This window comes from Salvelinus namaycush, chromosome 2 (genome assembly GCF_016432855.1).
Source record: "Salvelinus namaycush isolate Seneca chromosome 2, SaNama_1.0, whole genome shotgun sequence".
Lineage (NCBI taxonomy): Eukaryota > Metazoa > Chordata > Actinopteri > Salmoniformes > Salmonidae > Salvelinus > Salvelinus namaycush.
Window position 1 is genome coordinate 63,286,635 of NC_052308.1, and position 72,089 is coordinate 63,358,723.

Sequence of the window (72,089 nt, forward strand, 5' to 3'; positions counted from 1 at the left end):
GCGGGCAAACAGGGTGCCGTCCAGGTGCAGCTCGCAGTAGTATCGCCTCTTGGGGAGCAAGTCCTTGGCCTCGTTCACCCACAGACTGAGGGAGTTCTCTGTCCGCTCACAGTTGTCCTAACGGAGACAGAACATGTTAGAACGTCAATCAGTGAGTATACAATATGGATTCCTATGATATCATGGCAATATGGCATACATTGAAGGATACGTTTACTTTTGTACAACATTTAAAAAAATATAATATTCCATTTTGTTGTGACTCCAGTCGTTCCTCTCCATTCTGTAAGTAACTGCCAAAATAAAATAAAAACACTTATAAGGAATACAAAGTACTGTATATTGAGGGCATGGGGGTGCTTCCACATAGGAAGTTCCAGACACTTGTAGAATCTATGCCAAGGCGCATTGAAGCTGTTCTGGCGGCTTGTGGTGGCAGTTACCTGTAGAAGCAGGCTACATGAAGAACGGAACAGCTGGATAGGGGAGACTGCTTGAGTCACACAAAAGGGAATATAACGTTGCGGATCAACTTTGGAGTGGCATAATTTCCTGTGTACACATTTAAAGACCTGCATCACTACCCTGAGATATTTGCTGTTTCTAAAAGGACATATTTGGGTGTTTTTGGAGCCTTTGTTTGTTTTTTCGCGCCCACATAACATACAACAAGGATGAGGAAATGATTTGCTGTTTGGGATAAGTTTCACAAAAACAAGTGAAATAACATGCCATTTACATTTTTTTAAAGTGACTTGGTTGTAAAAAATAACTTGTCCTTTAATTGGTATGGAAGATGAATGTTTTTAAATAGTTTCTTTACCTTATTGGGCTGAGCAGCCCGTCTCAGGTCCTCTATCCAGCGGTCTCGCTCAGCAGCGGAGGTGCACCCAAAACAGTGGTTGTTCTCTGAGTTTATCACCTAGGACGTCAATATGAAGGTGGGAAATGCCATCAGTCAATACATGACAGGACAGAGTGAGGCAAAGATGTTATTGGGCAGTATTTAACATGAACCTGGTCAAATCACTTTAAGACATGGGACGAGTATAGAAGTTACAGGTCAAAGGTCAGCCCTACCTCAAAACAGTACTTCTCCCCCAGGATGGAGCTGTGTACAGGCCTGATGACCGTACTGGTGTCTGCACTCAGATCCAGGTTTCCTGCAGCGCTGACTGGGATGGACACGGACTCCCGTGAGCCATGGAGCCTGCTGAACAGACAGGGAGGAGGAGAGGAGTCAAGGAGGAACAGCCTGCCTTACACACCAAGAGCACTATGAGACTGACCGCATACCTGCTCCCTTTGTTCAACCCTATGGTGTTTAACTGGGTATTGCTCTTTCGCATGGCCCCACCATAGAAACGCCGCTTGATCAGCCCCTGGAGACAGAGGGCAGGAAGAAGACAATTAAAGAGGGGGGAGGGAGAGATGGCTAGATGAAGTTCAATTCATCCCCAGGGGCATACTGATTAGCAGGCCCTGAATCATACAGAATCGTCAGGAAATCCAGAGCTGTCATGAATCATGTAATAACAGTGTTTTGTCTGGAGTATGCAGTGCTCACCCTCACTCCTCCATCTTGGCCCTTCAGTCTGGGGCCTCCTGTGGGGGCCATGTGGTCGGGGCTGCATTCTGCAGGTCCAAGAGATACACACAGTTAGCATGTAAACACAGTTTTGGCTTGACATGATCCCTCCCTCGAAAAAAATGGCAACCTTTATCAGAGCGTCTCAGGCGTAAAGTGGGCATTGTGGGTTGTTATTGTTGCGCCATATAAACATATAAATATACTGTATATCTTGTTACATATCACTCACGTCTTACATATGTACGTGTGTACATTTTCCTGTTTATTTGGAAACCATTGGGGAGAGACAACCACTGATTGATCTAATCTCCCCGAACTAAATTGCGGTCCTCTGAAACCACCAGGGGAAGTGTAGTCATTTCCCCCTTTCTGCATTTCCTCTGAAGACCGAACAAATAACTGCTCAAATAGATGAGGCTGCAAGGCTGAAGATTACTCAGACTGAGTTTGACTAACTAATCTAGAACAGTACACGTACTGTATATCTGAACGTCAATACGCCGGCTTTGAAATGTTATTGATCACCACTTTAGCTTCAGTCTCTCCGACAGTTAGAAATGTCTAAGGTAAGACGGTTGAGGGATGACTAGGCTCAGTGTCAAAATGAGTCAACCTTTGATAAGTGTTCAGACAGTCACACCGGATATTACTTTTATCTCGTGGCCTAGACAGGGCAGGAACCTTGCAAGTGCAGCCTTCCTTTCAGACATTGATTAACTTGGTTTAGAGACTACTAAAACCCCGAGTACCACTGCAGAGCAGGAAAATCAGCCGTGGTGTCACACCATGTCAATAAAACAACCATTGAAACGCTTTTTTGGCTAAAATAATAAATGTACCTATGGCAGTAACTAACGCCATCACACAGTACTTCACTTTTCTTCAGAGTGTTCGTTAAAAATTCACCTTTTGATATTCTCCTTTCATAGACATAATCAAGTAAAAGATTCGTATGAATCAATAGCAATTGTGACCGTACAGATGAACTTACACAATTCTTGGAATCTAATCCTTTGCTTACCCAATGCGCCTCCACATGCAATCCAGCGTCTAAATCCCATCATTGAGAGAGCGAGAGAGAGATCTGTCGAACCCGCTTCTCCTAATCACACGTAAGAAGTGAACACTGTTTCACCTCTCATGGTTCTCCTCTCTTCACCAAATGGGCCTTGCCAATGTAGGCATCACATAGAACTAATCAATATCTAATATTCTATAGCCGGACTAAGTCCACAAGCTAATACTAATAAAAGTAACATGAATGAGAGAAGCCACGCTACAAACACTGCTTCTTCTCAACCAGCCCTGACTGGTCTTCTGGAACACACAGATGCGATGGTATCTACCCCCGAAATTTTGAGGAAACAATTTGAAAGCCACTCGCAAGCATAATCACGTCAGCTATTTCCTCTGTGCCTGCTCTACCGTTACTCTGCTAGACTCTCTAGTGGTTGTGATGCTGCCGATTGGATGTTCTCCTTGCAAAGACATCCCTGACTCAGTCTTGCTCTGTCTGTATTTCTAAGGATCAGCCATTTTGATGAGAAAGTGGACTTCACTGTTGTGTCTCCTTTGTGTCTCTGATGATGACGTTAGGAAAGCTATTAGAGAAAGCAAGGTATTGATCACAGTTCCAGGAACCCCATTCACGTGAAACACTCCTCTTGTCTAAAGCCATGTGGCAGTATTGGCGTACTAACCCATGTTGACATCTGCCAGGTTCTGCATGCTGAGGTTTGACAGGCAGCTGCTGACTCGGTTCCGGGTCCACATCACTGGCTGAGAGAGGGAGTAGAAGAGATGCACACTCACATAGTAACCTAGAGAGAACCCATGACTGTCAACGTCACACAGTCAAGTGTGAGTTTCCATTGAGAGTGCAGTGCTCCCAGTAATAGTACTAACTATTAAGTGCAATGCTTCAAGGTTGTGTTGACTCCATGTTGTTTAATGGAAGTGCATTGCTAAGTGTGGTGGAATGTTCAGTTTTGGTGATGTGAGCGGTCTGTGTCGTGTACCTCTTCCTCCGGGGTGATGAGGATCTGTCCGTCCTCCAGGACACAGTTGTTGATGTCCCAAACGGGGACGTCCTGGGGAGGGGCCCATGACAGCCTGGCTAGCTCTTGGGACGCAGCTGCAGGCCCGCTCCCACTCGCATCTATACACACAAACACACACACACCATGACAACAGCACAGTAGATCAGTATAGAATGGGATGGACCAAATCACTCCAATAGTCGCTTGAAATCCTGGCCTTTAAATTGGAACTGTCTGTGTGACACAACTAACTACAGTTGCGTGACATGGTCTACAATAGATGCCACTAATTTGACTCATTTTGATGACCCTAGTCATGCCTCTGATTGGACAGTTATTTTAACAATACTCTATTTCTGTTTCTGACATTGGCACAAATGGAGCTCTCTGAGTTTTCCTGATTACAATATAATCTAAGGAAACCAGCAATGGTCGTTCTGGGGGATAATTGAGTGCACACGCTGGGGCTTGGATGTTTTTCATTCTGACTAATTATGGCATGATGTCGTTATCTGACACAGTGCACATGGCCACTCCCATTTCTAGTTTGTTTTGATTCTATCTTCTCCCCGCCCCTCCTCGCTCTCCATCTATGATGAACCACAACTCTCACACATCCTGTATCAGTTTGTTTTCTATGCTAAGTATGGCTGTATTAACTTCTCCTAAATCATATCACATTCTGTAGTTTTTTTTATCCATATCTGTACCTTCAGGTGTATTCTAGTCTCCTACGTGAATAGACCGACTGAGAAGTCCACTCAAAATGGTCTCTGACTGTATGGTTGATTATAATGCTTTTGGTTTTATGCAAACTCACTTCTTTAACGTGTAAAATGCTTACTAACCATGTCTACCTTCATCATGGGTTCTTAGACACACACTAAATGCCATGTATACAACACCAGATGTCATCATTTCACTGAAGTAAAATGACTGAAAATCTAAACTAGACTAAATTGGAGAGACTAACTAAACTATACAAATTCAAACCTAGAATTTAAAACTGTACTCAAAATGGTTCACATACAGTGATGTCGGACGTCTTAAAAACCAGAAGAAAGAGCATGGTACTGTCATGTGTGGTGCTAGGTGTGCATTCTGATAACAAGGCAATCCGCTTATGGTGTGCATTCTGCGCCTTCACCTTGTAGGAGGGTTGAGGTGCTGTTTCTGCTCAGCAGCCGGGGCCTCTTGAGCTTCTGAGAGACGGTGCGTATGTACTTCCTGAACAGTGCCCCTCCGCCCCCTTTCTGTGGCGTGTCCGTGGGGGATGGTTCCGATTCGTCTGCGCTTGCCCCCAGTCCTGATGTTGCCTGGGCTGAAGGGGACAGGGTAGTGAACAGCGACCCTGGTGGCTCAGACTGGGCCCTTCTGAAGGGGTTCTTCCTGCAGGCAGGGTTCTTCTCCAGCTTGGGGGTCTCCCCTCCTCGTCCAGCGGTTGAGGCTCTGTCCCCGGGATCCTCGCTCATGGCTTTCCGCCAGTTCTGCATCTTATTACTCCATTTGGTGGTGGAGGTCTTCTCCATCTTCTCTATTGTTGTTGATGGTGTCTCTCCACCCTCTCCTCTCGTCCCGTCGAGGGTTGCTGCCTTGGCTCCAGTGTGCCACTTGTAGGTGTTGAGAGGGTCGACGTCCTCAGGAGGAGTGGCGTCTTGAGGATGCTCAGCAGGTGTCTCCTTCTCCTCCTTTGTGGGGCCCGTCTCCTCTGCAATCTGTTTATCTTCTGGCTCAGATTCAGCCTCCTGGTTTGTGTCCATTTTCATCTTGGTATTTGTGGCTATCTTTTTTTTTTAGCTTGCTCCTCTCACTGTTTTCAAGAATGGAATAAATTGTCCTTACCTCCCTATTTAAGGTCTCCTCAAAATGTAATCACTTAGGATGACTAATAATCTGGACATTTAGTTGTTTTCTTTCTTGATTCTTTTTTTATTTCTGTGTTCCAAAATGTCATCCGGCAACATCTGTCTGACTGCTTCGTGTGAAGCTCCTTTGCTGTGAGTCTTCACGCCCTCAACCTCCCACACTCAACGGTTGCTTCCTTTCAGAGTGTCACTCGCTTTTTTTCTTCATGTATTTTAGTATTCTGACTGGTCTCTCTGCTCTCTCACCTCTCTCCTTCTTTCCCTTGCCATCCGTATCCAAGAGTTCTCTTTTTACTTTACCTCAAATCCTCCCACCCCTTTTGTAATGTTCTTAACGCCTTACTGGCCCTTGTCTTGAACAGACTATTGTTAAATTCCTCCGCTGCTAGGAAGACATCTCCTCATTAAAATCCTCAGGACCTCTTCACGTGTATGGTTTAGGTAACTAAAACTCAGGTTTAGTCTGTGTCGTTGTCCTCCACCTCACAGGAAGTGTGTCAGTTCACCCAATCAATGTGAAAGCGCCAGAGAGGAACAGAGAGAGTTTTCGAAATGTTCTACCCACTTGCCTACTCTTTTTTTGTATATGAAATGTAAATACATGCTTGGTTCTGATTTGTTCATTTAGCCTAGATATGGATTGTTTGCATCTGTATCTTCCTTTACTGTCACGCCCTGGCCTTAGTTATCTTTGTTTTCTTTATTATTTTAGTTAGGTCAGGGTGTGACATGGGGGATGTTTGTGTGTTTTTGTGTAGTCGAGGGTGTTTGTAGTGTCTAGGGGGTTTTGGTAGAGTTTATGGGGTTGTTCAGTGTAGGTGTTTAGGTATGTCTGTGGTTCTCAATCAGAGACAGCTGTCTATCGTTGTCTCTGATTGGGAGCCATATTTAAGGCAGCCATAGGCATTAGACAGGTTGTGGGTAATTGTCTATGTCTAAACGTTAGTAGCTTGTGTCTGCACTTTCGTTTTGTAGCTTCACGGTCGTTTGTTGTTTTTGTTAGTTTGTAGAAGTGTTTCGTTTCGTGTTCATCTTCGTCAATAAAAGGGAAGATGTATTCGTATCACGCTGCGCCTTGGTCCACTCTTTAACCAGAAGACGATCGTGACATTTACACAGACGGCTCTTATTTCTTCACACCTTTCTCTCTTTTTTAAAATGTAAAACACTGATTGAGACATCTGATCTGATGCTATCATAATAATGGTACGCTGAGACATCCATTTCACAACTCTGTCGAGGGGCCTGTCCCGTTCACCAGTTCTGTCAACTATTCGGATCAAACCTGAAATTGATACATTAACGACAACAAGATGTAGAATATTTATTGAATGACATTTAATAGAACATCATCACCATCTGTGGGTCGTCTGACACAGATACATGTGGTTGTTTGTGTTCAGCGGCTGTTGGGCTCAGTTTCCTGTCTAAACCAGCAGCACTTCCTGCCAGCCATACAGGTTCGATAGTTTCTAAACCACTTCCTGTGTTGATGCTGCACAGTTGTGACACATGCACCTGTTAAATACTTCAATCTCACACACTGGTCAATGTGTGTTTCATGAGATTGTGAGTTTGAATTGGACCGGCAGCCAAGAATTCTGATCCAACACCATTGGAGAGGTGAAAACAGGGTTCCACAATACAGTTCTCTCTGATAAGTGCCAGACCAGAGAACCATTTTCAAAGTACTCTCCTTTGAGTTGTGGATTCTCCTTTGAAATGTCTCCTTATGCAACCTAAAACTGACTTAGTTAGAAGACATACTAGCAACTTCCAATAGCTTTGTCAAAGCCCCACCACTACAACCATAATTTATCTAATCCTTTACTCAGAAACACTGGAGGGCACTATTACACCAATATAACTGAACTGTCATCAGGAGATTACAATTGAACATACTGTAACACCTATTTTAGTCCCTGTGTTGGTTGCTTGTAGTTTTATAATTGATTTTAAAGCACTACGTGGCCCTGCACCTGAATACATGTCTGACATGCTTTTAAGATACTGTATGTGCCCGGTCGGTCCCTCAGATCCTCTGGCACGGGTCTTTTAGTTGTTCCAAGGGTGAGAACCAAAACGTTTGGTGGGGCTGCCTTCAGCCACTATGTTCCTGGCCTTTAGAACAGCCTGCCGGAGGATCTGAGGCCCTCAGAAACTGTAGACATTTTGAAGAGCTACTTTTTAGCCGTGCTTTTGCTTAGTCCTACTGTCTATTTTATCCCATTGTATTGATCTTATTTATTTTCATTTATTTTAGTGAATTAGTCTCTCATGTCCACTGTGGTTGTTTTACTATTTTTTTATTCTAACCTTTTATTATTTTATTTTCTATGCACTTTGAAATGCATCATCTGTAAGAAATGTGCTATGCAAATAAAGTTGTGATTTGGTTTTGATGAGGAAAATAGCCCACAGTAGAGCCATTCAACCACAAACTTACATTAATATGCAAAGTGTCTCAAATGATTTCATACATATTTACTAGTGTGTAATGCAGTAATACTGTGATTAATGCATACTTAAGTACTTCTCAAACAGCTTAATAGTCTGGATAATTAATTAGTAAGTGTTCTTTAAAGCATTCTTCATACTATAGTGAGTTATATGAAAAACACTAATGAAAACAGTTTTTTTGTTGTGGTTCAGATCCCCTTTATTTGTATTATTAAAAATAGGCAGTTGGAAGGAAAGGGGGAGATGGTGGAGAAAGTTTGGCCCAGAGTTGTGTGTGCTTGAGTCACTCCTCTTTGGGGAGGCTGTTGGAGCATGTGAAGAACTTCCACACACGTCGGAAGAATCGTAGAACGGCATTTTTCTTCTGCTTCTTTGTGTCACTGCGCACCACTTCCGCTGCGTTCGACACCTCGGGCACTCCGCTGCACACCTCAGGAAGGCTCTCGTTGGATGCAAAATAGGACTGAAAAGACAATGCAGAGCAGTGAAAGAGTAAGAAAAACACATATGTCCTTTAGCTGTTTCACACAACATACCACAGACATCCAAAGTCAAAGATTCTAGTAGCTAATTTATAATATTGTCCAGTTTCAGACAACCCTGATGCACCCCACTTAGAAAGACAGTTGACCTTTCATTCACGAAACAGGCTTCTTGTTCCTTACCTTTGGGAGTCGTGCAATCATATCATTGAAGTCTTTGGTCAGCTGATCTTCCCAGCCCTCCTTCAGCCACCCTTTGGATCTCACCACCTTGCTGAGTACATTTTCAGTGTCCCGAAGGTCTTCAGCAGCCTCTGTCTTTGTATCACTGGACACCTCTTCCACTGCGTTTGACACCTCAGGGACTCCAATGCACACCACAGGCTCTCCACTGCAACCCCCAGGCCCCCTGCTGCTCACCCCAGGCACTCCACTGCACACCTCAGGACCTCCACTGCACACCTCAGGACCGCTGCACAGCTCAGCCTCTCCATTGCACACCTCAGGATGGCTCTCGGTGGATAGCTGCACCACTTTTCTCAGGCCATTTCCAGTGTTCAGACGGTCTCCAGTAGCCTCTGTCTTCTTTGTGTCACTTGACACCTCTCCCACTGCATTTGACACCTCAGGCACTCCACTGCACACCTCAGGACCTCTGCTACACATCTCAGGAAGGCTCTCAGTGGATCCGAAATAGGACTAAGCAGACAATGCAGCGCAATGAAAGAGTAAGAACAAAACAGATATCTGTCCTTTTTCACAAAACATACCACAGACATCCAAAGTCAAAGATTATAGCAGCTTATTTGTATTATTGTCCTGTTTGAGACATCTCTGATACACCCAACTTCCAAAGACATTTGACCTTTCATTTACGAAACAGGCTTCTTGTTCCTTACCTTTGGTAGTTCCGTAATCATATCATAGATTGTTGGGGTTAGCTGATCTTTGCAGCTCTCCTTCAGACACCCTTTGGGCTTCACCACCTTGCTGAGGACCTTTCCATCTCCAGCAGCCTCTTTCTCCACACTGACCAGGGCCAGCAGCTCATCCTGAGCGTCCACCACATCGTTATTAGGAGACTCCTCTGAAGCCTCCTCATTGGTGTTGTGAATGTCAGCAGCCCCAGCGACACTGGCCGGGCACTTGGTCTTTGGACTTTCCTCTTCAATTAGAGTTTCCTTTGAAGAGGTCTCAGAATGTCCATACAGCTCAGTGAGCTGTAAATGGACAGAGACATACATAACTATCCTATAGCTACTTCACAAATACAACAAACCAAAGACATCCAAAGTTGACTGTAATTCCAATGTAATATTGACCAACGTTGAACACCATATTATACACAGAAATGACAAAGATGCTTGACATTCTATTCAAAGAAACAATATTGGCATTGCAGATGGCTCTTATGTCTTACCTCAGTGGCCTGGCATGTCTCATCCTTTAGGTGCAAGAAGTTCAACTTCCAACACTCCTCTTTCAGAAGCTGGATGGCTCCGTTGGGCGCCGTGTCCACGATGACATCGGACATCCTTAATTCATCCTGAACTGTCTGGCAACTGACCAGGAGAACTCTCTCTGTCTCCTGTAATTCCAGGCCCCTCTTTGCATCCCAAGTCTATGTAACAACATAATATGTAATTAACAGACCGTTGATGTATCAGGTGAGACTGGACACTGGTCCATCATTGAAATGTTGGGAAAAATTACAACTGTTTCTCTCTTTGGGTACAAAAATGAGCTAGCTGATATCTTAAGTGCTTTACAGTGGGTGTACTGTTTGCTCTACATAGTCCTCACCAATTCAGCTACACAGACCTTCCTCCATCTCTTCCATGTCTCTGTCTCACGCCTTCATGTGAATATGGAAATGTATCAGACTATGTCTGTCTACACTATCTATCAAACTATTGCTGTCATCTGATATATTTTGATACATTCGGGTTATCATTTACACTTGTCTAATGATGTGATAAACTCAAGTTACCTTGAAGTATAACATTTTGTACAATTCAAAAATAGTCTGAGAACACTGCACTCACTCCAAGAAGACTCTTTTCCCTGCCAGGAGCCAGGCCTTCATTGGTCTCAGAGGGAGGTCCAGTGGGATCCTTCCCTGGGCTTTCAGTGTACAGAATTGCCTCTTGAGCATTTTCTGCAATAGAGTCTTCAATTAGTTACTAAACCAGTTAGAATGTGGCAAGAAGAGAGTTATATGAATTGGTTCATGGCACAAACTAACGGCTCCTCCATGGAGAATGATGAGGCCTTTTTTGATTATTTGTTTTTGTTGCCCAAAGCTCTGCAGAAAGAGCAAGGGTTACTGAGCACAGAACCCAAGACCAGATGTCTACAGCAGTACATCTGTCTTTTTCAAATGAATGCTGGAAAAGGTTATCTTAATGGGAAGAATATACATTATACCTTACATAGAACAACAACATGCAATATAAACAATGAAAGTGCAGATGAGATTAATGAGACCTTAATTATGATGAGGAAGTCATCTTAGATGATCGATAAATTGGTTGTATAGCTAACAGATTCGATATGATTCAAGTAACGTGTTTTTCGAAAATGTCGAATGCGTACAATATCGGTCCTTCTCATTATGGGAAGACCTACTTACCTTACTGAGAACAGGAAAAAATAGACGATTTTTTGATTGACTTGAATGAAGAATTGGCGTTTGCTATCGATTTACTGTAGGTTGGTTGTGATTGTGAATAAATTAACCTCTGAGTAATACACATAGAATTTGGAATTCAAATGTATGTTATTGGACATTGTGACGAGCATGGAATTCTAATATAGATTCTATTTCTATGGTGACACGTTCCTTATTGCGCACAGCGTCGTACATTTCTGAGCACATTTATTTATCCTGTTGTAACATTTGCCCCTGGCCAATCCTATTTCTTCCTAATGAATACAGATCCTGTAACATTTTTACTCGATGTCACTGGAAAAAACGTCATTTATGATGGTTTATTGGCATTGGCAATTCGCATACAAAAGGGTTAGAGAAATATATAAAACATGCAATACAATATTAAAATGTGTTGGTTTAAAAATCGCTTCAAAATTGAAGACAACAGGCTAGTTAAAGTAGGCTATATGGAATGAATTACAGAATCAATCAATACGATTTACAGTATGCTTAGGTATCAACATTTTTCAAAATACAAAATGGATAAGAATATTCCAAATAATGTTCAATGCTTTGAGTTAACAATCATTTGATTGAAATCGAGGATTTAGGCCTCTTAAATACATGTTTAATTAATATTAACTTACACACCTGTTATACATTTCACTCTCACAACCTGGTCAATATGTGTTTCATTAATTGGACAGATAGCCAAGATGTATAAATCATTAGCCAAAACAATTTCAAAGTATTCCAATAGGCCCAACTGTCTCCCTACGCCACTAAAACTGATGTTATTTTTGTGTTAACGGTGATGTTTACAGTAATTTATTGCTATTTACTTTTAATGAATTAACAATTAATTTAACATTTTGATATAGGCTAAGAGGAGTGGAACCCAGTCATTGAGAGGAACACATCTATACTGAATCCTCTGGTAGCCTTGGTGCCAGTAGTCATTCCTATGCCACTGGGTGTCACTGTCTCTCTCTCTCGACAGATGCAGCTATACTGATCAAAAACATAAATGCAACATGCTACAACTTCAACGATGTTACCGAGATATAAGTTAATTTAAGGCAACCAGTCAATTTAAATAAATAAATTAGGCCCTAATCTATGGATTTCACATGACTGGGCATAGGCCCACCCACTGGGGAGCCAGGCCCAGCCAATCAGAATGAGGGCTTTATTACAGACAGAAATACTCCCCAATTTAATCAGCTGTCCTGGTGGCTGGTCTCAGATGATCCCACAGGTGAAGAAGTCACATGTGGAGGTCCTGGGCTGGCGCGGTTACACGTGGTCCGCAGTTGTGAGGCCGATTGGACGTACTGCCAAATTCTCTAAAACGACGTTGGAGGTGGCTTATGGTAGATACATTTACATTCAATGATCTGGCAACAGCTCTAGTGGACATTCCTGCAGTCAGCATGCCAATTACACACTCCCTCAACTTGAGACATCTGAGGTATTTTGTTGTGTGACAAAATTGCACATTTTAGAGTGGCTCTATATTCTCACCAGGACAAGGTGCACCGGTGTAATGATCATGCTGTTTAATCAGCTTCTTGAAATGCCACACCTGTCAGGTGGATGGATTATCTCGGCAAAGGAGAAATGCTCACTAACAGGAATGTAAATACATTTCAGCACAAAATCGGAGAGAAATATGCTTTTTGTGCGTATGGACAATGTCTGGGATCTTTAATTTCAGCTCATGAAACATGGGACCAACACTTTACATGTTGCTCTAATATTTTTGTTCAGTACACTGTACATGTCTCTCTGTTGTGTTAAAATACTGTAATGTGAAGCAGTGACAACCAGAAGGGTGAGTGTTATACGCTGTTCTAACTCTAAAACACACTATTATCATGGACATAACAAATTGATACCCCCATACAAACCAATGAGACATTTTGACAAAACTGGTTTTATTCCACACTGCTTTTTACATGCTTGTCTTCTTCATTGGTCCTTTTTCCATGAGCTGGTTTCCTGTAAAAGGTTGCTGTAATGAGTGATCAAGATGACACCGGATCAAAACCTGTCAGCAGCATCAATATCAACAGTGCACAAACAGCTTAATGTTGGTGTTTATCACTAATGTCTAATGTAGGAAAAAGGGCACAATTGTATTATGACTGAATAGTGTTCTGGAGCAACTGTGATGCCTTTTTGATTGTGTATGAATTAAATGGATTAATTTGACATTGACTGACAGTTTAGTAGCCTATAATACTGAACAGTCTCTCACCCCAAAGTTCTCCCAGCCCCTGATCTCTGTGCGTCTCCTGGACAGGAGGTGTCCACCAGCTGCCGGTGCCCGTGGAGGGTGAAGTTGGCCTGCAGGCGCCCGGCATCCACTGCACACTTGGCCAGGTCTTGGCGTACCAGATCCAGGGCATGGCGTGAGGGCAAAGAGGAGCAGTAGTTGCCAATGAAGGCCACGCCGTAACCGTAAGAGTTCTGCCCCCTGGTGTGGGTGCCAAGGTGATGCCAGCCGCGCCCCTCGTAGATGTACCTGTCAGAACCCACCACAAAGCTGAGGGGAACATACATATAAGAGTTGGAGTGATAAAACAAATTGCATTATCTCACAACCCTGATTCCTGTTATAGCATCTTGTCATTATATATTGCTATACTGTGTAACATCATGTCAAGATTTGCTATAATATGACTGCTTCAGTAATTGTAGGCTGACACAGCACACTTGTCTCCATCTATGAAGCTTAGTATAAAGGGTTTGTTAATATCTGCGAATGGATGAGGGGGTCAAAGGTCACCTATATCCGATGTCGGCCCAACCGTGGTCTTCTTGGTGGAAGCGCTGCATGGCCCTCCTGGAGCACTGCCAGAAGGAGTGACAGGGCCTGTATGGCTCGTAGGTGTGGTGGATATACAGGAAGGGGAGGGGCAGGGCAAGAGGGAAGGGAGACCCTCGGTAGGGTGCCGCTCCCCACTGACACAATGGGATGATGGGAGGGCAGTCTAGAGAGGAGAGGTTGAATCAGAGCAGAACAGGTTCAATTACTCTTCATATTTACAGACCAATTTTCTGTAGTCTTCAAATTAATAGCCATTTATTACCTACAATTTCATAATTATAGGGGTAAATGATTCCCTCTCCCCCACCCTGAGACTCACCCCAGTATCTGTGGACAAATTCCAGCATTCCGTCTCTAACTGCTTTTTCCACCCCTGTATCCTTGGCTATCCACCGAGTGTCCTCCAGCCTCCACACCAGGTATAGGGTCTCCATCACCTGCCTCTGATTGTCCAAGGTGCCCAGCAGGGCTTGGGAAATCTCTCAACGCTTGGGGCCGATGTGGCTGGATACAACACCCAGGTCTTGCCCCTCCAGGACATGGTTGTAGTAACCTTTCAGCACCCCGCTGAGTTTACCAGGCTGTTCAGAGGGGGCCAGGGTGGCAAGATCCATGCTCAAGATGGACCCATCCATTCCCCCGTTGACGAGGGCATCGGTGGCCAGGGTGGGCACCCGCGACAGCTTGAACACCCTGGGGTGGGTTACGTTGTCCCAGCAGCCATCCGGCTCCAGACGCTGAGCGGGTGGAAAGTCCTGGAGGCTAAGGAACGACAACCCTATGTTTTTTGGCCAAAGTGAGGGGAAACATGCCCAGAGGAGGGGTGCCCTCCAGCTTAGCTTTCAGACACACCTCAATGCCTAGTAGCATTGGAGCGATGGCCACTGTGGTGCCATATTGGATCAGTACGACCCCTCACTCCTCACCACGGTCCGTCACAAAAAGGTGGATGGCTGTGTCGAAGTAGCCTAAGAGAGTGGTGCTGAACACAGCGGTGTGGGTGTGGATGATGTTGTTTGAGGCCCCCAGGAAGTGCAGGATTAGTGGGTCCTCGTGTCTTGCCATCCTGCGTAGCCTCCTCATTGAGACATCTGATCTGATGCTATCATAATAATGGGAAGCTGAGACATCCATTTCACAACTCTGTCTAGGGGCCTGTCCCATTCACCAGTTCTGTCAACTGTTTGGATCAAACCTGAAATTCATACATTAACGACAGCAATATGTAGAATATTTATTGAATGACATTTAATAGAACATCATCACCATCTGTGGGTCGTCTGACACAGATACATGTGGTTGTTTGTGCTCAGTGGCTTTTGGGCTCAGTTTCCTGTCTAAACCAGCTGCACTTCCTACCATGTGTGTTTCATGAGATTGTGACCGTGAGTTTGAATTGGACCGGCAGCCAAGAATTCTGATCCAACACCATTGGATAGGTGAAAACAGGGTTCCACAAAACAGTTCTCTCTGATCAGTGCCAGACCAGAGAACCATTTTCAAAGTACTCTCCTTTGAGTTATGGATTCTCTTTTGAAATGTCTCCTTATGCAACCTAAAACTGACTTAGTTAGAAGACATACTAGCAACTTCCAATAGCTTTGTCAAAGCCCCACCACTAGAACCATCATTTATCTAAACCTTTACTCAGAAACACTGGAGGGCACTATTACACCAATATAACTGAACTGTCATCAGGAGATACAATTGAACATACTGTAACACCTATTTTAAAGTCCCTGTGTTGGTTGCCTGTAGTTTAATAATGGATTTCAAAAGCACTACGTGGCCCTGCACCTGAATACATGTCTGACATGCTTTTAGGATACTGTATGTGCCCGGTCGGTCCCTCAGATCTTCTGGCACGGGTCTTTTAGTTGTTTCAAAGGTGAGAACCAAAACGTTTGGTGGGGCTGCCTTCAGCCACTATGGTCCTGGCCTTTGGAACAGCCTGCCGGAGGATCTGAGCATTTCAATGATCTTGAGAGGATGTCTACAGCAGTACATCTGTCTTTTTCAAATGAATGCTGGAAAAGGTTATTTTAATGGGAAGAATATACATTATACCTTACATAGAACAACAACATGCAATATAAACAATGAAAGTGCATATGAGATTAATGAGACCTTAATTATGATGAGGAAGTCATCTTAGATGATCGATAAATTGGTTGTATAGCTAACAGATTCGATATGATTCAAGTAACGTGTTTTTCGAAAATGTCGAATGCGTACAATATCGGTCCTTCTCATTAAGGGAAGACCTACTTACCTTACTGAGAACAGGAAAAAATATACGATTTTTTGATTGACTTGAATGAAGAATTCGCGTTTGCTATCGATTTACTGTAGGTTGGTTGTGATTGTGAATAAATTAAAGTCTGAGTAATACACATAGAATTTGGAATTCAAATGTATGTTATAGGACATTGTGACGAGCATGGAATTCTAATATAGATTCTATTTCTATGGTGACACGTTCCTTATTGCGCACATGGTCGTACATTTCTGAGCACATTTATTTATCCTGTTGTAACATTTGCCCCTGGCCAATCCTATTTCTCCCTAATGAATACAGATCCTGTAACATTTTTACGCTATGTCACTGGGGAAAAAAACGTAATTTATGATGGTTTATTGGCATTGGCAATTCGCATACAAAAGGGTTAGAGAAATATATAAAACATGCAATACAATATTAAAATGTGTTGGTTTAAAAATCGCTTCAAAATTGAAGACAACAGGCTATTTAAAGTAGGCTATATGGAATGAATTACAGAATCAATCAATACGATTTACAGTATGCTTAGGTATCAACATTTTTCAAAATACAAAATGGATAAGAATATTCCAAATAATGTTCAATGCTTTGAGTTAACAATCATTTGATTGAAATCGAGGATTTAGGCCTCTTAAATACATGTTTAATTAATATTAACTTACACACCTGTTATACATTTCACTCTCACAACCTGGTCAATATGTGTTTCATGAATTGGACAGATAGCCAAGATGTATAAATCATTAGCCAAAACAATTTCAAAGTATTCCAATAGGCCCAACTGTCTCCCTACGCCACTAAAACTGATGTTATTTTTGTGTTAACGGCGATGTTTACAGTAATTTATTGCTATTTACTTTTTAATGAATTAACAATTAATTTAACATTTTGATATAGGCTCAGAGGAGTGGAACCCAGTCATTGAGAGGAACACATCTATACTGGATCCTCTGGTAGCCTTGGTGCCAGTAGTCATTCCTATATCACTGGGTGTCACTGTCTCTCTCTCTCGACAGATGCAGCTATACTGATCAAAAACATAAATGCAACATGCTACAACTTCAACGATGTTACCGAGATATAAGTTAATTTAAGGCAACCAGTCAATTTAAATAAATAAATTAGGCCCTAATCTATGGATTTCACATGACTGGGCATAGGCCCACCCACTGGGGAGCCAGGCCCAGCCAATCAGAATGAGGGCTTTATTACAGACAGAAATACTCCCCAATTTAATCAGCTGTCCTGGTGGCTGGTCTCAGATGATCCCACAGGTGAAGAAGTCACATGTGGAGGTCCTGGGCTGGCGCGGTTACACGTGGTCCGCAGTTGTGAGGCCGATTGGACGTACTGCCAAATTCTCTAAAACAACGTTGGAGGTGGCTTATGGTAGATACATTTACATTCAATGATCTGGCAACAGCTCTAGTGGACATTCCTGCAGTCAGCATGCCAATTACACACTCCCTCAACTTGAGACATCTGAGGTATTTTGTTGTGTGACAAAATTGCACATTTTAGAGTGGCTCTATATTCTCACCAGGACAAGGTGCACCTGTGTAATGATCATGCTGTTTAATCAGCTTCTTGAAATGGCACACCTGTCAGGTGGATGGATCTCAGCAAAGGAGAAATGCTCACTAACAGGAATGTAAATACATTTCAGCACAAAATCGGAGAGAAATATGCTTTTTGTGCGTATGGACAATGTCTGGGATCTTTAATTTCAGCTCATGAAACATGGGACCAACACTTTACATGTTGCTCTAATATTTTTGTTCAGTACACTGTACATGTCTCTCTGTTGTGTTACAATACTGTAATGTGAAGCAGTGACAACCAGAAGGGTGAGTGTTATACGCTGTTCTAACTCTAAAACACACTATTATCATGGACATAACAAATTGATACCCCCATACAAACCAATGAGACATTTTGACAAAACTGGTTTTATTCCACACTGCTTTTTACATGCTTGTCTTCTTCATTGGTCCTTTTTCCATGAGCTGGTTTCCTGTAAAAGGTTGCTGTAATGAGTGATCAAGATGACACCGGATCAAAACCTGTCAGCAGCATCAATATCAACAGTGCACAAACAGCTTAATGTTGGTGTTTATCACTAATGTCTAATGTAGGAAAAAGGGCACAATTGTATTATGACTGAATAGTGTTCTGGAGCAACTGTGATGCCTTTTTGATTGTGTATGAATTAAATGGATTAATTTGACATTGACTGACAGTTTAGTAGCCTATAATACTGAACAGTCTCTCACCCCAAAGTTCTCCCAGCCCCTGATCTCTGTGCGTCTCCTGGACAGGAGGTGTCCACCAGCTGCTGGTGCCCGTGGAGGGTGAAGTTGGCCTGCAGGCGCCCGGCATCCACAGCACACTTGGCCAGGTGTTGGCGTACCAGATCCAGGGCATGGCGTGAGGGCAGAGAGGAGCAGTAGTTGCCAATGAAGGCCACGCCGTAACCGTAAGAGTTCTGCCCCCTGGTGTGGGTGCCAAGGTGATGCCAGCCGCGCCCCTCGTAGATGTACCTGTCAGAACCCACCACAAAGCTGAGGGGAACATACATTTAGGAGTTGGAGTGATAAAACAAATTGCATTATCTCACAACCCTGATTCCTGTTATAGCATCTTGTCATTTTATATTGCACAGTTATACAGTGTAATAAATATCATGTCACGTTCTTTCAAAATTGAACCCAGAAGCAGACCAGGACAAGGAGCGTAGGAAGAAGGTGAGTATTTATTTACAAGTAAATGTGAATGGGTAGATATATCCAGGTGGCGTAGCGGGCAGCGGTGGTGAATTGATGGGAGTAAATAGGTGAATCCAATGGAGTAGCGGAATCCTCCGTCGACCAGGCGTGAATGGGGTGAATGATCCGGGTGAGTAACTGAAGGCAAAACAAACGGAGGTAAGTTCAAGGCAAGCAATACGTAAACAAAAATAACAAAACAAATACTATCCAACGGGAGTCTGATACTATGGCACAACATACTGTTCATGGCTAACGATCCGGCAGGGAATGGAAGTCAGGTCAGAGCTTTTGAAGGGGAGAGATGATGATCAGGACAGGTGTGCAGATTACTGATGGGACACAGGTGCGGGTGAACATCAATCTCCCAACAAGCTAATTCGCCCGGCAACCAGACAGGGTGCGTTCCAGGACACCTGAAACACACTCCAGGACAGACACACAGGCAAACCCAGACTCAGGAAGCGGGATTCGTGACAGTACCCCCCCTCCGACGAACGCCACCGGGCGGACTACCTGGAGCGCCAGGGTGGAGGCGGTAGAAGTCACGAAGCAGGTCGTCATCCAGGATCTGACGCCGAGGAATCCAACTCCTCTCCTCTGGACCATATCCTTCCCAATCCACTAAATACTGGTACCCTCGACCCCGCCGTCTGGAGTCCATGATGCGGCGCACCGTGTAGACAGGACCACCTCCGATCATCCGAGGAGGAGGAGGACGAGGAGGAGGGGGCAACAGAGGACTGAGGTGAACCGGCTTGAGGCAGGAGACATGAAAGGTGGGATGTACTCTAAGAGTTGCAGGCAACTTGAGTCGAACCACAACAGGATTAATGATTCTCTCCACTACAAACGGACCAATGAACTTCGGTGACAACTTTCTCGACTCAGTCCGTAAAGGAAGATCCCGTGTAGCCAACCAAACCTTATCTCCGACCGTATAAGCTGGGGCAGGAATACGGCGACGATTCGCCTGGATCTGATACCGGTCAGACACTCTAAGGAGAGCCTTCCTGGCCCGATGCCAGGTCCGGTGGCAACGACGAATGTGGGTCTGGACAGAGGGAACCGAGAGATCCCTTTCCTGAGAAGGAAACAAAGGAGGTTGGTAACCGTACAGGCATTGGAAGGGGGACATCCCAGTGGCAGATGACGGAAGGGTATTATGGGCATACTCGACCCAGGGTAATTGAGATGACCAAGAGGTAGGATCAGAGGAGACAAGACAACGCAGCGTGGACTCCATCTTCTGGTTGGCTCTCTCCGCCTGACCATTAGATTGTGAATGAAATCCAGAAGTGAGACTGACTGTAGCTCCAATGGCCAAACAGAAAGATCTCCAGACAGCAGAGGTAAACTGAGGACCACGGTCAGAAACAATGTCACTGGGCAATCCGTGGACCCTGAAAACCTCCCTAACCAAGATCTCAGACGTCTCCGTAGCCGATGGAAGCTTGGAGAGAGGGACAAAATGAGCAAACTTGCTGAATCTGTCCACAATGGTCAGAATGACCGTGTTCCCAACAGAAGGGGGCAATCCTGTGACAAAATCCAGGGCCAGATGCGACCAAGGTCGCCGAGGAATAGGTAGGGGGTGAAGAAGCCCAGAGCTGGGCCGATTGGTACTTTTGTTCTGAGCACAAACAGGACATGCGGCAACAAACCTCCGGGTATCTTCTCCCATGGCAGGCCACCAAAATCGTCTGCGCAGTAGCGACATAGTCCGAGCAACGCCAGGGTGACAAGCTATCTTGCTGGCGTGGGACCACTGAAGAACAGCAGAACGGACCGACTCAGGCACGAACAACCGACCGGGTGGACCGTTACCAGGGCCGGGCTGCGTCCGAAGGGCCGCCATCACATCCTCCTCAATCCTCCATGTAACGGTTCCCACGACAACATTCTGGGGAAGAATCGTCTCAGTCTTGGCCCCACTCTCCTCCGTCTTAGAGAACATCCGGGACAGGGCGTCCGCCTTCCCGTTCTTCGACCCAGGTCGGAACGTCAGGGAAAAATTGAAGCGTCCAAAAAACAACGCCCACCTGGCCTGACGGGCGTTGAGACGTTTAGCCGATTGCACGTAAGCCAGATTCTTGTGGTCAGTCCAGACCACAAACGGTTGCTCCGCTCCCTCCAACCAGTGACGCCACTCCTCCAAGGCAAGCTTCACAGCGAGAAGCTCCCGGTTACCCACATCGTAGTTTCTTTCAGCTGGAGAAAGACGACAAGAGTAGAAAGCGCAGGGATGGAGTTTACCGTCAGTGGAGCTACGCTGGGACAGGATGGCGCCCACCCCCACATCAGACGCGTCCACTTCAACAACAAACTGACGGGAAGTGTCAGGTTGAGAGAGAATCGGGGCGTTGGTGAATCGGCTCTTCAAGTCCAGAAATGCTCGGTCTGCCTCAGGAGTCCAACAGAAATTTCTGGTGCAAGACGTCAGGGCAGTTAAAGGGGCGGCCACCCGGCTGTAATCACGGATAAACCTCCGATAGAAGTTCGCAAACCCCAGAAATCTCTGGAGCTGCAATCTCGTACCGGGCTGGACCCAATCCCGAACCGCCCGAACCTTCTCTTGGTCCATCTTGATCTCTCCCCTGGATATGATGTACCCGAGAAATGACGTCGTGTGGGCGTGAAAATCACACTTCTCAGCCTTCACGAACAGACGGTTCTCCAATAACCGCTGCAGGACCTGCTTGACATGCAGAACGTGGCTAGAAAGCTCCTTCGAGAAGATGAGGATATCATCCAGGTAAACGAACACAAAAATTCCAATCATATCTCTCAGAACGTCATTTACCATACTTTGGAACACAGCCGGAGCGTTGGTCAGTCCAAACGGCATCACTTGGTACTCAAAATGTCCCATCGGAGTATTGAACCCAGTCAACCACTCGTCCCCCTCTTTGATCCGAACCAAATGATACGCATTACGTAAATCAAGCTTCGTAAAAACCGTAGCACCCTGTAAGGAATCGAAAGCCGAGCTCATCAAGGGAAGGGGATACTTGTTCTTGACCGTAATATCATTCAACCCCCGATAATCAATACACGGTCGAAGAGAGCCATCCTTCTTGCTCACAAAAAAAAATCCTGCTCCCAGAGGTGATGACGAGGGCCGAATGAGACCTGCAGCTAGAGACTCCTTGATGTAGGTCTCCAAGGCCTCACGTTCAGGTCGAGAGATACTGTATAACCGTCCCTTGGGAAAGGCAGCTCCAGGAAACAGATTAATCGCACAGTCATAAGGTCGGTGGGGAGGAAGGGACAGAGCCTTCTGTTTACTGAATACTTCACCCAACTCGTGATATGTTTCTGGAACCAGAGACAAATCAGGAGGAGCAGAGTCACTGACCTGACTGGAAACAGCAGGAGAACAGGCAGTCCTAAGGCAGTTAGCATGACACTCAATGCTCCAACTAGTTACCTTACCCGTCACCCAATCAAACGAGGGATTGTGTTCCTTCAGCCAGGGGTAACCAAGAACCAGAGGAACATGGGGCGAGGACAGAATGAGGAAGGAGATCAACTCTGAATGATTCCCCGACACCAACATCTTAACCGGTTCAGTCCTCATAGTGATCCGTGCCAGACTACTCCCGTTCAGAGTGGTTGCTTCAATGGCTTCCGGCAATTGCTCCTTGGAAAGCCCCAGCTGTTCCACCAAGTCGGCATCAATAAAGCTGCCATCGGCACCTGAATCGATAAGAGCGTTCATCTCTAATCTCTGATCCTTATTCATAAGGGTCGCAGGAAAACGGGGTCTGACAGGATCCTTGAGAGATTGAAACTGGCTCGCTAAAATTCCTCCCAAAACTAGCGAGCCGGGCAGTTTAACGGGCGCTGTGGACAAGCGGAGATGTAATGTCCCGAGCTACCACAGTAGAAACAGCTGTTGGTCTTACGTCTACGTTGGCGCTCCTCCTTAGTTAGCCCGTGTCGCCCCACTTGCATTGGTTCAGAATCTGGTGGCAAGACCCCTCCACTAATACCGTGTGGGGAATAACGATCAATACTTTCTGGTTCACTTCCTGAACCGAATGGTAACCGAGTGGCTGATTGATTGGATGGGCCCCACTGCTTCTCCCTCCTTCTCTCTCTGACTCTATTATCTACCCGAATAGATAAAGTGACCAAGCTGTCTAGGTCACTAGGCTCTGGATAAGATATCAGCTCGTCCTTAAGTTCCTCCGACAACCCCTTGTAAAAAACCGCTTGTAGTGACTCCTCATTCCAACCACTCTCCACCGCCAATGTCCTGAACTCGATCATAAAATCTGCCACACTGCGAGCTCCTTGGCGAAGAGAGAACAAACGTTTAGCTGCGTCCTTACCTCGGACTGGATGATCAAAAAGCTTTCTCATCTCTCCCGTGAACTCCTGATATGAAGCCGTGCAGGTTCCCTGTCGTTCCCAAATGGCTGAAGCCCATTCCAGAGCTCTTCCACGCAGCAGTTCAATAACAAAGGCTATCCTAGCCTTGTCCGTGGCGTAAGAATGGGGCTGCAGATCAAACACTAACCCACACTGCATAAGAAACGAACGGCATCTTCCCAAATCCCCTTCATATTTATCAGGCGTCGGTACCTTGGGTTCACGGAAGGAAACCGCTCCAGACCCGGCAGGTGAGATGGGTGAAACAGGTGGTGAATGAATCGCCGGCAAACTGAGCTGATCCTGGATTTGTGTCAAGCTAGCAGATAAGTTCTGGATTGAACTCGCTATCTCCTGTAGCGCCGTATTGTGTTGTCCCAATGTCTTCCCCTGCTGGGTAATGGCATGGCAAACGGAGTCCAGGTCCGCTGGGTTCATCCTTGGCCGGATCGTTCTGTCACGTTCTTTCAAAATTGAACCCAGAAGCAGACCAGGACAAGGAGCGTAGGAAGAAGGTGAGTATTTATTTACAAGTAAATGTGAATGGGTAGATATATCCAGGTGGCGTAGCGGGCAGCGGTGGTGAATTGATGGGAGTAAATAGGTGAATCCAATGGAGTAGCGGAATCCTCCGTCGACCAGGCGTGAATGGGGTGAATGATCCGGGTGAGTAACTGAAGGCAAAACAAACGGAGGTAAGTTCAAGGCAAGCAATACGTAAACAAAAATAACAAAACAAATACTATCCAACGGGAGTCTGATACTATGGCACAACATACTGTTCATGGCTAACGATCCGGCAGGGAATGGAAGTCAGGTCAGAGCTTTTGAAGGGGAGAGATGATGATCAGGACAGGTGTGCAGATTACTGATGGGACACAGGTGCGGGTGAACATCAATCTCCCAACAAGCTAATTCGCCCGGCAACCAGACAGGGTGCGTTCCAGGACACCTGAAACACACTCCAGGACAGACACACAGGCAAACCCAGACTCAGGAAGCGGGATTCGTGACATATCATGTCAAGATTTGCTATAATATGACTGCTTCAGTAATTGTAGGCTGACACAGCACACTTGTCTCCATTTATGAAGCTTAGTATAAAGGGTTTGTTAATATCTGCGAATGGATGAGGGGGTTTAAAGGTCACCTATATCCGATGTCGGTCCAGCCGCGGTCTTCTTGGTGGAAGCGCTGCATGGCCCTCATGCTCCTGGAGCACTGCCAGAAGGAGTGACAGGTCCTGTCTGGCTCGAAGGTGTGGTGGATATACAGGAAGGGGAGAGGCAGGGCAAGAGGGAAGGGAGACCCTTGGTAAGGTGCCGCCACTGACACCGTGGGATGATGGGAGGGCAGTCTGGAGAAGAGAGGTTGAACCAGAGTAGAACAGGTTCAATTACTCTTCATATTTACAGACCAATTTTCTGTAGACTTCAAATGAATGGCCACCTCCCGGGTGGCGCAGTGGTCTAGGGCACTGCATCGCAGTGCTAACTGCGCCACCAGAGTCTCTGGGTTTACGCCCAGGCTCTGTCGCAGCCGGCCGCAACCGGGAGGTCCGTGGGGCGACGCACAATTGGCATAGCGTCGTCCGGGTTAGGGAGGGTTTGGCCGGTAGGGATATCCTTGTCTCAGTATGTAAATGTAATAAAATGTAATAAAATGTATGCACTCTACTGTAAGTCGCTCTGGATAAGAGCGTCTGCTAAATGACTAAAATGTAAATGTAAAAATGTATCACCTACAATTTCATAATTACAGGGGTAAATTATTCTCTCACCCTGAGACTCACCCCAGTATCTGTGGACAAATTCCAGAATTCCGTTTCTCAATGCTTTTTCCACCCCTGTATCCTTGGCTATCCACTGAGCGTCCTCCAGCCTCCACACCAGGTATAGGGTCTCCATCACCTGCCTCTGATTGTCCAAGGTGCCCAGCAGGGCTTGGGAAATCTCTCGACGCTTGGGGCCGATGTGGCTGGATACAACCCCAAGGTCTTGCCCCTCCAGGACATGGTTGTAGTAACCTTTCAGCACCCCGCTGAGTTTACCAGGCTGTTCAGAGGGGGCCAGGGTGGCAAGATCCATGCTCAAGATGGACCCATCCATTCCCCCGTTGACGAGGGCATCGGTGGCCAGGGTGGGCATCCGCGACATCTGGAACACTCTGGGGTGGGTCACGTTGTCCAATCAGCCGTCTGGCTCCAGACGCTGAGCGATTGGAAAGTCCTGGAGGCTAAGGAATGACAACCCTAGGTTTTTGGCTAAGGTGAGGGGAAACATGCCCAGAGGAGGGGTGCCCTCCAGCTTAGCTTTCAGACCCACCTCAATGCCTAGAAGCATGGGAGCGATGGCCACTGTGGTGCCATCTTGGGTCAGAACGACCCCTCTCTCCTCACCATGGTCCGTCTCAAAATGGTGGATGGCTTTGTCGAATATGCCAAAGAGAGTGGTGCTGAACACAGAGGTGTGGGTGTGGATGATGTTGTTGGAGGCCCCCTGGAAGTGCAGGGTGAGTGGGTCCTCGTGTCTTGCCGTCCTGCGTAGCCTCCTCATTGAGACATCTGATCTGATGCTATGATAATAATGGGAAGCTGAGACATCCATTTTACAACTCTGTCTAGAGGCCTGTCCCATTCACCAGTTCTATCAACTATTCGGATCAAACTTGAAATTGATACATTAGCGACAGCCATATGTAGAATATTTATTGAATGACATTTAATAGAACATCATCACCATCTGTGGGTCGTCTGACCCAGATACATGTGGTTGTTTGTGCTCAGTGGCTTTTGGGCTCAGTTTCCTGTCTAAACCAGCTGCACTTCCTACCATGTGTGTTTCATGAGATTGTGACTGTGCGTTTGAATTGGACCGGCAGCCAAGAATTCTGATCCAACACCATTGGATAGGTGAAAACAGGGTTCCACAAAGCAGTTCTCTCTGATCAGTGCCATACCAGAGAACCATTTTCAAAGTACTCTCCTTTGAGTTGTGGATTCTCTTTTGAAATGTCTCCTTATGCAACCTAAAACTGACTTAGTTAGAAGACATACTAGCAACTTCTAATAGCTTTGTCAATACCCCACCACTAGAACCATCATTTATCTAAACCTTTACTCAGAAACACTGGAGGGCACTATTAGACCAATATAACTGAACTGTCATCAGGAGATACAATTGAACATACTCTACACCTATTTTAAAGTCCCTGTGTTGGTTGCCTGTAGTTTAATAATTGATTTTAAAAGCACTACGTGGCCCTGCACCTGAATACATGTCTGACATGTTTTTAAGATACTGTATGTGCCCGGTCGGTCCCTCAGATCCTCTGGCACGGGTCTTTTAGTTGTTTCAAAGGTGAGAACCAAAACGTTTGGTGGGGCTGCCTTCAGCCACTATGTTCCTGGCCTTTGGAACAGCCTGCCGGAGGATCTGAGGCCCTCAGAAGCTGTAGACATTTTGAAGAGCTACTTTTTAGCCGTGCTTTTGTTTAGTCCTACTATCTATTTTATCCCATTGTATTGATCTTATTTATTTTCATTTATTTTAGTGAATTAGTCTCTCATGTCCACTGTGGTTGTTTTACTATTTTTTTATTCTAACCTTTTATTATTTTATTTTCTATGCACTTTGAAATGCATCATCTGTAAGAAATGTGCTATGCAAATAAAGTTGTGATTTGGTTTTGATGAGGAAAATAGCCCACAGTAGAGCCATTCAACCACAAACTTACATTAATATGCAAAGTGTCTCAAATGATTTCATACATATTTACTAGTGTGTAATGCAGTAATACTGTGATTAATGCATACTTAAGTACTTCTCAAACAGCTTAATAGTCTGGATAATTAATTAGTAAGTGTTCTTTAAAGCATTCTTCATACTATAGTGAGTTATATGAAAAACACTAATGAAAACAGTTTTTTTGTTGTGGTTCAGATCCCCTTTATTTGTATTATTAAAAATAGGCAGTTGGAAGGAAAGGGGGAGATGGTGGAGAAAGTTTGGCCCAGAGTTGTGTGTGCTTGAGTCACTCCTCTTTGGGGAGGCTGTTGGAGCATGTGAAGAACTTCCACACACGTCGGAAGAATCGTAGAACGGCATTTTTCTTCTGCTTCTTTGTGTCACTGCGCACCACTTTCGCTGCGTTCGACACCTCGGGCACTCCGCTGCACACCTCAGGAAGGCTCTCGTTGGATGCAAAATAGGACTAAACAGACAATGCAGAGCAGTGCGAGAGTCAGAACAACACATATGTCCTTTAGCTGTTTCACAAAACATACCACAGACATCCAAAGTCAAAGATTATAGTAGCTCATTTATAATATTGTCCAGTTTCAGACAACCCTGATGCACCCCACTTAGAAAGACAGTTGACCATTCATTTACAAAACAGGCTTCTTGTTCCTCACCTTTGGGAGTCTTGCAATCATATCATTGAAGTCTTTGGTCAGCTGATCTTCCCAGCCCTCCTTCAGCCACCCTTTGGATCTTACCACCTTGCTGAGGACATTTTCAGTGTCCCGAAGGTCTTCAGCAGCCTCTGTCTTTGTATCACTGGACACCTCTTCCACTGTGTTTGGTGCCTCAGGCACCTCACTGAACATCTCAGGACATTCCCTGCACACCTCAGAATCTCCACTGCATACCTCTGGACCTCCACTGAACACCTCAGGCACTCTAATGCACACCTCAGGACGGCTCTCAGTGGATAGGAGCACCACCTTGCTTAGGCCATTTCCAGTTTTCAGAAGATTTCCAGTAGCCTCTATCTTCATTGTGTCACTGCACACCTCTTCCACTGCGTTTGACGCCTCGGGACCTCTGCTGCACACCTCAGGAAGGCTCTCGGTGGATCCGAAATAGGACTAAACAGACAGTGCAGTAATGAAACAGTAAGGAAAACACATTTGTCATTTAAAACAAAAACTAGGTCAAAGATTATAGTAGCTAATTTATAATATTGTCCAGTTTCAGACAACCCTGATACACCCCACTTACAAAGACGATTGACCTTTCATTTACAAAACAGGATTCTTGTTCCTTACCTTTGGGACTTTTGCAATCATATCATTGAAGTCTCTGGTCAGCTGATCTTCCCAGTCCTGCTTCATCCACCCTTTGGGGTTCACCACCTTGCTGAGGACTTTTCCAGTGTCCAGAAGGTCTTCAGCAGCCTCTGTCGTCTTTGTGTCATTGGACACCTCTTCCACTGCGTTTGACACCTCAGGCACTCCACTGCACACCATAGGCACTCCACTGCAACCCCCAGGCCCTCCACTGCTCACCCCAGGCACTCCACTGCACACCTCAGGACCGCTGCACAGCTCAGCCTCTCCATTGCACACCTCAGGATGGCTCTGGGTGGATAGCTGCACCGCCTTACTCAGGACATTTCCAGTGTCCAGAAGGTCGTCAGCAGCTTCTGTCGTCTTTGTGTCACTGGACATCTCTCCCACTGCATTTGACACCTCAGGCACTCCACTGCACACCTTTGGACCTCTGCTACACATCTCAGGAAGGCTCTCAGTGGATCCGAAATAGGACTAAGCAGACAATGCAGAGCAATGAAAGAGTAAGAACAAAACAGATATCTGTCCTGTTTCATAAAACATACCACAGACATCCAAAGTCAAAGATTATAGCAGCTTATTTGTATTATTGTCCCGCTTGAGACATCTCTGATACACCCAACTTCCAAAGACATTTGACCTTTCATTCACAAAACAGGCTTCTTGGTCCTTACCTTTGGTAGTTCCGTAATCATATCATAGATTGTTGGGGTTAGCTGATCTTTGCAGCTCTCCTTCAGACACCCTTTGGGCTTCACCACCTTGCTGAGGACCTTTCCATCTCCAGCAGCCCCTTTCTCCACACTGACCAGGGCCAGCAGCTCATCCTGAACGTCCACCACATCGTTATTAGGAGACTCCTCTGAAGCCTCCTCATTGGTGTTGTGAATGTCAGCAGCCCCAGCGACACTGGCCGGGCACTTGGTCTTTGGACTTTTCTCTTCAATTAGAGTTTCCTTTGAAGAGGTCTCAGAATGTCCATACAGCTCAGTGAGCTGTAAATGGACAGAGACATACAGAACTATCCTATAGCTACTTCACAAATACAACAAACCAAAGACATCCAAAGTTGACTGTAATTCCAATGTAATATTGACCAACGTTGAACACCATATTATACACAGAAATGACAAAGATGCTTGACATTCTTTTCAAAGAAACAATATTGGCATTGCAGATGGCTCTTATGTCTTACCTCAGTGGCCTGGCATGTCTCATCCTTTAGATGCAAGAAGTTCAACTTCCAACACTCCTCTTTCAGAAGCTGGATGGCTCCGTTGGGCGCCGTGTCCACGATGACATCGGACATCCTTAATTCATCCTGAACTCTCTGGCAACTGACCAGGAGAACTCTCTCTGTCTCCTGTAATTCCATGCCCCTCTTTGTATCCCAAGTCTATGTAACAACATAATATGTAATTAACAGACCGTTGATGTATCAGGTGAGACTGGACACTGGTCCATCATTGAAATGTTGGGAAAAATTACAACTGTTTCTCTCTTTGGGTACAAAAATGAGCTAGCTGATATCTTAAGTGCTTTACAGTGGGTGTACTGTTTGCTCTACATAGTCCTCACCAATTCAGCTACACAGACCTTCCTCCATCTCTTCCATGTCTCTGTCTCACGCCTTCATGTGAATATGGAAATGTATCAGACTATGTCTGTCTACACTATCTATCAAACTATTGCTGTCATCTGATATATTTTGATACATTCGGGTTATCATTTACACTTGTCTAATGATGTGATAAACTCAAGTTACCTTGAAGTATAACGTTTTGTACAATTCAAAAATAGTCTGAGAACACTGCACTCACTCCAAGAAGACTCTTTTCCCTGCCAGGAGCCAGGCCTTCATTGGTCTCAGAGGGAGGTCCAGTGGGATCCTTCCCTGGGCTTTCAGTGTACAGAATTGCCTCTGAGCATTTTCTGCAATAGAGTCTTCAATTAGTTACTAAACCAGTTAGAATGTGGCAAGCAGAGAGTGATATGAATTGGTTCATGGCACAAACTAACGGCTCCTCCATGGAGAATGATGAGGCCTTTTTTGATTATTTGTTTTTGTTGCCCAAAGCTCTGCAGAAAGAGCAAGGGTTACTGAGCACAGAACCCAAGACCAGATGTCTACAGCAGTACATCTGTCTTTTTCAAATGAATGCTGGAAAAGGTTATTTTAATGGGAAAAATATACATTATACCTTACATAGAACAACAACATGCAATATAAACAATGAAAGTGCATATGAGATTAATGAGACCTTAATTATGATGAGGAAGTCATCTTAGATGATCGATAAATTGGTTGTATAGCTAACAGATTCGATATGATTCAAGTAACGTGTTTTTCGAAAATGTCGAATGCGTACAATATCGGTCCTTCTCATTATGGGAAGACCTACTTACCTTACTGAGAACAGGAAAAAATATACGATTTTTTGATTGACTTGAATGAAGAATTCGCGTTTGCTATCGATTTACTGTAGGTTGGTTGTGATTGTGAATAAATTAAAGTCTGAGTAATACACATAGAATTTGGAATTCAAATGTATGTTATAGGACATTGTGACGAGCATGGAATTCTAATATAGATTCTATTTCTATGGTGACACGTTCCTTATTGCGCACATGGTCGTACATTTCTGAGCACATTTATTTATCCTGTTGTAACATTTGCCCCTGGCCAATCCTATTTCTCCCTAATGAATACAGATCCTCTAACATTTTTACGCTATGTCACTGGGAAAAAAAACGTCATTTATGATGGTTTATTGGCATTGGCAATTCGCATACAAAAGGGTTAGAGAAATATATAAAACATGCAATACAATATTAAAATGTGTTGGTTTAAAAATCGCTTCAAAATTGAAGACAACAGGCTATTTAAAGTAGGCTATATGGAATGAATTACAGAATCAATCAATACGATTTACAGTATGCTTAGGTATCAACATTTTTCAAAATACAAAATGGATAAGAATATTCCAAATAATGTTCAATGCTTTGAGTTAACAATCATTTGATTGAAATCGAGGATTTAGGCCTCTTAAATACATGTTTAATTAATATTAACTTACACACCTGTTATACATTTCACTCTCACAACCTGGTCAATATGTGTTTCATTAATTGGACAGATAGCCAAGATGTATAAATCATTAGCCAAAACAATTTCAAAGTATTCCAATAGGCCCAACTGTCTCCCTACGCCACTAAAACTGATGTTATTTTTGTGTTAGCGGCGATGTTTACAGTCATTTATTGCTATTTAATTTTAATGAATTAACAATTAATTTAACATTTTGATATAGGCTAAGAGGAGTGGAACCCAGTCATTGAGAGGAACACATCTATACTGGATCCTCTGGTAGCCTTGGTGCCAGTAGTCATTCCTATATCACTGGGTGTCACTGTCTCTCTCTCTCGACAGATGCAGCTATACTGATCAAAAACATAAATGCAACATGCTACAACTTCAACGATGTTACCGAGATATAAGTTAATTTAAGGCAACCAGTCAATTTAAATAAATAAATTAGGCCCTAATCTATGGATTTCACATGACTGGGCATAGGCCCACCCACTGGGGAGCCAGGCCCAGCCAATCAGAATGAGGGCTTTATTACAGACAGAAATACTCCCCAATTTAATCAGCTGTCCTGGTGGCTGGTCTCAGATGATCCCACAGGTGAAGAAGTCACATGTGGAGGTCCTGGGCTGGCGCGGTTACACGTGGTCCGCAGTTGTGAGGCCGATTGGACGTACTGCCAAATTCTCTAAAACGACGTTGGAGGTGGCTTATGGTAGATACATTTACATTCAATGATCTGGCAACAGCTCTAGTGGACATTCCTGCAGTCAGCATGCCAATTACACACTCCCTCAACTTGAGACATCTGAGGTATTTTGTTGTGTGACAAAATTGCACATTTTAGAGTGGCTCTATATTCTCACCAGGACAAGGTGCACCTGTGTAATGATCATGCTGTTTAATCAGCTTCTTGAAATGGCACACCTGTCAGGTGGATGGATTATCTCGGCAAAGGAGAAATGCTCACTAACAGGAATGTAAATACATTTCAGCACAAAATCGGAGAGAAATATGCTTTTTGTGCGTATGGACAATGTCTGGGATCTTTAATTTCAGCTCATGAAACATGGGACCAACACTTTACATGTTGCTCTAATATTTTTGTTCAGTACACTGTACATGTCTCTCTGTTGTGTTACAATACTGTAATGTGAAGCAGTGACAACCAGAAGGGTGAGTGTTATACGCTGTTCTAACTCTAAAACACACTATTATCATGGACATAACAAATTGATACCCCCATACAAACCAATGAGACATTTTGACAAAACTGGTTTTATTCCACACTGCTTTTTACATGCTTGTCTTCTTCATTGGTCCTTTTTCCATGAGCTGGTTTCCTGTAAAAGGTTGCTGTAATGAGTGATCAAGATGACACCGGATCAAAACCTGTCAGCAGCATCAATATCAACAGTGCACAAACAGCTTAATGTTGGTGTTTATCACTAATGTCTAATGTAGGAAAAAGGGCACAATTGTATTATGACTGAATAGTGTTCTGGAGCAACTGTGATGCCTTTTTGATTGTGTATGAATTAAATGGATTAATTTGACATTGACTGACAGTTTAGTAGCCTATAATACTGAACAGTCTCTCACCCCAAAGTTCTCCCAGCCACTGATCTCTGTGCGTCTCCTGGACAGGAGGTGTCCACCAGCTGCCGGTGCCCGTGGAGGGTGAAGTTGGCCTGCAGGCGCCCGGCATCCACAGCACACTTGGCCAGGTGTTGGCGTACCAGATCCAGGGCATGGCGTGAGGGCAGAGAGGAGCAGTAGTTGCCAATGAAGGCCACGCCGTAACCGTAAGAGTTCTGCCCCCTGGTGTGGGTGCCAAGGTGATGCCAGCCGCGCCCCTCGTAGATGTACCTGTCAGAACCCACCACAAAGCTGAGGGGAACATACATTTAGGAGTTGGAGTGATAAAACAAATTGCATTATCTCACAACCCTGATTCCTGTTATAGCATCTTGTCATTTTATATTGCACAGTTATACAGTGTAATAAATATCATGTCAAGATTTGCTATAATATGACTGCTTCAGTAATTGTAGGCTGACACAGCACACTTGTCTCCATTTATGAAGCTTAGTATAAAGGGTTTGTTAATATCTGCGAATGGATGAGGGGGTTTAAAGGTCACCTATATCCGATGTCGGTCCAGCCGCGGTCTTCTTGGTGGAAGCGCTGCATGGCCCTCATGCTCCTGGAGCACTGCCAGAAGGAGTGACAGGTCCTGTCTGGCTCGAAGGTGTGGTGGATATACAGGAAGGGGAGAGGCAGGGCAAGAGGGAAGGGAGACCCTCGGTAGGGTGCCGCCACTGACACCGTGGGATGATGGGAGGACAGTCTGGAGAAGAGAGGTTGAACCAGAGTAGAACAGGTTCAATTACTCTTCATATTTACAGACCAATTTTCTGTAGACTTCAAATGAATGGCCACCTCCCGGGTGGCGCAGTGGTCTAGGGCACTGCATCGCAGTGCTAACTGCGCCACCAGAGTCTCTGGGTTTACGCCCAGGCTCTGTCGCAGCCGGCCGCAACCGGGAGGTCCGTGGGGCGACGCACAATTGGCATAGCGTCGTCCGGGTTAGGGAGGGTTTGGCCGGTAGGGATATCCTTGTCTCAGTATGTAAATGTAATAAAATGTAATAAAATGTATGCACTCTACTGTAAGTCGCTCTGGATAAGAGCGTCTGCTAAATGACTAAAATGTAAATGTAAAAATGTATCACCTACAATTTCATAATTACAGGGGTAAATTATTCTCTCACCCTGAGACTCACCCCAGTATCTGTGGACAAATTCCAGAATTCCGTTTCTCAATGCTTTTTCCACCCCTGTATCCTTGGCTATCCACTGAGCGTCCTCCAGCCTCCACACCAGGTATAGGGTCTCCATCACCTGCCTCTGATTGTCCAAGGTGCCCAGCAGGGCTTGGGAAATCTCTCGACGCTTGGGGCCGATGTGGCTGGATACAACACCCAGGTCTTGCCCCTCCAGAACATGGTTGTAGTAACCTTTCAGCACCCCACTGAGTTTACCAGGCTGTTCAGAGGGGGCCAGGGTGGCAAGATCCATGCTCAAGATGGACCCATCCATTCCCCCGTTGACGAGGGCATCGCTGGCCAGGGTGGGCATCCGCGACATCTGGAACACTCTGGGGTGGGTCACGTTGTCCAATCAGCCGTCTGGCTCCAGACGCTGAGCGATTGGAAAGTCCTGGAGGCTAAGGAATGACAACCCTAGGTTTTTGGCTAAGGTGAGGGGAAACATGCCCAGAGGAGGGGTGCCCTCCAGCTTAGCTTTCAGACCCACCTCAATGCCTAGAAGCATGGGAGCGATGGCCACTGTGGTGCCATCTTGGGTCAGAACGACCCCTCTCTCCTCACCATGGTCCGTCTCAAAATGGTGGATGGCTTTGTCGAATATGCCAAAGAGAGTGGTGCTGAACACAGAGGTGTGGGTGTGGATGATGTTGTTGGAGGCCCCCTGGAAGTGCAGGGTGAGTGGGTCCTCGTGTCTTGCCGTCCTGCGTAGCCTCCTCATTGAGACATCTGATCTGATGCTATGATAATAATGGGAAGCTGAGACATCCATTTTACAACTCTGTCTAGAGGCCTGTCCCATTCACCAGTTCTATCAACTATTCGGATCAAACTTGAAATTGATACATTAACGACAGCCATATGTAGAATATTTATTGAATGACATTTAATAGAACATCATCACCATCTGTGGGTCGTCTGACACAGATACATGTGGTTGTTTGTGCTCAGTGGCTTTTGGGCTCAGTTTCCTGTCTAAACCAGCTGCACTTCCTACCATGTGTGTTTCATGAGATTGTGACCGTGAGTTTGAATTGGACCGGCAGCCAAGAATTCTGATCCAACACCATTGGATAGGTGAAAACAGGGTTCCACAAAGCAGTTCTCTCTGATCAGTGCCATACCAGAGAACCATTTTCAAAGTACTCTCCTTTGAGTTGTGGATTCTCTTTTGAAATGTCTCCTTATGCAACCTAAAACTGACTTAGTTAGAAGACATACTAGCAACTTCCAATAGCTTTGTCAAAGCCCCACCACTACAACCATCATTTATCTAATCCTTTACTCAGAAACACTGGAGGGCACTATTACACCAATATAACTGAACTGTCATCAGGGGATACAATTGAACATACTGTAACACCTATTTTAGTCCCTGTGTTGGTTGCCTGTAGTTTAATAATTGATTTTAAAAGCACTACGTGGCCCTGCACCTGAATACATGTCTGACATGCTTTTAAGATACTGTATGTGCCCGGTCGGTCCCTCAGATCCTCTGGCACGGGTCTTTTAGTTGTTCCAAAGGTGAGAACCAAAACGTTTGGTGGGGCTGCCTTCAGCCACTATTGTCCTGGCCTTTGGAACAGCCTGCCGGAGGATCTGAGGGCCTCAGAAACTGTAGACATTTTGAAGAGCTACTTTTTAGCCGTGCTTTTGCTTAGTCCTACTATCTATTTTATCCCATTGTATTGATCTTATTTATTTTCATTTATTTTAGTGAATTAGTCTCTCATGTCCACTGTGGTTGTTTTACTATTTTTTTATTCTAACCTTTTATTATTTTATTTTCTATGCACTTTGAAATGCATCATCTGTAAGAAATGTGCTATGCAAATAAAGTTGTGATTTGGTTTTGATGAGAAAAATAGCCCACAGTAGAGCCATTCAACCACAAACTTACATTAATATGCAAAGTGTCTCAAATGATTTCCTACATATTTACTAGTGTGTAATGCAGTAATACTGTGATTAATGCATACTTAAGTACTTCTCAAACAGCTTAATAGTCTGGATAATTAATTAGTAAGTGTTCTTTAAAGCATTCTTCATACTATAGTGAGTCATATGAAAAACACTCATGAAAACAGTTTTTTTGTTGTGGTTCAGATCCCCTTTATTTTTATTATTAAAAATAGGCAGTTGGAAGGAAAGGGGGAGATGGTGGAGAAAGTTTGGCCCAGAGTTGTGTGTGCTTGAGTCACTCCTCTTTGGGGAGGCTGTTGGTGCATGTGAAGAACTTCCACACACGTCGGAAGAATCGTAGAACGCCATTTTTCTTCTGCTTCTTTGTGTCACTGCGCACCACTTCCGCTGCGTTCGACACCTCGGGCACTCCGCTGCACACCTCAGGAAGGCTCTCGTTGGATGCAAAATAGGACTAAACAGACAATGCAGAGCAGTGCGAGAGTAAGAACAACACATATGTCCTTTAGCTGTTTCACAAAACATACCACAGACATCCAAAGTCAAAGATTATAGTAGCTCATTTATAATATTGTCCAGTTTCAGACAACCCTGATGCACCCCACTTAAAAAGACAGTTGACCTTTCATTCACGAAACAGGCTTCTTGTTCCTCACCTTTGGGAGTCTTGCAATCATATCATTGAAGTCTTTGGTCAGCTGATCTTCCCAGCCCTCCTTCAGCCACCCTTTGGATCTCACCACCTTGCTGAGGACATTTTCAGTGTCCCGAAGGTCTTCAGCAGCCTCTGTCTTTGTATCACTGGACACCTCTTCCACTGTGTTTGGTGCCTCAGGCACCTCACTGAACATCTCAGGACATTCCCTGCACACCTCAGAATCTCCACTGTACACTTCAGGCATTTCACTGCATACCTCTGGACCTCCACTGAACACCTCAGGCACTCTAATGCACACCTCAGGACAGCTCTCAGTGGATAGGAGCACCACCTTGCTTAGGCCATTTCCAGTTTTCAGAAGATTTCCAGTAGCCTCTATCTTCATTGTGTCACTGCACACCTCTTCCACTGCGTTTGACGCCTCAGGACCTCTGCTGCACACCTCAGGAAGGCTCTCGGTGGATCCGAAATAGGACTAAACAGACAGTGCAGTAATGAAACAGTAAGGAAAACACATTTGTCATTTAAAAAAAAAACTAGGTCAAAGATTATAGCAGCTAATTTATAATATTGTCCAGTTTGGGACAACCCTGATACACCCCACTTACAAAGACGATTGACCTTTCATTTACAAAACAGGATTCTTGTTCCTTACCTTTGGGACTTTTGCAATCATATCATTGAAGTCTCTGGTCAGCTGATCTTCCCAGTCTTGCTTCATCCACCCTTTGGGGTTCACCACCTTGCTGAGGACTTTTCCAGTGTCCAGAAGGTCTTCAGCAGCCTCTGTCGTCTTTGTGTCACTGGACACCTCTTCCACTGCATTTGACACCTCAGGCACTCCACTGCACACCTTTGGACCTCTGCTACACATCTCAGGAAGGCTCTCAGTGGATCCGAAATAGGACTAAGCAGACAATGCAGAGCAATGAAAGAGTAAGAACAAAACAGATATCTATCCTGTTTCACAAAACATACCACAGACATCCAAAGTCAAAGATTATAGCAGCTTATTTGTATTATTGTCCCGTTTGAGACATCTCTGATACACCCAACTTCCAAAGACATTTGACCTTTCATTCACGAAACAGGCTTCTTGGCCCTTACCTTTGGTAGTTCCGTAATCATATCATAGATTTTTGGGGTTAGCTGATCTTTGCAGCTCTCCTTCAGACACCCTTTGGGCTTCACCACCTTGCTGAGGACCTTTCCATCTCCAGCAGCCTCTTTCTCCACACTGACCAGGGCCAGCAGCTCATCCTGAACGTCCACCACATCGTTATTAGGAGACTCCTCTGAAGCCTCCTCATTGGTGTTGTGAATGTCAGCAGCCCCAGCGACACTGGCCGGGCACTTGGTCTTTGGACTTTTCTCTTCAATTAGAGTTTCCTTTGAAGAGGTCTCAGAATGTCCATACAGCTCAGTGAGTTGTAAATGGACAGAGACATACATAACTATCCTATAGCTACTTCACAAATACAACAAACCAAAGACATCCAAAGTTGACTGTAATTCCAATGTAATATTGACCAACGTTGAACACCATATTATACACAGAAATGACAAAGATGCTTGACATTCTATTCAAAGAAACAATATTGGCATTGCAGATGGCTCTTATGTCTTACCTCAGTGGCCTGGCATGTCTCATCCTTTAGGTGCAAGAAGTTCAACTTCCAACACTCCTCTTTCAGAAGCTGGATGGCTCCGTTGGGCGCCGTGTCCACGGTGACATCGGACATCCTTAATTCATCCTGAAGTGTCTGGCAACTGACCAGGAGAACTCTCTCTGTCTCCTGTAATTCCAGGCCCCTCTTTGTATCCCAAGTCTATGTAACAACATAATATGTAATTAACAGACCGTTGATGTCTCAGGTGAGACTGGACACTGGTCCATCATTGAAATGTTGGGAAAAATTACAACTGTTTCTCTCTTTGGGTACAAAAATGAGCTAGCTGATATCTTAAGTGCTTTACAGTGGGTGTCCTGTTTGCTCTCCATAGTCCTCACCAATTCAGCTACACAGACCTTCCTCCATCTCTTCCATGTCTCTGTCTCACGCCTTCATGTGAATATGGAAATGTATCAGACTATGTCTGTCGACACTATCTATCAAACTATTGCTGTCATCTGATATATTTTGATACATTCGGGTTATCATTTACACTTGTCTAATGATGTGATAAACTCAAGTTACCTTGAAGTATAACGTTTTGTACAATTCAAAAATAGTCTGAGAACACTGCACTCACTCCAAGAAGACTCTTTTCCCTGCCAGGAGCCAGGCCTTCATTGGTCTCAGAGGGAGGTCCAGTGGGATCCTTCCCTGGGCTTTCAGTGTACAGAATTGCCTCTTGAGCATTTTCTGCAATAGAGTCTTCAATTAGTTACTAAACCAGTTAGAATGTGGCAAGCAGAGAGTGATATGAATTGGTTCATGGCACAAACTAACGGCTCCTCCATGGAGAATGATGAGGCCTTTTTTGATTATTTGTTTTTGTTGCCCAAAGCTCTGCAGAAAGAGCAAGGGTTACTGAGCACAGAACCCAAGACCAGATGTCTACAGCAGTACATCTGTCTTTTTCAAATGAATGCTGGAAAAAGTTATCTAAATGGGAAGAATATACATTATACCTTACATAGAACAACAACATGCAATATAAACAATGAAAGTGCAGATGAGATTATTGAGACCTTAATTATGATGAGGAAGTCATCTTAGATGATCGATAAATTGGTTGTATAGCTAACAGATTCGATATGATTCAAGTAACGTGTTTTTCGAAAATGTCGAATGCGTACAATATCGGTCCTTCTCATTATGGGAAGACCTACTTACCTTACTGAGAACAGGAAAAAATATACGATTTTTTGATTGACTTGAATGAAGAATTCGCGTTTGCTATCGATTTACTGTAGGTTGGTTGTGATTGTGAATAAATTAACCTCTGAGTAATACACATAGAATTTGGAATTCAAATGTATGTTATTGGACATTGTGACGAGCATGGAATTCTAATATAGATTCTATTTCTATGGTGACACGTTCCTTATTGCGCACAGGGTCGTACATTTCTGAGCACATTTATTTATCCTGTTGTAACATTTGCCCCTGGCCAATCCTATTTCTTCCTAATGAATACAGATCCTCTAACATTTTTACGCTATGTCACTGGGAAAAAAACGTAATTTATGATGTTTTATTGGCATTGGCAATTCGCATACAAAAGGGTTAGAGAAATATATAAAACATGCAATACAGTATTAAAATGTGTTGGTTTAAAAATCGCTTCAAAATTGAAGACAACAGGCTAGTTAAAGTAGGCTATATGGAATGAATTACAGAATCAATCAATACGATTTACAGTATGCTTAGGTATCAACATTTTTCAAAATACAAAATGGATAAGAATATTCCAAATAATGTTCAATGCTTTGAGTTAACAATCATTTGATTGAAATCGAGGATTTAGGCCTCTTAAATACATGTTTAATTAATATTAACTTACACACCTGTTAAACATTTCACTCTCACAACCTGGTCAATATGTGTTTCATTAATTGGACAGATAGCCAAGATGTATAAATCATTAGCCAAAACAATTTCAAAGTATTCCAATAGGCCCAACTGTCTCCCTACGCCACTAAAACTGATGTTATTTTTGTGTTAGCGGCGATGTTTACAGTCATTTATTGCTATTTAATTTTAATGAATTAACAATTAATTTAACATTTTGATATAGGCTAAGAGGAGTGGAACCCAGTCATTGAGAGGAACACATCTATACTGGATCCTCTGGTAGCCTTGGTGCCAGTAGTCATTCCTATATCACTGGGTGTCACTGTCTCTCTCTCTCGACAGATGCAGCTATACTGATCAAAAACATAAATGCAACATGCTACAACTTCAACGATGTTACCGAGATATAAGTTAATTTAAGGCAACCAGTCAATTTAAATAAATAAATTAGGCCCTAATCTATGGATTTCACATGACTGGGCATAGGCCCACCCACTGGGGAGCCAGGCCCAGCCAATCAGAATGAGGGCTTTATTACAGACAGAAATACTCCCCAATTTAATCAGCTGTCCTGGTGGCTGGTCTCAGATGATCCCACAGGTGAAGAAGTCACATGTGGAGGTCCTGGGCTGGCGTGGTTACACGTGGTCTGCGTTTGTGAGGCCGATTGGACATACTGCCAAATTCTCTAAAACGACGTTGGAGGTGGCTTATGGTAGATACATTTACATTCAATTATCTGGCAACAGCTCTAGTGGACATTCCTGCAGTCAGCATGCCAATTACACACTCCCTCAACTTGAGACATCTGAGGTATTTTGTTGTGTGACAAAATTGCACATTTAAGAGTGGCTCTTTATTGTCCCCAGGACAAGGTGCACCGGTGTAATGATCATGCTGTTTAATCAGCTTCTTGAAATGCCACACCTGTCAGGTGGATAGATTATCTCGGCAAAGGAGAAATGCTCACTAACAGGAATGTAAATACATTTCAGCACAAAATTGGAGAGAAATATGCTTTTTGTGCGTATGGAAAATGTCTGGGATCTTTCATTTCAGCTCATGAAACATGGGACCAACACTTTACATGTTGCTCTAATATTTTTGTTCAGTACACTGTACATGTCTCTCTGTTGTGTTACAATACTGTAATGTGAAGCAGTGACAGCCAGAAGGGTGAGTGTTATACGCTGTTATAACTCTAAAACACACTATTATCATGGACATAACAAATTGATACCCCCATACAAACCAATGAGACATTTTGACCAAACTGGTTTTATTCCACACTGCTTTTTACATGCTTGTCTTCTTCATTGGTCCTTTTTCCATGAGCTGGTTTCCTGTAAAAGGTTGCTGTAATGAGTGATCAAGATGACACCGAATCAAAACCTGTCAGCAGCATCAATATCAACAGTGCACAAACAGCTTAATGTTGGTGTTTATCACTAATGTCTAATGTAGGAAAAAGGGCACAATTGTATTATGACTGAATAGTGTTCTGGAGCAACTGTGATGCCTTTTTGATTGTGTATGTATTAAATGGATTAATTTGACATTGACTGACAGTTTAGTAGCCTATAATACTGAACAGTCTCTCACCCCAAAGTGTTCCCAGCCCCTGATCTCTGAGCAGAGTGCGTCTCCTGGACAGGAGGTGTCCACCATTTGCCGGTGCACGTGGAGGGTGAAGTTGGCCTGCAGGCGCCTGGCATCCACAGCACACTTGGCCAGGTGTTGGCGTACCAGATCCAGGACATGGCGTGAGGGCAGAGAGGAGCAGTAGTTGCCAATGAAGACCACGCCGTAACCGTAAGAGTTCTGCCCCCTGGTGTGGGTGCCAAGGTGATGCCAGCCGCGCCCCTCGTAGATGTACCCATCAGAACCCACCACAAAGCTGAGGGGAACATACATTTAGGAGTTGGAGTGACAAAACAAATTGCATTATCTCACAACCCTGATTCCTGTTATAGCATCTTGTCATTATATATTGCTATACTGTGTAACATCATGTCAAGATTTGCTATAATATGACTGCTTCAGTAATTGTAGGCTGACACAGCACACTTGTCTCCATTTATGAAGCTTAGTATAAAGGGTTTGTTAATATCTGCGAATGGATGAGGGGGTCAAAGGTCACCTATATCCGATGTCGGTCCAGCCGCGGTCTTCTTGGTGGAAGCTCTGCATGGCCCTCATGCTCCTGGAGCACTGCCAGAAGGAGTGACAGGTCCTGTCTGGCTCGAAGGTGTGGTGGATATACAGGAAGGGGAGAGGCAGGGCAAAAGGGAAGGGAAACCCTCGGTAGGCTGCCGCCCCCCACTGACACCGTGGGATGATGGGAGGGCAGTCTGGAGAAGAGAGGTTGAACCAGAGTAGAACAGGTTCAATTACTCTTCATATTTACAGACCAATTTTCTGTAGACTTCAAATGAATAGCCATTTATCACCTACAATTTCATAATTATAGGGGTAAATGATTCCCTCTCTCCCACCCTGAGATTCACCCCAGTATCTGTGGACAAATTCCAGCATTCCGTCTCTAACTGCTTTTTCCACCCCTGTATCTTTGGCTATCCACCGAGTGTCCTCCAGCCTCCACACCAGGTATAGGGTCTCCATCACCTGCCTCTGGGTGTTAGAAGACATACTAGCAACTTCCAATAGCTTTGTCAAAGCCCCACCACTAGAACCATCATTTATCTAAACCTTTACTCAGAAACACTGGAGGGCACTATTACACCAATATAACTGAACTGTCATCAGGAGATACAATTGAACATACTGTAACACCTATTTTAAAGTCCCTGTGTTGGTTGCCTGTAGTTTAATAATGGATTTCAAAAGCACTACGTGGCCCTGCACCTGAATACATGTCTGACATGCTTTTAAGATACTGTATGTGCCCGGTCGGTCCCTCAGATCCTCTGGCACGGGTCTTTTAGTTGTTCCAAAGGTGAGAACCAAAACGTTTGGTGGGGCTGCCTTCAGCCACTATGTTCCTGGCCTTTGGAACAGCCTGACGGAGGATCTGAGGGCCTCAGAAACTGTAGACATTTTGAAGAGCTACTTTTTAGCCGTGCTTTTGCTTAGTCCTACTATCTATTTTATCCCATTGTATTGATCTTATTTATTTTCATTTATTTTAGTGCATTAGTCTCTCATGTCCACTGTGGTTGTTTTACTATTTTAATTTCTCATTTTAATATTTCTAACCTTTTATTATTTTATTTTCGCTGCACTTTGAAATGCATCATCTGTAAGAAATGTGCTATGCAAATAAAGTTGTGATTTGGTTTTGATGAGGAAAATAGCCCACAGTAGAGCCATTCCACCACAAACTTACACTAATATGCAAAGTGTCTCAAATGATTTCGTGCATATTTACTAGTGTGTAATGCAGTAATACTTTGATTAATGCATACTTAAGTACTTCTCAAACAGCTTAATAGTCTGGATAATTAATTAGTAAGTGTTCTTTTAAAGCATTCTTCATACTATAGTGAGTTATATGAAAAACACTCATGGAAACAGTTTTTGTTGTGGTTCAGATCCCCTTTATTTTTATTATTACAAATAGGCAGTTGGAAGGAAAGGGGGAGATGGTGGAGAAATTCAGTCGCCGAGGCAAAGTGTGGCCCAGAGTTGTGTGTGCTTGAGTCACTCCTCTTTGGGGAGGCTGTTGGTGCATGTGAAGAACTTCCACACACGTCGGAAGAATCGTAGAACGCCATTTTTCATCTGCTTCTTTGTGTCACTGTGCACCACTTCCGCTGCGTTCGACACCTCGGACACTCCGCTGCACACCTCAGGAAGGCTCTCGTTGGATGCAAAATAGGACTGAACAGACAATGCAGAGCAGTGCGAGAGTAAGAACAACACATATGTCCTTTAGCTGTTTCACAAAACATACCACAGACATCCAAAGTCAAAGATTATAGTAGCTCATTTATAATATTGTCCAGTTTCAGACAACCCTGATGCACCCCACTTAGAAAGACAGTTGACCTTTCATTCACGAAACAGGCTTCTTGTTCCTCACCTTTGGGAGTCTTGCAATCATATCATTGAAGTCTTTGGTCAGCTGATCTTCCCAGCCCTCCTTCAGCCACCCTTTGGATCTCACCACCTTGCTGAGGACATTTTCAGTGTCCCGAAGGTCTTCAGCAGCCTCTGTCTTTGTATCACTGGACACCTCTTCCACTGCGTTTGACACCTCAGGCACTCCAATGCACACCATAGGCACTCCACTGCAACCCCCAGGCCCTCCGCTGCTCACCCCAGGCACTCCACTGCACACCTCAGGACCGCTGCACAGCTCAGCCTCTCCATTGCACACCTCAGGATGGCTCTGGGTGGATAGCTGCACCACCTTACTCAGGAAATTTCCAGTGTCCAGAAGGTCGTCAGCAGCTTCTGTCGTATTTGTGTCACTGGACACCTCTCCCACTGCATTTGACACCTCAGGCACTCCACTGCACACCTTTGGACCTCTGCTACACATCTCAGGAAGGCTCTCAGTGGATCCGAAATAGGACTAAGCAGACAATGCAGAGCAATGAAAGAGTAAGAACAAAACAGATATCTGTCCTGTTTCACAAGATATACCACAGACATCCAAAGTCAAAGATTATAGCAGCTTATTTGTATTATTGTCCCGTTTGAGACATCTCTGATACACCCAACTTCCAAAGACATTTGACCTTTCATTTGGTAGTTCCGTAATCATATCATAGATTTTTGGGGTTAGCTGATCTTTGCAGCTCTCCTTCAGACACCCTTTGGGCTTCACCACCTTGCTGAGGACCTTTCCATCTCCAGCAGCCTCTTTCTCCACACTGACCAGGGCCAGCAGCTCATCCTGAACGTCCACCACATCGTTATTCGGAGACTCCTCTGAAGCCTCCTCATTGGTGTTGTGAATGTCAGCAGCCCCAGCGACACTGGCCGGGCACTTGGTCTTTGGACTTTTCTCTTCAATTAGAGTTTCCTTTGAAGAGGTCTCAGAATGTCCATACAGCTCAGTGAGTTGTAAATGGACAGAGACATACATAACTATCCTATAGCTACTTCACAAATACAACAAACCAAAGACATCCAAAGTTGACTGTAATTCCAATGTAATATTGACCAACGTTGAACACCATATTATACACAGAAATGACAAAGATGCTTGACATTCTATTCAAAGAAACAATATTGGCATTGCAGATGGCTCTTATGTCTTACCTCAGTGGCCTGGCATGTCTCATCCTTTAGGTGCAAGAAGTTCAACTTCCAACACTCCTCTTTCAGAAGCTGGATGGCTCCGTTGGGCGCCGTGTCCACGATGACATCGGACATCCTTAATTCATCCTGAACTGTCTGGCAACTGACCAGGAGAACTCTCTCTGTCTCCTGTAATTCCAGGCCCCTCTTTGTATCCCAAGTCTATGTAACAACATAATATGTAATTAACAGACCGTTGATGTATCAGGTGAGACTGGACACTGGTCCATCATTGAAATGTTGGAAAAAATTACAACTGTTTCTCTCTTTGGGTACAAAAATGAGCTAGCTGATATCTTAAGTGCTTTACAGTGGGTGTACTGTTTGCTCTACATAGTCCTCACCAATTCAGCTACACAGATCTTCCTCCATCTCTTCCATGTCTCTGTCTCACGCCTTCATGTGAATATGGAAATGTATCAGACTATGTCTGTCTACACTATCTATCAAACTTTTGCTGTCATCTGATATATTTTGATACATTCGGGTTATCATTTACACTTGTCTAATGATGTGATAAACTCAAGTTACCTTGAAGTATAACGTTTTGTACAATTCAAAAATAGTCTGAGAACACTGCACTCACTCCAAGAAGACTCTTTTCCCTGCCAGGAGCCAGGCCTTCATTGGTCTCAGAGGGAGGTCCAGTGGGATCCTTCCCTGGGCTTTCAGTGTACAGAATTGCCTCTTGAGCATTTTCTGCAATAGAGTCTTCAATTAGTTACTAAACCAGTTAGAATGTGGCAAGCAGAGAGTGATATGAATTGGTTCATGGCACAAACTAACGGCTCCTCCATGGAGAATGATGAGGCCTTTTTTGATTATTTGTTTTTGTTGCCCAAAGCTCTGCAGAAAGAGCAAGGGTTACTGAGCACAGAACCCAAGACCAGATGTCTACAGCAGTACATCTGTCTTTTTCAAATTAATGCTGGAAAAAGTTATCTAAATGGGAAGAATATACATTATACCTTACATAGAACAACAACATGCAATATAAACAATGAAAGTGCAGATGAGATTATTGAGACCTTAATTATGATGAGGAAGTCATCTTAGATGATCGATAAATTGGTTGTATAGCTAACAGATTCGATATGATTCAAGTAACGTGTTTTTCGAAAATGTCGAATGCGTACAATATCGGTCCTTCTCATTATGGGAAGACCTACTTACCTTACTGAGAACAGGAAAAAATATACGATTTTTTGATTGACTTGAATGAAGAATTCGCGTTTGCTATCGATTTACTGTAGGTTGGTTGTGATTGTGAATAAATTAACCTCTGAGTAATACACATAGAATTTGGAATTCAAATGTATGTTATTGGACATTGTGACGAGCATGGAATTCTAATATAGATTCTATTTCTATGGTGACACGTTCCTTATTGCGCACAGCGTCGTACATTTCTGAGCACATTTATTTATCCTGTTGTATCATTTGCCCCTGGCCAATCCTATTTCTTCCTAATGAATACAGATCCTGTAACATTTTTACTCGATGTCACTGGAAAAAACGTCATTTATGATGGTTTATTGGCATTGGCAATTCGCATACAAAAGGGTTAGAGAAATATATAAAACATGCAATACAATATTAAAATGTGTTGGTTTAAAAATCGCTTAAAAATTGAAGACAACAGGCTAGTTAAAGTAGGCTATATGGAATGAATTACAGAATCAATCAATACGATTTACAGTATGCTTAGGTATCAAGTGGTTGGTGTTGGATATTTAACATTATACTGTACTTTTAATACATTGAAAGTGTATGAAAATAGCAAAATCAGTGTTGATTGAACAAATATGCCATGATTGTTAATCCATGCTGATGAAGCAAATAAATATGACAAAACTTTACAAAATACAAAATGGATAAGAATATTTGGATGATTCAGAATCCATTGAAGAGCTTGAACGATTCATTGCCGAGAGATACTTACGAACTCAAAGAAACATGTCGCTGGTTTCGGAGGATTCAAGCATTGTTAAGGACAACCAACCCAATCAACAAAACAAACCAAAACCAAGTTGGCCAATAGGTATCAACGATGGAACCAAACCATCCCCTAGTAAGAGGGCGCGCGTGTGGCGAGTGGGGAGAGGTTTACTGATATGGATGTTGACTTGTTAAAATCCATCAATGAAAGGCTTGCCAAACTTGATATATTGGAAAAATTACGAGAGGACATGAATGTATTATGTGCTAGTCTAGAATTCAGCCAACGTCAGATTGATGATCTAAGGAAAGAGAACACGGCGCTGAAAGGTACTGTAGACTGTATTCATGGCAAGGTGGAGGTGGTGCAAAGGGAGAACAAACAACTTAAAGAAACCTTGCTTGATGTACAGTGTCGATCAATGCGGGACAATCTAATGTTTTCAGGGATACCGGAGAATGACAACAGCAGAGGCTGTGAGGACACAGTCCGAGACTTTATGTCAACTCAACTAAAACTGCCCACTGATGTTGTGCGTAATGTCACTTTCTCTAGAGTCCATAGAATAGGTAATGCCTCTGGAAATAGGCCATGGGCTATCTTTGCATGTTTTGACAAATTTAAGCAAAAGGAAATGACGAAGAACATCGGCAGAGAACTCAGAAACACTGATTTTGGAATGAATGATCACTTTCCCACCGAGATCAATGAAAGGAGAGAAAAAAAAATCCCATGACCGAAACGCATTTACATGCGTCTGTAAATGATGGGCAAATGAACATTCTTGGATATAGTCTACTGAGAAGGGATAGGAATAGGAATAGTGGGGGTGTAGCACTGTACATTCAGAATCATATACCTTTTAAGAGGAGGGATGACCTTAATGTATGTCATGTAGAAGCACTATGGGCTCAAGTACATCTGATTCACCAGGCAGCCATATTGGTGGGATGTGTGTATAGACCTCCTAGCTCTGAGGTGTCCAATTTGGATGACTTATGTACTGGGTTTGACCAGGCCACAGATAGCAACAGAGATGTATTTATCTTGGGTGATTTTAATATAAATTGGAAGGATCACAATAATTTGAATAGAACAAAATTGATGAGATATGCCGAGAACTGTGGTTTGAAACAAATGGTTAATGATACTCAATTAAGTTGGGTCATTGTTCAGACACATGCATTGACCTGATTTTCTGTAATATACCATTGCAATGCTTAAAAGCCAGAGCAATGCCAGTGGGCTGGACAGACCATAATATTGTGATCATAACCATGAACACTAAGGTTCCAAAGAATGAAGGGATGAACTAAATCACGCTACAGAATGTTTTATTGATTTGCTCACTGAGGTAATGAACCATCATGCCCCTATAAGAAAGAGTACAGTTGGTGCTCGTCCATCTCCATGGAGTGATGATGAACTGGGTGAGGCTTTTTCTCAAAGAAATATGGCAAAAGTCTTAGCAGCCAAGTCAAATTTAGAAATTGATGAACAGAATTATAGAACATTATGTAATTATGCAGTTAAATCGAATCGAAAGAAAAAAAAGTTATTTTACAACAATGATTTAATTGATTCTAAAAATGATTCTAAAAAGGTATGGAACAAAGTTAAGGGCTTACTTGGTACATCTATCTCATCATGCCCATCTAGTGTGGAGGTTGACGGGAAAATAATAAGAAAACCAGTTGATATTGCCAATAATTTTACAGATTTTTTTTACAAAGATAATGTATTTACTGAGCAACAATGTAAACATACATTCTTCCAAACAAGCTATTGTCCAATGGATTGATGATCATAATATGAGCAACAAGACCTGCTCTTTTAGTCTGCAAACGGTGTCAGTGAAGGAGGTGTTAACTTGTTTGGGATAGGGGGCAGCATTTTCACGTTTGGATGAAAAGCGTGCCCAGAGTAAACTGCCTGTTACTCAGTCCCAGTTGCTAATTTTTTGTTTGAATGATGTCTGTGAGTATAACAGAACTCATATGGCAGGCGAAAACCTGAGGAAAATCCAACCAGGAAGTGGGAAATCTGAGGTTTGTAGTTTTTCAACTCTTGGCCTATCGAATACACAGTGTCTATGGGGTCATATTGCACTTCCTAAGGCTTCCACTAGATGTCAACAGTCTTTAGAACCTTGTTTGATGCTTCTACTGTGAAGTGGGGGCGAATGAGAGGGGATTGAGTAAGGTCTCTCCCAGAGTGCCATGAGTTGACCATGCGTTTTCACGTGAGAGTTAGCTTGAGTTCCATTGCATTTCTGAAGACAAAGGAATTCTCCGGTTGGAAAATTATTGAAGATTTATGTTAAAAACATCCTAAAGATTGATTCTATACTTCGTTTGACATGTTTCTACGGACTGTAATGGAACTTTTTGACTTTTCGTCTGCTCCTAGTGATCGCGCGTCATGAATTTGGAATACTGGGCTAAATGCGCAAACAAAAGGAGGTATTTGGACATAAAGATTAACTTTATCGAACAAATCAAACATTTATTGTGGAACTGGGATTCCTGGGAGTGCATTCTGGTGAAGATCATCAAAGGTAAGTGAATATTTATAATGCTATTTCTGACTTCTGTTGACTCCAACATGGCGGATATCTGTTTGGCTTGATTTGTTGTCTGAGCGCCGTACTCAGATTATTGCATGGTTTGCTTTTCCGTAAATTAACTTAGCATACCAGAAACCTTCAATATTGAGGCAGACCACGGGGTTTGGTCAAGACGTTTACCCAGATCAGACACGGACAGAGAAGGATTAGCTCAGATTCAAGGGTGTTTATTTAAATAATAGATCAAAAAGAAAAGGATAGGTCTCCCCCATGAGACCCTCTCCGGGATGCCGTCTTTGGGGTTCCGGATCTGGCTGTATCCTGTCGGGCACAAAACTGAACTCCGTCTTGTTACCTCTGCAACCGTCAACTATATATATTACATTGGTACCCCAGGTAATCTTAGGTTTTATTACATACAGTCGGGAGGAACTACTGGATATAAGAGCAACATCATCTCACCATCATTTCCGACCAGGAATACGACTTTCCCGAAGCGGATCCTGTGTTTTGCCCACCACCCGGGACAATTGATCGGATCCCAGCCGGTGAACCAATACAACGACGCCGTAAAAGGGGCAGACGAAGCGGTCTTCTAGTCAGGCTCCTGGAGACGTGCACATCGTGCACCGCTCCCGAGCATACTACTCGCCAATGTCCAGTCTCTTGACAACAAGGTTGATGAAATCCGAGCAAGGGTAGCATTCCAGAGAGACATCAGAGACTGTAACGTTCTTTGCTTCACGGAAACATGGCTCACTCGAGACACGCTATCGGAGTCGGTACAGCCAGCTGGTTTCTTCACGCATCGCGCGGACTGAAACAAACATCTTTCTGGTAAGAAGAGGGGCGGGGGGGGGGGGGTATGCCTTATGATTAACGAGACGTGGTGTGATCATAACAACATACAGGAACTCAAGTCCTTCTGTTCAACTGACTTAGAATTCCTCACAATCAAATGTCGACCGCATTATCTACCAAGAGAATTCTCTTAGATTATAATCACAGCCGCATATATTGCCCCCCAAGCAGACACATCGATGGCCCTGAACGAAATGTATTTGACTCTATGTAAACTGGAAACCACATATCCTGAGGCTGCATTCATTGTAGCTGGGGATTTTAACAAGGCTAATCTGAAAACAAGACTCCCTAAATTCTATCAGCATATCGATTGTGCTACCAGGGCTGGTAAAACCCTGGATCATTGACACGGAAGACAACCACCCACAACAAACAGTGTGAAAACACCTACCTTAATATGACTCTCAATCAGAGGAAATGAAAACCACCTGCCTCTAATTGAGAGCCATATTAGGTCACCCTTAAACAAACATAGAAACAGAAAACATAGACTGCCCACCCAAACTCACGCCCTGACCAATTAAACACATACTAAACAACAGAAAACAGGTCAGGAACGTGACAATTTGACTCTATGTAAACTGGAAACCACATATCCTGAGGCTGCATTCATTGTAGCTGGGGATTTTAACAAGGCTAATCTGAAAACAAGACTCCCTAAATTCTATCAGCATATCGATTGTGCTACCAGGGCTGGTAAAACCCTGGATCATTCTTATTCTAACTTCCGCTACGCTTTTAAGGCCCTCCCCGCCCTCCTTTCGGAAAAGCTGACCACGACTCCATTTTGTTGCTTCCAGCATATAGACAGAAACTAAAACAGGAAGCTCCCGCTCTCAGGTCTGTTCAACGCTGGTCCGACCAATCTGATTCGACGCTTCAAGATTGCTTCGATCACGTGGATTGGGATATGTTCCGCATTGCGTCAAACAACAACATTGACGAATACGCTGATTCGGTGAGCGAGTTCATTAGCAAGTGCATTGGCAATGTCGTACCCACAGCAACTATTAAAACATTCCCCAACCAGAAACCGTGGATTGATGGCAGCATTCGCGCGAAACTGAAAGCGCGAACCACTGCTTTTAACCAGGGCAAGGTGACCGGAAACATGACCGAATAGAAAAAGTGTAGCTATTCCCTCCAAGGCAATCAAACAAGCTAAGTGTCAGTATAGAGACAAAGTAGAGTCGCAATTCATCGGCTCAGACACGAGGTATGTGGTAGGGTCTACAGTCAATCACGGATTACAAAAAGAAAACCAGCCCCGTCGCAGAACAGGATGTCTTGCTCCCAGACAGACTAAACAACTTCTTTGCTCGCTTTGAGGACAATACAGTGCCACTGACACGGCCCGCTACCAAAACCTGCGGACTCTCCTTCCCTGCAGCCGACGTGAGTAAAACATTTAAACGTGTTAACCCTCACAAGGCTGCAGGCCCAGACGGCATCGCCAGCCGCATCCTCAGAGCATGCGCAGACCAGCTGGCTGGTGTGTTTACGGACATATTCAATCAATCCTTATCCCAGTCTGCTGTTCCCACATGCTTCAAGAGGGCCACCATTGTTCCTGTTCCCAAGAAAGCTAAGGTAACTGAGCTAAACGACTACCGCCCCGTAGCACTCACTTCCGTCACCATGAAGTGCTTTGAGAGACTAGTCAAGGACCACATCACCTCCACCCTACCTGACACCCTAGACCCACTCCAATTTGCTTACCGCCCCAATAGGTCCACAGACGATGCAATCACAACCACACTGCACACTGCCCTAACCCATCTGAGCAAGAGGAATACCTATGTGAGAATGCTGTTCATCGACTACAGCTCAGCATTTACATTTACATTTAAGTCATTTAGCAGACGCTCTTATCCAGAGCGACTTACAAATTGGTGCATTCACCTTATGATATCCAGTGGAACAACCACTTTACAATAGTGCATCTAAATCTTTTAAGGGGGGGGGGGGGTTAGAAGGAGTACTTTATCCTATCCTAGGTATTCCTTAAAGAGGTGGGGTTTCAGGTGTCTCCGGAAGGTGGTGATTGACTCCGCTGACCTGGCGTCGTGAGGGAGTTTGTTCCACCATTGGGGTGCCAGAGCAGCGAACAGTTTTGACTGGGCTGAGCGGAAACTGTACTTCCTCAGAGGTAGGGAGGCGAGCAGGCCAGAGGTGGATGAACGCAGTGCCCTTGTTTGGGTGTAGGGCCTGATCAGAGCCTGATGGTACGGAGGTGCCGTTCCCCTCACAGCTCCGTAGGCAAGCACTATGGTCTTGTAGCGGATGCGAGCTTCAACTGGAAGCCAGTGGAGAGAGCGGAGGAGCGGGGTGACGTGAGAGAACTTGGGAAGGTTGAACACCAGACGGGCTGCGGCGTTCTGGATGAGTTGTAGGGGTTTAATGGCACAGGCAGGGAGCCCAGCCAACAGCGAGTTGCAGTAATCCAGACGGGAGATGACAAGTGCCTGGATTAGGACCTGCGCCGCTTCCTGTCTGAGGCAGGGTCGTACTCTGCGAATGTTGTAGAGCATGAACCTACAGGAACAGGCCACCGCCTTGATGTTAGTTGAGAACGACAGGGTGTTGTCCAGGATCACGCCAAGGTTCTTAGCGCTCTGGGAGGAGGACACAATGGAGTTGTCAACCGTGATGGCGAGATCATGGAACGGGCAGTCCTTCCCCGGGAGGAAGAGCAGCTCCGTCTTGCCGAGGTTCAGCTTGAGGTGGTGATCCGTCATCCACACTGATATGTCTGCCAGACATGCAGAGATGCGATTCGCCACCTGGTTATCAGAAGGGGGAAAGGAGAAGATTAATTGTGTGTCGTCTGCATAGCAATGATAGGAGAGACCATGTGAGGATATGACAGAGCCAAGTGACTTGGTGTATAGCGAGAATAGGAGAGGGCCTAGAACAGAGCCCTGGGGGACACCAGTGGTGAGAGCACGTGGTGCGGAGACAGATTCTCGCCACGCCACCTGGTAGGAGCGACCTGTCAGGTAGGACGCAATCCAAGCGTGGGCCGCGCCGGAGATGCCCAACTCGGAGAGGGTGGAGAGGAGGATCTGATGGTTTACAGTATCAAAGGCAGCCGATAGGTCTAGAAGGATGAGAGCAGAGGAGAGAGAGTTAGCTTTAGCAGTGCGGAGCGCCTCCGTGACACAGAGAAGAGCAGTCTCAGTTGAATGACTAGTCTTGAAACCTGACTGATTTGGATCAAGAAGGTCATTCTGAGAGAGATAGCAGGAGAGCTGGCCAAGGACGGCACGTTCAAGAGTTTTGGAGAGAAAAGAAAGAAGGGATACTGGTCTGTAGTTGTTGACATCGGAGGGATCGAGTGTAGGTTTTTTCAGAAGGGGTGCAACTCTCGCTCTCTTGAAGACGGAAGGGACGTAGCCAGCGGTCAAGGATGAGTTGATGAGCGAGGTGAGGTAAGGGAGAAGGTCTCCGGAAATGGTCTGGAGAAGAGAGGAGGGGATAGGGTCAAGCGGGCAGGTTGTTGGGCGGCCGGCCGTCACAAGACGCGAGATTTCATCTGGGGAGAGAGGGGAGAAAGAGGTCAAAGCACAGGGTAGGGCAGTGTGAGCAGAACCAGCGGTGTCGTTTGACTTAGCAAACGAGGATCGGATGTCGTCGACCTTCTTTTCAAAATGGTTGACGAAGTCATCCGCAGAGAGGGAGGAGGGGGGGGGAGGGGGAGGAGGATTCAGGAGGGAGGAGAAGGTGGCAAAGAGCTTCCTAGGGTTAGAGGCAGATGCTTGGAATTTAGAGTGGTAGAAAGTGGCTTTAGCAGCAGAGACAGAAGAGGAAAATGTAGAGAAGAGGGAGTGAAAGGATGCCAGGTCCGCAGGGAGGCGAGTTCTCCTCCATTTCCGCTCGGCTGCCCGGAGCCCTGTTCATTTAACACCATAGTACCCTCCAAACTCGTCATCAAGCTCGAGACCCTGGGTCTCGACCCCGCCATGTGCAACTGGGTACTGGACTTCCTGCGGGCCGCCCCCAGGTGGTGAGGGTAGGTAACAACATCTCCACCCCGCTGATCCTCAACACTGGGGCCCCACAAGGGTGCGTTCTGAGCCATCTCCTGTAATCCCTGTTCACCCACGACTGCGTCGTCTGCAATCATCAAGTTTGCAGACGACACTACAGTGGTAGGCTTGATTACCAACAACGACGAGACGGCCTACAGGGAGGAGGTGAGGGCCCTCGGAGTGTGGTGTCAGGAAAATAACCTCACACTCAACGTCAACAAATCAAAGGAGATGATCGTGGAATTCAGGAAACAGCAGAGGGAGCACCCCCCTATCCACACCGATGGGACAGTAGTGGAGAGGGTAGAAAGTTTTAAGTTCCTCGGCGTACACATCACAGACAAACTGAATTGGTCCACCCACACAGACAGCGTGGTGAAGAAGGCGCAGCAGCGCCTCTTCAACCTCAGGAGGCTGAAGAAATTTGGCTTGTCACCAAAAGCACTCACAAACTTTTACAGATGCACAATCGAGAGCATCCTGTCGGACTGTATCACCGCCTGGTACGGCAACTGCTCTGCCCACAACAGTAAGGCTCTCCAGAGGGTAGTGAGGTCTGCACAACGCATCACCGGGGGCAAACTACCTGCCCTCCAGGACACCTACACCACCCGATGTCACAGGAAGGCCATAAAGATCATCAAGGACAACAACCACCCGAGCCACTGCCTATTCACCCTGCTATCATCCAGAAGGCGAGGTCAGTACAGGTGCATCAAAGCAGGGACCGAGAGACTGTTAAACAGCCACCACTAACATTGAGTGGCTGCTGCCATACATGTAAAAAATGTATCACTAGCCACTTTAAACAATGCCACTTAATATAATGTCTACATACCCTACATTACGCATATCATATGTATATACTGTACTCTATACCATCTGCTGCATCTTGCCATCTTTATGTAATACATGCATCACTAGCCACTTTAAACAATGGCACTTAATATAATGTTTACATACCCTACATTACTCATCTCATATGTATATACTGTACTTGATACCATCTACTGCATCTTGCCTATGCCGTTCTGTACCATCACTCATTTATATATCTTTATGTACATATTCTTCATCCCTTTACACTTGTGTGTATAAGGTAGCTGTTGTGAAATTGTTAGGTTAGATTGCTCGTTGGTTACTAATGCATTGTCAGAACTAGAAGCACAAGCATTTTGCTACCCTCGCATTAACATCTGCTAACCATGTGTATGTGACAAATACATTTCATTTGATTTGATATAACACGGGAATCCTTTCTTCCCCCTCCCTTCCTGTATACTGCCCTTCTGGCAGCTTTATGGGCCTCGCACAGCTGGTGAGCAATCCGCCCTTGATTACTCACCAGCTCCCAATCAGCCCCCAATTAGTCCTGGCTGGAGAGCCCGTCGAGACCTGGCACGTCCAGCAGATGGAGCCATCGCTTCGTGATGTATACTCCATCTGTTACCAGGCCTCGAGGAGTCTACCCATGGTGGTTGACTTGCTGTACGCCACAATATATACATTTAAACATTATTTTAAAACCGATTAAATATAATACATAGAAATGTTGTGGGACTATAGTAGATGAAGAATCAGTATTTTTTAGATTGAGTATTTATTGGGTCATTATGTTAGTATATAATGTATGTTTGTATTATATGTAAAAATGTGTTTGTATTATAAATTGTATTTTAATGTTTAAGGACTCTTGGAAGATTAGTCCAAATGGGGACTAAAAGAGATCCAAATAAAATAAAATTAATATTAATTTACACACCTGTTAAACATTTCACTCTCACAACCTGGTCAATATGTGTTTCATTAATTGGACAGATAGCCAAGATGTATAAATCATTAGCCAAAACAATTTAAAAGTCTTCCAATAGGCCCAACTGTCTCCCTACGCCACTAAAACTGATGTTATTTTTGTGTTAATGGCGATGTTTACAGTCATTTAATTGTAATTCACGTTTAATGAATTAACAAATTAACATTTTGATATAGGCTAAGAGTTATAAGTTCATATAAAGAAACCAGTCAATTTAAATAAATAAATTAGGCCCTAATCTATGGATTTCACATGACTGGGCATAGGCCCACCCACTGGGGAGCCAGGCCCAGCCAATCAGAATGAGTTTTTCCCCACAAAGGGGCTTTATCAAAGGCTGTCCTGGTGGCTGGTCTCAGACGATCCCACAGGTGAAGAAGTCAGATGTGGAGGTCCTGGGCTGGCGTGGTTACACGTGGTCTGCGTTTGTGAGGCCGATTGGACGTACTGCCAAATTCTCTAAAACGACGTTGGAGGTGGCTTATAGTAGATACATTTACATTCAATTATCTGGCAACAGCTCTAGTGGACATTCCTGCAGTCAGCATGCCAATTACACACTCCCTCAACTTGAGACATCTGAGGTATTTTGTTGTGTGACAAAATTTCACATTTAAGAGTGGCTCTTTTATTGTCCCCAGGACAAGGTGCACCAGTGTAATGATCATGCTGTTTAATCAGCTTCTTGAAATGCCACACCTGTCAGGTGGATAGATTATCTCGGCAAAGGAGAAATGCTCACTAACAGGAATGTAAATACATTTCAGCACAAAATTGGAGAGAAATATGCTTTTTGTGCGTATGGAAAATGTCTGGGATCTTTAATTTCAGCTCATGAAACATGGGACCAACACTTTACATGTTGCTCTAATATTTTTGTTCAGTACACTGTACATGTCTCTCTGTTGTGTTACAATACTGTAATGTGAAGCAGTGACAACCAGAAGGGTGAGTGTTATACGCTGTTATAACTCTAAAACACACTATTATCATGGACATAACAAATTGATACCCCCATACAAACCAATGAGACATTTTGACAAAACTGGTTTTATTCCTCACTGCTTTTTACATGCTTGTCTTCTTCATTGGTCCTTTTTCCATGAGCTGGTTTCCTGTAAAAGGTTGCTGTAATGAGTGATCAAGATGACACCGGATCAAAACCTGTCAGCAGCATCAATATCAACAGTGCACAAACAGCTTAATGTTGGTGTTTATCACTAATGTCTAATGTAGGAAAAAGGGCACAATTGTATTATGACTGAATAGTGTTCTGGAGCAACTGTGATGCCTTTATGATTGTGTATGAATTAAATGGATTAATTTGACATTGACTGACAGTTTAGTAGCCTATAATACTGAACAGTCTCTCACCCCAAAGTGCTCCCAGCCCCTGATCTCTGAGTAGAGTGCGTCTCCTGGACAGGAGGTGTCCACCAGCTGCCGGTGCCCGTGGAGGGTGAAGTTGGCCTGCAGGCGCCCGGCATCCACTGCACACTTGGCCAGGTGTTGGCGTACCAGATCCAGGGCATGGCGTGAGGGCAGAGAGGGGCGGTAGTTGCCAATAAAGGCCACGCCGTAACCATAAGAGTTCTGCCCCCTGGTGTGGGTGCCAAGGTGATGCCAGCCGCGCCCCTCGTAGATGTACCCGTCAGAACCCACCACAAAGCTGAGGGGAACATACATTTAGGAGTTGGAGTGATAAAACAAATTGCATTATCTCACAACCCTGATTCCTGTTATAGCATCTTGTCATTTTATATTGCACAGTTATACTGTGTAATAAATATCATGTCAAGATTTGCTATAATATGACTGCTTCAGTAATTGTAGGCTGACACAGCACACTTGTCTCCATTTATGAAGCTTAGTATAAAGGGTTTGTTAATATCTGCGAATGGATGAGGGGGTCAAAGGTCACCTATATCCGATGTCGGTCCAGCCGCGGTCTTCTTGGTGGAAGCGCTGCATGGCCCTCATGCTCCTGGAGCACTGCCAGAAGGAGTGACAGGTCCTGTCTGGCTCGAAGGTGTGGTGGATATACAGGAAGGGGAGAGGCAGGGCAAGAGGGAAGGGAGACCCTCAGTAGGGTGCCGCCACTGACACCATGGGATGATGGGAGGGCAGTCTGGAGAAGAGAGGTTGAACCAGAGTAGAACAGGTTCAATTACTCTTCATATTTACAGACCAATTTTCTGTAGACTTCAAATGAATGGCCATTTATCACCTACAATTTCATAATTACAGGGGTAAATGATTCTCTCACCCTGAGACTCACCCCAGTATCTGTGGACAAATTCCAGCATTCCGTTTCTCAATGCTTTTTCCACTCCTGTATCCTTGGCTATCCACTGAGTGTCCTCCAGCCTCCACACCAGGTATAGGGTCTCCATCACCTGCCTCTGATTGTCCAAGGTGCCCAGCAGGGCTTGGGAAATCTCTCAACGCTTGGGGCCGATGTGGCTGGATACAACCCCCAGATCTTGCCCCTCCAGGACATGGTTGTAGTAACCTTTCAGCACCCCACTGAGTTTACCAGGCTGTTCAGAGGGGGCCAGGGTGGCAAGATCCATGCTCAAGATGGACCCATCCATTCCCCCGTTGACGAGGGCATCGGTGGCCAGGGTGGGCATCCGCGACATCTGGAACACTCTGGGGTGGGTCACGTTGTCCAATCAGCCGTCTGGCTCCAGACACTGAGCGATTGGAAAGTCCTGGAGGCTAAGGAACGACAACCCTAGGTTTTTGGCTAAGGTGAGGGGAAACATGCCCAGAGGAGGGGTGCCCTCCAGCTTAGCTTTCAGACCCACCTCAATGCCTAGAAGCATGGGAGCGATGGCCACTGTGGTGCCATCTTGGGTCAGAACGACCCCTCTCTCCTCACCATGGTCCGTCTCAAAATGGTGGATGGCTTTGTCGAATATGCCAAAGAGAGTGGTGCTGAACACAGAAGTGCGGGTGTGGATGATGTTGTTGGAGGCCCCCTGGAAGTGCAGGGTAAGTGGGTCCTCGTGTCTTGCCGTCCTGCGTAGCCTCCTCATTGAGACATCTGATCTGATGCTATGATAATAATGGGAAGCTGAGACATCCATTTTACAACTCTGTCTAGAGGCCTGTCCCATTCACCAGTTCTATCAACTATTCGGATCAAACTTGAAATTGATACATTAACGACAGCAATATGTAGAATATTTATTGAATGACATTTAATAGAACATCATCACCATCTGTGGGTCGTCTGACACAGATACATGTGGTTGTTTGTGCTCAGTGGCTTTTGGGCTCAGTTTCCTGTCTAAACCAGCAGCACTTCCTGCCATGTGTGTTTCATGAGATTGTGACCGTGAGTTTGAATTGGACCGGCAGCCAAGAATTCTGATCCAACACCATTGGATAGGTGAAAACAGGGTTCCACAAAACAGTTCTCTCTGATCAGTGCCAACCAGAGAACCATTTTCAAAGTACTCTCCTTTGAGTTGTGGAGTCTCCTTTTAAATGTCTCCTTATGCAACCTAAAACTGACTTAGTTAGAAGACATACTAGCAACTTCCAATAGCTTTGTCAAAGCCCCACCACTACAACCATCATTTATCTAAACCTTTACTCAGAAACACTGGAGGGCACTATTACACCAATATAACTGAACTGTCATCAGAAGATACAATTGAACATACTGTAACACCTATTTTAAAGTCCCTGTGTTGGTTGCCTGTAGTTTAATAATTGATTTTAAAGCACTACGTGGCCCTGCACCTGAATACATGTCTGACATGCTTTAAAGATACTGTATGTGCCCGGTCGGTCCCTCAGATCCTCTGGCACGGGTCTTTTAGTTGTTTCAAAGGTGAGAACCAAAACGTTTGGTGGGGCTGCCTTCAGCCACTATGTTCCTGGCCTTTGGAACAGCCTGCCGGAGGATCTGAGGGCCTCAGAAACTGTAGACATTTTGAAGAGCTACTTTTTAGCCGTGCTTTTGCTTAGTCCTACTATCTATTTTATCCCATTGTATTGATCTTATTTATTTTCATTTATTTTAGTGAATTAGTCTCTCATGTCCACTGTGGTTGTTTTACTATTTTTTTATTCTAACCTTTTATTATTTTATTTTCTATGCACTTTGAAATGCATCATCTGTAAGAAATGTGCTATGCAAATAAAGTTGTGATTTGGTTTTGATGAGGAAAATAGCCCACAGTAGAGCCATTCAACCACAAACTTACATTAATATGCAAAGTGTCTCAAAAGATTTCATACATATTTACTAGTGTGTAATGCAGTAATACTGTGATTAATGCATACTTAAGTACTTCTCAAACAGCTTAATAGTCTGGATAATGAATTAGTAAGTGTTCTTTAAAGCATTCTTCATACTATAGTGAGTTATATGAAAAACACTCATGAAAACAGCTTTTTTGTTGTGGTTCAGATCCCCTTTATTTGTATTATTACAAATAGGCAGTTGGAAGGAAAGGGGGAGATGGTGGAGAAAGTTTGGCCCAGAGTTGTGTGTGCTTGAGTCACTCCTCTTTGGGGAGGCTGTTGGTGCATGTGAAGAACTTCCACACACGTCGGAAGAACGCCATTTTTCTTCTGCTTCTTTGTGTCACTGCGCACCACTTCCGCTGCGTTCGACACCTCGGGCACTCCGCTGCACACCTCAGGAAGGCTCTCGTTGGATGCAAAATAGGACTGAACAGACAATGCAGAGCAGTGCGAGAGTAAGAACAACACATATGTCCTTTAGCTGTTTCACAAAACATACCACAGACATCCAAAGTCAAAGATTATAGTAGCTAATTTATAATATTGTCCAGTTTCAGACAACCCTGATGCACCCCACTTAGAAAGACAGTTGACCTTTCATTCCCAAACAGGCTTCTTGTTCCTCACCTTTGGGAGTCTTGCAATCATATCATTGAAGTCTTTGGTCAGCTGATCTTCCCAGCCCTCCTTCAGCCACCCTTTGGATCTCACCACCTTGCTGAGGACATTTTCAGTGTTCCGAAGGTCTTCAGAAGCCTCTGTCTTTGTATCACTGGACACCTCTTCCACTGCGTTTGACACCTCAGGGACTCCAATGCACACCACAGGCTCTCCACTGCAACCCCCAGGCCCCCTGCTGCTCACCCCAGGCACTCCACTGCACACCTCAGGACCTCTGCTGCACACCTCAGGACCGCTGCACAGCTCAGCCTCTCCATTCACGATGTCGATGTCGATGTCACTGGAAAAAACGTCATTTATGATGGTTTATTGGCATTGGCAATTCGCATACAAAAGGGTTAGAGAAATATATAAAACATGCAATACAATATTAAAATGTGTTGGTTTAAAAATCGCTTAAAAATTGAAGACAACAGGCTAGTTAAAGTAGGCTATATGGAATGAATTACTGAATCAATCAATACGATTTACAGTATGCTTAGGTATCAAGTGGTTGGTGGTGGATATTTAACATTATACTGTACTTTTAATACATTGAAAGTGTATGAAAATAGCAAAATCAGTGTTGATTGAACAAATATGCCATGATTGTTAATCCATGCTGATGAAGCAAATAAATATGACAAAACTTTACAAAATACAAAATGGATAAGAATATTTGGATGATTCAGAATCCATTGAAGAGCTTGAACGATTCATTGCCGAGAGATACTTACGAACTCAAAGAAACATGTCGCTGGTTTCGGAGGATTCAAGCATTGTTAAGGACAACCAACCCAATCAACAAAACAAACCAAAACCAAGTTGGCCAATAGGTATCAACGATGGAACCAAACCATCCCCTAGTAAGAGGGCGCGCGTGTGGCGAGTGGGGAGAGGTTTACTGATAAGGATGTTGACTTGTTAAAATCCATCAATGAAAGGCTTGCCAAACTTGATATATTGGAAAAATTACGAGAGGACATGAATGTGTTATGTGCTAGTCTAGAATTCAGCCAACGTCAGATTGATGATCTAAGGAAAGAGAACACGGCGCTGAAAGGTACTGTAGACTGTATTCATGGCAAGGTGGAGGTGGTGCAAAGGGAGAACAAACAACTTAAATAAACCTTGCTTGATGTACAGTGTCGATCAATGCGGGACAATCTAATATTTTCAGGGATACCGGAGAATGACAACAGCAGAGGCTGTGAGGACACAGTCCGAGACTTTATGTCAACTCAACTAAAACTGCCCACTGATGTTGTGCGTAATGTCACTTTCTCTAGAGTCCATAGAATAGGTAAGGCCTCTGGAAATAGGCCACGGGCTATCTTTGCATGTTTTGACAAATTTAAGCAAAAGGAAATGACAAAGAACATCGGCAGAGAACTCAGAAACACTGATTTTGGAATGAATGATCACTTTCCCACCGAGATCAATGAAAGGAGAAAAAAAAAATCCCATGACCGAAACGCATTTACATGCGTCTGTAAATGATGGGCAAATGAACATTCTTGGATATAGTCTACTGAGAAGGGATAGGAATAGGAATAGTGGGGGTGTAGCACTGTACATTCAGAATCATATACCTTTTAAGAGGAGGGATGACCTTAATGTATGTCATGTAGAAGCACTATGGGCTCAAGTACATCTGCCTCACCAGGCAGCCATATTGGTGGGATGTGTGTATAGACCTCCTAGCTCTGAGGTGTCCAATTTGGATGACTTATGTACTGGGTTTGACCAGGCCACAGATAGCAACAGAGATGTATTTATCTTGGGTGATTTTAATATAAATTGGAAGGATCACAATAATTCGAATAGAACTAAATTGATGAGATATGCCGAGAACTGTGGTTTGAAACAAATGGTTAATGATACTCAATTAAGTTGGGTCATTGTTCAGACACATGCATTGACCTGATTTTCTGTAATATACCATTGCAATGCTTAAAAGCCAGAGCAATGCCAGTGGGCTGGACAGACCATAATATTGTGATCATAACCATGAACACTAAGGTTCCAAAGAATGAAGGGATGAACTAAATCACACTACAGAATGTTTTATTGATTTGCTCACTGAGGTAATGAACCATCATGCCCCTATAAGAAAGAGTACAGTTGGTGCTCGTCCATCTCCATGGAGTGATGATGAACTGGGTGAGGCTTTTTCTCAAAGAAATATGGCAAAAGTCTTAGCAGCCAAGTCAAATTTAGAAATTGATGAACAGAATTATAGAACATTATGTAATTATGCAGTTAAATCGAATCGAAAGAAAAAAAAGTTATTTTACAACAATGATTTAATTGATTCTAAAAATGATTCTAAAAAGGTATGGAACAAAGTTAAGGGCTCACTTGGTACATCTATCTCATCATGCCCATCTAGTGTGGAGGTTGACGGGAAAATAATAAGAAAACCAGTTCATATTGGCAATCCTTTTACAGATTTTTTTTACAAAGATAATGTATTTACTGAGCAACAATGTAAACATACATTCTTCCAAACAAGCTATTGTCCAATGGATTGATGATCATAATATGAGCAACAAGACCTGCTCTTTTAGTCTGCAAACGGTGTCAGTGAAGGAGGTGTTAACTTGTTTGGGATAGGGGGCAGCATTTTCACGTTTGGATGAAAAGCGTGCCCAGAGTAAACTGCCTATTATTCAGTCCCAGTTGCTAATTTTTTGTTTGAATGATGTCTGTGAGTATAACAGAACTCATATGGCAGGTGAAAACCTGAGGAAAATCCAACCAGGAAGTGGGAAATCTGAGGTTTGTAGTTTTTCAACTCTTGGCCTATCGAATACACAGTGTCTATGGGGTCATATTGCACTTCCTAAGGCTTCCACTAGATGTCAACAGTCTTTAGAACCTTGTTTGATGCTTCTACTGTGAAGTGGGGGCGAATGAGAGGGGATTGAGTAAGGTCTCTCCCAGAGTGCCATGAGTTGACCATGCGTTTTCACGTGAGAGTTAGCTTGAGTTCCATTGCATTTCTGAAGACAAAGGAATTCTCCGGTTGGAAAATTATTGAAGATTTATGTTAAAAACATCCTAAAGATTGATTCTATACTTCGTTTGACATGTTTCTACGGACTGTAATGGAACTTTTTGACTTTTCGTCTGCTCCTAGTGATCGCGCGTCATGAATTTGGAATACTGGGCTAAATGCGCAAACAAAAGGAGGTATTTGGACATAAAGATTAACTTTATCGACCAAATCAAACATTTATTGTGGAACTGGGATTCCTGGGAGTGTAATGGTCGTCCTCCTCCTCTTCAGATGAAGAGGAGGAGTAGGGATTGGACCAAAGCGCAGCGTGATAACTTGACATAATGAAGTTTATTAAAGTAAAGACGAAAAACTGAAAACACTTCAACAAACTACAAAATAACAAACGAACGTAGACTGACCTAAAACATGTGAACTTACATATAACGAAGAACGCACGAACAGGTACAGACTACAAACAAACGATACAGTCCCGTGTGGTAACATATACGGACACAGGAGACAACCACCCACAAACAAACAGTGTGAACAGCCTACCTTTATATGGTTCTCAATCAGAGGAAAACATCAAACACCTGTCCCTGATTGAGAACCATATAAGGCTAATTACAAACGACCTAAACATAGAAACACATAACATAGAATGCCCACCCCAACTCACGTCCTGACCAACTAAACACATACAAAAATAACAGAAAACAGGTCAGGAACGTGACAGAACCCCCCCCTCAAGGTGCGAACTCCGGACGCACCACCAAAAGTCTAGGGGAGGGTCTGGGTGGGCATCTGTCCACGGTGGCGGCTCAGGCTCTGGGCGTGGTCCCCATCCCACCATAATCACTCCCTGCTTCCGTATCCCCCTCTCAATGACCACCCTCCAAATAACCCCACCTAAATTAAGGGGCATCACCGGGATAAGGAGCAGCACCGGGATAAGGGGCAGCTCCGGACTGAGGGACGGCAGCACCGGACTGGATGGCGGATCCTGGCTGGCTGGCTCTGGCGGATCCTGGCTGGCTGGCTCTGGCTGGTCATGGCTGGATGACGGCTCTGGCTGGTCATGGCTGGATGACGGCTCTGGCTGGTCATGGCTGGATGACGGCTCTGGCTGGTCATGGCTGGATGACGGCTCTGGCTGGTCATGGCTGGATGACGGCTCTGGCTGGTCATGGCTGGATGACGGCTCTGGCTGGTCATGGCTGGATGACGTCTCTGGCTGATCCTGTCTGGCGGAAGGCTCTAGCGGCTCCTGTCTGGCGGAAGGCTCTAGCGGCTCCTGTCTGGCGGAAGGCTCTAGCGGCTCCTGTCTGGCGGACGGCTCTGAAGGCTCATGGCAGACGGGCGGCTTTGCAGGCTCATGGCAGACGGGCGGCTTTGAAGGCTCAGTACCGACGGGCAGTTCATGCGGCGCTTGGCAGACGGACAGTTCAGACGGCGTTGGGCAGACGGGCAGTTCAGGCGCCGTTGGGCAGACGGGCCGTTCAGGCGCCGCTGGGCAGACGGCAGATTCTGGCCGGCTGAGACGCACTGTAGGCCTGGTGCGTGGTACCGGAACTGGAGGTACCGGGCTAGAGACACGCACCTTCAGGCTAGTGCGGGGAGCAGCAACAGGGCACACTGGACTCTCAAGGCGTACTATAGGCCTGGTGCGTGGTACCGGCACTGGTGGTACCGGGCTGAGGGCACGCACATCAGGGCGAGTACGGGGAGAAGGAACAGTGCGTACAGGGCTCTGGAGACGCACAGGAGGCTTGATGCGTGGTGTAGACACTGGTGGTACTGGGCTGGAGACACGCACCATAGGGCTAGTGCGTGGAGGAGGAACAGGGCTCTGGAGACGCACTGGAAGCCTGGTGCGTGGTGTAGGCACTGGTGGTACTGGGCTAGAGCGGGGAGGTGGCGCCGGAAATACCGGACCGTGCAGGCGTACTGGCTCCCTTGAGCACTGAGCCTGCCCAACCTTACCTGGTTGTATACTCCCCGTCGCCCGACCAGTGCGGGGAGGTGGAATAACCCGCACCGGGCTATGTAGGCGAACCGGGGACACCATGCGTAAGGCTGGTGCCATGTAAGCCGGCCCGAGGAGACGCACTGGTGGCCAGATGCGTTGGGCCGGCTTCATGACATCCGGCTCAACGCTCAATCTAGCCCGGCCGATACGTGGAGCTGGAATGTACCGAACCGGGCTATGCACGCGTACAGGAGACACCATGCGCTCTACTGCGTAACACGGTGTCTGCCCGTACTCTCGCTCTCCACGGTAAGTACAGGGAGTAGGCGCAGGTCTCCTACCTGACTTCGCCACTCTCCCTTCTAGCCCCCCCCCCCCAAGAAATTTTTGGGGTTTACTTTCGGTTTTCCAGCCACGTCTCCTTGCTGCCTCCTCATACCACCGATCCTGGGCTTTAGCTGCCTCCCTCTCTTCCCGAGAGCGGCGATTCTCTCCTGTCTGAGCCCAGGGTCCTTTTCCAGCCAATATTTCCTCCCAAGTCCACGAGTCCTGGTTTTTAGGTCGCTGCTGCTGGTCCCTCTCACGCTGCTTGATCCTATTGAGGTGGGTGGTTCTGTAATGGTCGTCCTCCTCCTCTTCAGATGAAGAGGAGGAGTAGGGATTGGACCAAAGCGCAGCGTGATAATTTGACATAATGAAGTTTATTAAAGTAAAGACGAAAAACTGAAAACACTTCAACAAACTACAAAATAACAAACGAACGTAGACTGACCTAAAACATGTGAACTTACATATAACGAAGAACGCACGAACAGGTACAGACTACAAACAAACGATACAGTCCCGTGTGGTAACATATACGGACACAGGAGACAACCACCCACAAACAAACAGTGTGAACAGCCTACCTTTATATGGTTCTCAATCAGAGGAAAACGTCAAACACCTGTCCCTGATTGAGAACCATATAAGGCTAATTACAAACGACCTAAACATAGAAACACATAACATAGAATGCCCACCCCAACTCACGTCCTGACCAACTAAACACATACAAAAATAACAGAAAACAGGTCAGGAACGTGACAGGGAGTGCATTCTGATGAAGATCATCAAAGGTAAGTGAATATTTATAATGCTATTTCTGACTTCTGTTGACTCCAACATGGCGGATATCTGTTTGGCTTGATTTGTTGTCTGAGCGCCGTACTCAGATTATTGCATGGTTTGCTTTTCCGTAAATTAACTTAGCATACCAGAAACCTTCAATATTGAGGCAGACCACGGGGTTTGGTCAAGATGTTTACCCAGATCAGACACGGACAGAGAAGGATTAGCTCAGATTCAAGGGTGTTTATTTAAATAATAGATCAAAAAGAAAAGGATAGGTCTCCCCCATGAGACCCTCTCCGGGATGCCGTCTTTGGGGTTCCGGATCTGGCTGTATCCTGTCGGGCACAAAACTGAACTCCGTCTTGTTACCTCTGCAACCGTCAACTATATATATTACATTGGTACCCCAGGTAATCTTAGGTTTAATTACATACAGTCGGGAGGAACTACTGGATATAAGAGCAACATCATCTCACCATCATTTCCGACCAGGAATACGACTTTCCCGAAGCGGATCCTGTGTTTTGCCCACCACCTGGGACAATTGATCGGATCCCAGCCGGTGAACCAATACAACGACGCCGTAAAAGGGGTCTTCTGGTCAGGCTCCGGAGACGTGCACATCGCGCACCGCTCCCGAGCATACTACTCGCCAATGTCCAGTCTCTTGACAACAAGGTTGATGAAATCCGAGCAAGGGTAGCATTCCAGAGAGACATCAGAGACTGTAACGTTCTTTGCTTCACGGAAACATGGCTCACTCGAGACACGCTATCGGAGTCGGTACAGCCAGCTGGTTTCTTCACGCATCGCGCGGACTGAAACAAACATCTTTCTGGTAAGAAGAGGGGCGGGGGGGGGGGGGGGGGATATGCCTTATGATTAACGAGACGTGGTGTGATCATAACAACATACAGGAACTTAAGTCCTTCTGTTCAACTGACTTAGAATTCCTCACAATCAAATGTCGACCGCATTATCTACCAAGAGAATTCTCTTAGATTATAATCACAGCCGCATATATTGCCCCCCAAGCAGGCACATCGATGGCCCTGAACAAAATGTATTTGACTCTATGTAAACTGGAAACCACATATCCTGAGGCTGCATTCATTGTAGCTGGGGATTTTAACAAGGCTAATCTGAAAACAAGACTCCCTAAATTCTATCAGCATATCGATTGTGCTACCAGGGCTGGTAAAACCCTGGATCATTGTTATTCTAACTTCCGCTACGCTTTTAAGGCCCTCCCCGCCCTCCTTTCGGAAAAGCTGACCACGACTCCATTTTGTTGCTTCCAGCATATAGACAGAAACTAAAACAGGAAGCTCCCGCTCTCAGGTCTGTTCAACGCTGGTCCGACCAATCTGATTCGACGCTTCAAGATTGCTTCGATCACGTGGATTGGGATATGTTCCGCATTGCGTCAAACAACAACATTGACGAATACGCTGATTCGGTGAGCGAGTTCATTAGCAAGTGCATTGGCAATGTCGTACCCACAGCAACTATTAAAACATTCCCCAACCAGAAACCGTGGATTGATGGCAGCATTCGCGTGAAACTGAAAGCGCGAACCACTGCTTTTAACCAGGGCAAGGTGACCGGAAACATGACCGAATAGAAAAAGTGTAGCTATTCCCTCCAAGGCAATCAAACAAGCTAAGCGTCAGTATAGAGACAAAGTAGAGTCGCAATTCATCGGCTCAGACACAAGAGGTATGTGGTAGGGTCTACAGTCAATCACGGATTACAAAAAGAAAACCAGCCCCGTCGCAGACCAGGATGTCTTGCTCCCAGACAGACTAAACAACTTCTTTGCTCGCTTTGAGGACAATACAGTGCCACTGACACGGCCCGCTACCAAAACCTGCAGACTCTCCTTCCCTGCAGCCGACGTGAGTAAAACATTTAAACGTGTTAACCCTCACAAGGCTGCAGGCCCAGACGGCATCGCCAGCCGCATCCTCAGAGCATGCGCAGACCAGCTGGCTGGTGTGTTTACGGACATATTCAATCAATCCTTATCCCAGTCTGCTGTTCACACATGCTTCAAGAGGGCCACCATTGTTCCTGTTCCCAAGAAAGCTAAGGTAACTGAGCTAAACGACTACCGCCCCGTAGCACTCACTTCCGTCATCATGAAGTGCTTTGAGAGACTAGTCAAGGACCACATCACCTCCACCCTACCTGACACCCTAGACCCACTCCAATTTGCTTACCGCCCCAATAGGTCCACAGACGACGCAATCGCATCCACACTGCACACTGCCCTAACCCATCTGGGCAAGAGGAATACCTATCTGAGAATGCTGTTCATCGACTACAGCTCAGCATTTAACACCATAGTACCCTCCAAACTCGTCATTAAGCTCGAGACCCTGGGTCTCGACCCCACCATGTGCAACTGGGTACTGGACTTCCTGACGGGCCGCCCCCAGGTGGTGAGGGTAACAACATCTCCACCCCGCTGATCCTCAACACTGGGGCCCCACAAGGGTGCTTTCTGAGCCATCTCCTGTAATCCCTGTTCACCCACGACTGCGTGGCCATGCACGCCTCCAACTCAATCATCAAGTTTGCGGATGACACTACAGTGGTAGGCTTGATTACCAACAACGACGAGACGGCCTACAGGGAGGAGGTGAGGGCCCTCGGAGTGTGGTGTCAGGAGGGCACCCCAATAACCTCACACTCAACGTCAACAAATCAAAGGAGATGATCGTGGACTTCAGGAAACAGCAGAGGGAGCACCCCCCTATCCACACCGATGGGACAGTAGTGGAGAGGGTAGAAAGTTTTAAGTTCCTCGGCGTACACATCACAGACAAACTGAATTGGTCCACCCACACAGACAGCGTGGTGAAGAAGGCGCAGCAGCACCTCTTCAACCTCAGGAGGCTGAAGAAATTTGGCTTGTCACCAAAAGCACTCACAAACTTTTACAGATGCACAATCGAGAGCATCCTGTCGGACTGTATCACCGCCTGGTACGGCAACTGCTCTGCCCACAACAGTAAGGCTCTCCAGAGGGTAGTGAGGTCTGCACAACGCATCACCGGGGGCAAACTACCTGCCCTCCAGGACACCTACACCACCCGATGTCACAGGAAGGCCATAAAGATCATCAAGGACATCAACCACCCGAGCCACTGCCTGTTCACCCCGCTATCATCCAGAAGGCGAGGTCAGTACAGGTGCATCAAAGCAGGGACTGAGAAACTGTTAAACAGCCACCACTAACATTGAGTGGCTGCTGCCATACATGTAAAAAATGTATCACTAGCCACTTTAAACAATGCCACTTAATATAATGTCTACATACCCTACATTACGCATATCATATGTATATACTGTACTCTATACCATCTACTGCATCTTGCCATCTTTATGTAATACATGTATCACTAGCCACTTTAAACAATACCACTTAATATAATGTTTACATACCCAACATTACTCATCTCATATGTATATACTGTACTTGATACCATCTACTGCATCTTGCCTATGCCGTTCTGTACCATCACTCATTTATATATCTTTATGTACATATTCTTCATCCCTTTACACTTGTGTGTATAAGGTAGCTGTTGTGAAATTGTTAGGTTAGATTGCTCGTTGGTTACTAATGCATTGTCAGAACTAGAAGCACAAGCATTTCGCTACCCTCGCATTAACATCTGCTAACCATGTGTATGTGACAAATACATTTGATTTGATTTGCTATAACACGGGAATCCTTTCTTCCCCCTCCCTTCCTGTATACTGCCCTTCTGGCAGCTTTATGGGCCTCGCACAGCTGGTGAGCAATCCGCCCTTGATTACTCACCAGCTCCCAATCAGCCCCCAATTAGTCCTGGCTGGAGAGCCCGTCCAGACCTGGCACGTCCAGCAGATGGAGCCATCGCTTCGTGATGTATACTCCATCTGTTACCAGGCCTCGAGGAGTCTACCCATGGTGGTTGACTTGCTGTACGCCACAATATATACATTTAAACATTATTTTAAAACCGATTAAATATAATACATAGAAATGTTGTGGGACTATAGTAGATGAAGAATCAGTATTTTTTAGATTGAGTATTTATTGGGTCATTATGTTAGTATATTATGTATGTTTGTATTATATGTGAAAATGTGTTTGTATTATAAATTGTAT

At 44.7% G+C, this 72,089-nt stretch overlaps 2 protein-coding genes and 3 pseudogenes across 2 annotated transcripts in view; all 5 read right to left on the reverse strand.

Moving 5' to 3' along the window:
- Window positions 1-5,928, reverse strand: part of LOC120065741 (RAS protein activator like-3-like) — an 11,585-nt gene extending 5,657 nt beyond the window's left edge. Inside the window, exons 1-8 of the mRNA XM_039016832.1 lie at window positions 4,778-5,928; window positions 3,610-3,749; window positions 3,292-3,370; window positions 1,568-1,635; window positions 1,297-1,382; window positions 1,081-1,210; window positions 824-922; window positions 1-117 (exon numbers count right to left, since the gene is read on the reverse strand). The exon at window positions 1-117 is cut by the window's left edge and continues 552 nt beyond it. Coding sequence (XP_038872760.1) covers window positions 1-117; window positions 824-922; window positions 1,081-1,210; window positions 1,297-1,382; window positions 1,568-1,635; window positions 3,292-3,370; window positions 3,610-3,749; window positions 4,778-5,396 — 1,338 coding nt within the window. The 5' untranslated portion in view covers window positions 5,397-5,928. The remainder of the gene's footprint in view (window positions 118-823; window positions 923-1,080; window positions 1,211-1,296; window positions 1,383-1,567; window positions 1,636-3,291; window positions 3,371-3,609; window positions 3,750-4,777) is intronic.
- A 6,580-nt stretch (window positions 5,929-12,508) lies between these two features.
- On the reverse strand, window positions 12,509-15,006 carry LOC120027309 (annotated as a pseudogene).
- Window positions 15,007-17,834: 2,828 nt separating this feature from the next.
- LOC120022630 lies at window positions 17,835-25,952 on the reverse strand (annotated as a pseudogene).
- Window positions 25,953-27,840: 1,888 nt separating this feature from the next.
- On the reverse strand, window positions 27,841-29,766 carry LOC120022641. The gene is made up of 5 exons (XM_038966620.1): window positions 29,616-29,766; window positions 29,095-29,415; window positions 28,397-28,894; window positions 27,949-28,216; window positions 27,841-27,851 (listed from the first exon to the last, which is right to left on the reverse strand). The coding sequence occupies exons 1-5, from the start codon at window positions 29,727-29,729 to the stop codon at window positions 27,841-27,843; spliced, it is 1,212 nt and encodes a 403-aa protein (XP_038822548.1). The 5' UTR covers window positions 29,730-29,766.
- Window positions 29,767-33,086: 3,320 nt separating this feature from the next.
- On the reverse strand, window positions 33,087-59,959 carry LOC120022648 (annotated as a pseudogene).
- Window positions 59,960-72,089: the final 12,130 nt, after the last annotated feature.

Bases quoted from the DNA above. Each gene is read 5' to 3' on its own strand.
- LOC120022641 (XM_038966620.1), bottom strand. From the start codon at position 29,729: ATGTCCGATGTCATCGTGGACACGGCGCCCAACGGAGCCATCCAGCTT. The intron at 29,416-29,615 runs GTAAGACATAAG...GTCCATTTACAG, and splicing joins AGACATGCCAGGCCACTGAG to CTCACTGAGCTGTATGGACA. The intron at 28,895-29,094 runs GTAAGGACCAAG...TTGTCTGCTTAG, and splicing joins TGATTACGGAACTACCAAAG to TCCTATTTCGGATCCACTGA.